This window comes from Papaver somniferum, unplaced genomic scaffold, assembly GCF_003573695.1.
Source record: "Papaver somniferum cultivar HN1 unplaced genomic scaffold, ASM357369v1 unplaced-scaffold_117, whole genome shotgun sequence".
NCBI classification, from domain to species: Eukaryota; Viridiplantae; Streptophyta; class Magnoliopsida; order Ranunculales; family Papaveraceae; genus Papaver; species Papaver somniferum.
The window spans coordinates 428,780-500,868 of NW_020620714.1; the positions used below are offsets into that span (position 1 = coordinate 428,780).

Sequence of the window (72,089 nt, forward strand, 5' to 3'; positions counted from 1 at the left end):
TTTCGAAAATGAATACTGGTGATTGCTTAGAAAATAGTCTAACATATCTCCCCTTGATTACTTTCGTTGGAGAAGATATTATTTTTCTTTTATAATCAACAACCTTTGCATTGCAGTTCCTTTAGCATTCATTTTTTATGTCTTTGCATGGATAAAACAAACTCATGTCAATGGTTACTTTTAAGTATATGATTAAGTTCACTATATCACCAATGACGTTGCGTTGGTACTGAGATATATCTAGATAACAAGTTCACTGAGGATGTAACATTTGGCCGAGTACATTATGCTAAGTACAACGATGCGTCTATTGCACTTAGATGGGGGAATTTCATATGCCAACACATCTTCGCCATCTTTCTTTAGAAGAAACGGTCATTTACTTATTTTGTACTTCAACTAATCATGAGAGTGCATCAGGATGCATGTCTTTCTTAAATTGCCTGACAACTTTAGACATATGCAAACTGGTGGAATAATATACCACAAGCTCAGTATTCGGTCGAGCTTTTTGATAGACGCATTTATGTGTCTAATATGTCTCAATTATATGTATTATTAGTGCTCGATTTTGTATTTATTTTGTTATTTTATGTCTTTGTAGGTATTATTAGAGAAATAAGCTCTTGCAGCAAAATTGGCTCGAAAAGTGGTGTTTCACACCCTGAGATAAAGTGTTAAAGGTACCCCAGAAATGCGCTAAAAGCATGAGTTGTTAAACGCACCCAGAAAATTACTATTTTCACCCCAAAAATTACTATTTCCACCCCAATTGATAAAGGGACCCCAATAATGGATAAAGGGGGGGTCCCTTTCTTCCAAAATTCAAAAATAGAAAAAGGCGGGAAAATGGTGGTTATCTCTGACAGATTTTCTATCGATTTTTTGGAGCGATTTCAGAGAGACTAAATGGAAGAAAATTTATGAGATTATTCCTGGGATATATGCAAAGCTATTACAAGTGTTTTGGTCGATCAAATTTGGCTGGAAAATCCGTGATAAGAAAACAGAGAGCTGGTGTATGGGAGAAGGCTTTTCACGAGATTTCTTGAGTTTTGTAGAATTTGAGCGTGTTCAGCACATGTGTTATAACTCTATCAATAGGCAGAAGTGTGACAGAGCTAAATGAGGAGAGTTCTTCAGCTGTAATACGCGTGCAGGAGATGAGAAGGGAAAGAAAATATTCCGAAAATATTTTCTTTTACTGCCACAGTTTTGAAGATTATTTGGAGTTGTTGCGCATGATTTCTTCGTCCTGTTGAGTATAAAAGAGAAGTAGGGGAGGTGTTTAATGGGTGTCGAGAGTAAAGGAAGAAATCATGAGTAGAAGAAACTCGGTTTCTGCAACAGTGACAGCGCCAATAGAGTGAGGGTCGTATTGCAACAATGACTCCATCACTTTTTCTTTATCGTTCATTTTGTGACGCTTTCTGTGGGTCGTACATTCGTTGTTTTACACATTTTCATCATCTTAATCAACTTTTGAGCAACAAACATGTATTTTGAGCAAGTGATTAATATGGGAAGTTAAACCCCAACATTAGGACGACAGAGGGAGTCGATTTTCATCATGTGGTAAATTTAATTTATTCTTTTTATTATGACTTTTGCATTTATTTTAAATTGATTTATGATTTTAATTAATTAGTTATTATTTTATTTGACGGGGCATGCTTGCTTAAATGTTTGATGTCTCATGCTTACGATTTATAACTAATATTCTGAGAATCTACTTTTGCAAAATAAGAGTCCATATATTTTATGTATTGAGCGGTAATTGTTGAGAATAAATAAAATGTACCACATGCATGAGAATTGGCCAAGTCCTTAGTCCCAGTACCTCTCACCCACTGTTTATAATTTTTGTATATATAATTATTTATTTTATTAAATCTAAAAACTCGAATCTTCACAAGTTCGAGAGTTTGAACCTCATTACTACAACCATATAAAAGTATGATCACTTTCCCCATATTTTTCATCTCAAATTCAGATTTTAAATAGCTCTTAAGGTCTCTTATTACATCAAGAATACCCATCATGACTGTACCATCAAAATAGATAAATACAATTCCAAATGAAGAACTTTCTTGTGAATATGCAAGGAAAAATAACTTACTTGTCTATCCCCTCCAAATCAAATAGCCACTTAGACGGGTATACCACATCCGCCTTATTGCTTTAATCTATAAGTAAGCGTCCTGTCTAACTGTAAACGCACTCTGTGGTTTATAGTCACTTGATTTGGGAAGCAAAAGACTATCAAGTACTTTTGTAAATATCTAATATCTTTTGATCCTTTCAGAGATACGTAACTACCACATACATATGCTGCATTTCAAGTCCTTTTGAAATTACTAAGCTAACTAAGTAGCGGAACGCTATAACGTTCATTACTAGATGACAATTCCAGGGATTTGTGCGAAACCTCACGCCACAAGGCGAGTATTGATACTTTGAGACTTCATTCTTCCCACTGTGCTTTATGACATATAATCATGTATGTCCTTTAGGATTTATGCTTGGTTGGTTAGCACTACCACACCAAGTACCTGTATATTTGTCAAAGAACCAAGTTCTACCTGGATTGTGTAGGCCCAATATGCTCTTTGTTGACATTAAATAATCAAAGGCATGGTTCAATCTCATATTGCTCTATTTCCTTGACAAATTATATATAAAAATAATCATTAATATGCTCGCACGATCTTTCCATTGACTCGTGTGTGTTCTCATAATCCTTTAGGATTTCATTGTTCACTGTAATCATTAAACTTCGGAGCTTCCTCCAGTATTGATTCATGGACATAGTCAGAGAAAATCAAGTGAGATGATTTCATTAATGATACAAATTATAGGTTGTGCTTTACTCATCTACTTCCTTTCTAGGTGAGTATTGATCGAACCTGGTGGCACTACAAGAAATTATGCTATCAGCAAAGAAGCGAAGGTTGCTAAAACAATGATTTTCGTTGCTGAAACCTTTTAGAGACCACTTTTTTTTGTCGCTTAGATCATCGACAATAGTGCGTCGAAGAATGTAATCAGTGGCGGGAAATGTATTTTCGTCGGAAAATATATTTCTGCGACTGAATAAAATTTGGTGGATGAAAGATTCTTATTTTGTAGTGCATACTCATATATATGCCACATTTCCCCTGCTATAGTAGATTCTAACGACCTTGTAATTGTTGCATGAACGACACTAACCGAACCCACAGGCTTTTATTAAGAAGGCTCATCAGATAAAAAGCGGGGGTCTAACAACCACACCCAATATTTTGATTAGCAATCTGTATGGACTAACTCCAATATACTTATAAGAGAATCAACTAGACAGTGAGACTAAATCTTAACAAAAGTATATCAAAGAGTTACATCTCTCTTTCTCGATTCAATACTTATTCAAGCAAATAGAAATCTGCGAATTTAATTGAATACAAGAGAAATCCCTTGAATGGTACCAAAAACCAATGTTCAAGGATCAATCAACAACCAAAGGATGGATTTCCCAATTGATCGATTCAATGCACAATCTGTGATATTTTAATTATATAACAAAATATAATGTGGAAAATAAATAACACAGACACCATAAGTTTTGTTAACGAGGAAATCGCAAATTCAGAAAAACCCCGGGACCTAGTCCATATTTAACAAACACTGTATTAAGCCGCTACAGACACTATCCTACTATAAACTAACTTTGGTCTGGACTGTAGTTGAACCCCAATCAATCTCACACTCATCCAAGGTACAGTTGCGCTCCTTACATATCTGATCCCAGCAGGATACTACACACTTGATTCCCTTAGCTGATCTCACCCACAACTAAGAGTTTATATGACTCAAAGTCGAAGACTTTAATAAACAAATCTGTATCACACAGAAAAGTCTATACGATAATAGATAAATCTGTATCCCACAGAAATACCTAGGAGTTTTTGTTCCGTCTTTTGATAAATCAAGGTGAACAGGAACCAATTGATAACCCGGACTTATATTCCCGAAGAACAGCCTAGAATTATCAATCACCTCACAATAATCTTAATCGACTAGCGAAAAAAGATATTGTGGAATCACAAACGATGATACGAAGGTGTTTGTGACTACTTTTATATCTTTCCTATCGGAAAAATCAATCTCAAGCCATCCTTACTATTGTACTCAAATACGATATAAACAACAAGATCATATCACGCAACTATAGAGAAAATAGTTGGGTCTCGCTTCACAATCCCAATGAAGTCTTCAAGTCGTTAACTTACAGGGTCTCGAGATGAAACATAAGGTTAAAGGAGAATCGACTCTAGATAATACAACTAGTATCACATAGGAGGTGAACTGAAGATGAAATATATCATGTTTCAACATCCCAGGTTCGAAGATTACTAGAGTTAAGACCGGAGTTTCTGATTCAGATGAACTGAAGATGAAATATACCATAACTGGACATCCCAGGTTCGAAGATTGCTAGAGTTAGACCTGAGTTTCTCTTTCGGATGAACTGAAGACGAAATATATGAGATTCGAACATCACAGGTTCTAAGATTTCTATAGATAGACTTGAGTTTCTCGTTCGGATGAATTGAAGACGAAATATATCATATTCGAACATCACAGGTTCAAAGATTACTAGAGTTAGACCTGAGTTTCTCGTTCGGATGAACTGGAGACAAAATTTATCAGATTCTAACATCACAGGTTCAATGATTGCTAGAGTTAGACTCGGGTTTCTCGTTCGGATGAACTGAAGACGAAATATATCATATTATAACATCACAAGTTCAAATATTGCTAGAACTAGACCCGGGTTTCTCGTTCGGATGAACTGAAGACGAAATATATCAGAATCAAACATCACAGGTTCAAAGATTACTAGAGTTAGACCCAAATTTCTCGTTCGGATGAACTGAAGAAGAAATATATCAAATTCGAAATATTATGGAGACTGTCAAAATGACCAGATTATCCTTATCGGAAACATATAAAGTGAATATTATAGACAGTGAAAATGACCATACTACTCTTACAGAAAATAAGTGCAATAAATATTATGGAGACTGTGAAAATGACTAGACCACCCTTTTCGGATATGAGTAAAGTAAATATTACAATCTACGAAAATGACCATTTTACCCTTAGGGGAAATTAGTGCAATAAATGTTATGGAGACTGTGAAAATGACCAGACTACACTTCTCGGTAATAAGTAAAGTAAATATCACTGACAGTGAAAATGACCAAATTACCCTTACTAGAAATTAGTGCAATAAATATCATGGTGACAAAGAAAATGACCAGACTACCCTTATCGGAAATAAATTAAGTAAATATTATAGATTGTGAAAATGACCATTTTACCCTTACCGGAAAATGACCATTTTACCCTTACCAGAAAATGACCATTTTACCCTTATGCTAAGGGTAGTTTGGTCATTTTCACAGTCTTCATAACATCCACTAACCTTATTTATAGTAAGGGTAAAATGGTCATTTTCATATATTATAATATTTACTTGGCTTATTTTTGATAAGGGCATTTTGGTCATTTTATAGTCTCCATGATGTTTATTGCATTAATTTCTAGTAAGGGTAATATGGTCATTTTCACAGTATGAAATATTAACTTTACTAATTTTTAATAAGGCTAGTCTTGTCATTTTCACACTCTCGATAATATTTATTGCATTAATTTTCAGTAAGGGTAATCTGGTCATTTTCACAGTATGTAATATTTACTTTACTTATTTCCAATAAGGGTAATCTGGTCATTTTCACAGTCTCCTTAATATTTATTGCATATGTTTCCAATAAGGGTAAAGTGGTCATTTTTCATAGTCTGTAATATTTACTTTACTTCTTTTTGATAAGGGTAGTTTGGTAATTTTCATTGTCTCCATGATATTTATTGCACTTATTTCCAATAAAGGGTAATATGGTCATTTTCAGTCTGTAATATTTATTTTACTTATTTTTGATAAGGGTAGTTTGGTCATTTTCATAGTCTCCATGATATTTATTGAATTTATTTCAAGTAAGGGTAATATGGTCATTTTTACAGTCAGTAATATTTACTTTACTTATTTCTGATAAGGGTAGTCTGGTCATTTTCATAGTCTCCAGAATACTTATTACACTTATTTCCAGTAAGGGTAAAATAGTCATTTTCATAGTATGTAACATTTACTTTACTTATTTCTGATAAGGGTAGTTTGGTCATTTTCATAGTCTCCATGATATTTAGTGCACTTATTTCTAGTAAGGGTAATATAGTCATTTTCATAGTCTCCATTATATTTATTGCACTTATTTCTAGTAAGGGTAATATGGTCATTTTCATAGTAAGGGTAATATGGTCATTTTCAAAATGTGTAATATTTCCTTTACTTATTTCCAATAAGGGTAGTCTGGTTATTTTCACAGTCTCCATAATATTTATTGCACTTATTTCCAATAAGGGTAATATGGTCATTTTCACGGTCTGTAATATTTTGTTTACTTATTTCTTATAAGGGTTGTATGGTTATTTTCACGGTCTGTAATATTTATTTTACTTATTTCTGATAAGGATAGTCTGGTCATTTTCACAGTTTCCATAATATTTATTGCACTAATTTCCATTAAGGGTAATTTGGTCATTTTCACAGTCTGTAATATTTACTTCACTTATTTCTGATAAGGGTAATCTGGTAATTTTTACAATCTGCATAATATTATGTTGCACTTTTTTCCATTAAGGGTAATATGGTCATTTTAACAGTCTATAATATTTACTTCACTGATTTCCGATAAGGGTAGTCTGGTCATTTTCGCAATCTTCGGAATTTTTATTGCACTTATGCCGATAAGGGTAGTCTGGTAACTTTCACCATCTTCGGAAGAAGCAGATATGTCAAAGTCAATTTTCTATAAAGTCATGACTTGTTGACTTGGTCTTGATCCTGTTTTCTAATATTAAGAAAATTAAAAAGAAAAAGAAAAATATATTTTGATTTATGAAAAGGAAATATAATTGTTAGTTTGAACAAATGTGGGAAAATTAGTGACAAGTAAAATTCAAAGTGGTATAATTTTGGGTTGTTTTAGATGTGGTGAGATATTTGGGTGGAATCATCACTTTGACTTATAATTGTGATTGTCTGTAAAATTGTCAACAAATATTATTGTGATTAATAAAATAATTTAATATTCCTAATTATTATCACGAATACAAAATTTAATAACAGTTATAACTATTGCAGGACTTATCACAGGTGTATCTGTGACTGAAAAATAAACTGTGACAGATTGCACTGTTACAAAATCCTGATTTTGGTGCAGTGCAAGTCATATAGTTGGGCTCAAATGTTTGGTTCAAACCGAAAGGCCTTCAAACTCATTGGGGTGAGCGAGATAGTTTTTTTTTCTCCCGATGCATTGCACCTTACTTGTTCGAATCTAAGGTGTAACGTAACGTTTACCCTGATATTCTAATTTCTCTAAATTCTTCAGGCAGAGAGAGGCCTTTCTATATGGTGTAAAATAAAACTGTGGTGTATGATAGAAACAGTTAGGAACGCTTATATCCGTTTAGTTAAAATTTGATTCGGATCAATGTGTGTTAAAATTGATTAGGCCACCAAGGTGGACACGGTCATCTAGTTGGCGAAAAACTATTAACTTGTCAATTTTCCAACTTATATAAAATATTGCACTGCTAACTGAACGGTGAGGTAACAATATTCATAGCCATGGATAAAAATTTCAACATCGTACGTAAAATATAGTAATTTACTGATAAAATAAATTACCATATACAAAGTTCTTTTCAAATGTTCTTCAAGTAAAAATGAAAACTGATTTTTTCTTTTCTTTCCTTTAATTTGCATCTTTCGTCAAACACAAATAATTCCAAGTCTTACAACGCGTTTTCGTATTTCTTTTAAATTTTAGCACCCATTACCCGTTTGTCATTCAGTTTTATATATTATCTCTTGCTACCAGTGTTTTAATGGTCATTGTCTTTGCATGCTGCCATTTATTCGTTGCAACTTTTTCTTTAAACATAAAAACAAGATTTACAGCAAGAAAATGTACTAATAATAATATTCAAATTTGGAAATAATGGAAGAAAGTTCAACGATAGAACAATGCATAGCCTTTTGTCATTGTCGGGTTTCAACTTGGTAAAATGACTTCTGGTACTGCCTTTTGCCATATGGCTGGATTCTCTCTAGTTTTATTCCATCAAATCACTAGTACTCTCTTCTCAAAACTGTTGCATGTATGGAATCCACCTAATTTTAGAATAACTCTAAAAGCAAATAAGTATTTTTTTTTTTCAATTGCAAATCGGTTTTGTTTCTAAATTTTAGAATTCACTGGTACTCTCTTCACATGACTGTTGCATGTATGGAATACGGCAAACTATTACGCATCGGTTAATAAAAAAAATCAAAATGCAGGAAGATGTTGAAAATGAAGTTAAAAATTTGCATGGTCTAGAACTCTCGTCATCTACCACTTTGAATAGTTGCATACTTTGATCGATTCCAGCTATACTGGGATTCTTAGAGTTTAAGAGCGAGTCAAGTATTTGGACTGTTTTTGGGTTTGCACACAGTAAGCCGCCATGTCCCGTCACAAGAAATGGATCTTTGAAAACGAGGGAGCCAAAATTTCTTCACCTAACTAGAAATGAAAATTTCAAATTAAACCAAACATGCACCAAGTCAGAAAATCAATGTAGAACTTCACATCATAATTGATTGCAAAGACAAAAAAAATTAGTTTAAATGTCTTATCTTTTGCAATTTTCCACAACTTGGAGATTTTTAAATTTAAGAATATGACAACCATAAAAGGCCTATATAAAGGGATGAGAAGTGTACCATAAAATCACAACACAAAACCATTTAGTAAAGCAAAAAAAAAAATGGCTAACAGAGGAGTCTCAATGGCTTCTTTAATCACTGCACTTCTAGTAGTGTTCATTTCTCTAAGTTGGCCATTCTTTGCTGAGGCAGATGGTTACTACAGTTACAAGTCACCACCACCTCCAACTCCAGTGTACAAGTATGCATCACCTCCACCACCTGTTTACATATACAAGTCACCACCACCTCCAACACCGGTATACAAGTCTCCACCTCCACCTACCCCTGTTTACAAATATAAATCACCACCTCCTCCTACTCCTGTATACAAGTATAAATCCCCACCACCACCCACTCCAGTCTACAAATATAAGTCACCACCACCTCCCACACCTGTCTACAAGTACAAATCACCACCACCACCCACCCCTGTGTACAAATACAAATCCCCACCACCTCCTACTCCAGTCTACAAGTACAAGTCACCACCACCACCCACCCCGGTCTACAAGTATAAGTCACCACCACCACCAACCCCAGTCTACAAATACAAATCACCACCACCACCAACCCCAGTGTACAAGTACAAGTCACCACCACCACCAACCCCATCCCCACCTCCTCCTACCCCAGTTTACAAATACAAGTCACCACCACCACCCACCCCAGTGTATAAGTATAAATCTCCACCACCACCAACCCCAGTTTACAAGTATAAGTCGCCACCTCCTCCCACCCCAGTGTACAAGTACAAGTCACCACCACCACCAACCCCATCCCCTCCTCCTCCTACCCCAGTTTACAAATACAAGTCACCACCACCACCCACTCCCGTGTACAAGTACAAATCCCCACCTCCTCCCACTCCAATATACAAATACAAGTCACCACCACCACCACCCCACCTCCTCCAACTCCGGTTTACAAATACAAATCTCCACCACCACCCACCCCTGTCTACAAGTACAAGTCTCCTCCCCCTCCTACCCCAGTTTACAAGTACAAGTCACCACCACCAACTCCAGTTTACCTATACACCTCACCTCCTCCTCCTCATTACTAATGAGTTATTTATCCCAGGTTTTTCATTTTTGTTTGGTCCAAAATATTCCCGCCAATAAGTAATAAAGCAACTTCACTGAAGGCTAAATAATGGATTATGGACATTGTACTAGTTGTCTTTCGTTTCCTTTGTTAGTAGTTTTTGCATGTTATGGAACGTCGAGTGCCTTTCTTCTCAAGTGAATCAGTGTAATTTCCATATATACATTTTGAATAAATTTATTTTCTGTCAACTTTTGTTTAAAACTGTCTTCGTGTACAATGAAAGACTCAAAGACATAAGACCTTTCCCGTTGGGAACTTTCCGAGTCCATATTTTAATGGCTAGAAGTGAAACATGTTAGTCACTGCAAAGATACTTAAACAAACTATGTACTATAAGCCGATTCCCTGAACTATGAAGTCCTTCAGGCTATTATCTCCTTGGACATACCTGTATTGCTGCAACATGTAGTGCATGTTCTTGCAGTTCCCGTCAGCCTAAAATGGACCAACTAATAAACCCCGTAACGATCAGTATTTCAATGATAGAACAATATTGCCTTTTGTCATTGTCGTGTCAACTTGGTAAAATGCCTTGTACTACCACCATTTGCCATATCGCTGGATTCACTAGTTTTATTCGATCAAATCACTAGTAATTTATTGCATCGCATGTAAGGAATCCTGCCAACTCTTGGTAAATGACATCATCATCCACTGCACCATCGGAAATCACTCAAATACTTATGAAAAGAAAATTGTGTGAGAAATCTCAACCGTTCATTCATTGGTCCATGCCATTAACTTTTGTTTGCTGATAATTAATACAAATTATGATCAAGCAAAAAAAAAAAAAAAAGTCATTCACAACCTAAGTTATCATATCAATTCTCCAAAACAAAACAAAAAAAAATCCAAGCAATCGACTTAGATTTCCATGGGTGTACCAATGTACTGAGTAAAAACTCGTCGGCAACCTATATATATTACTTTTGCATTAATAAGAAAAGTAAAATGCAAGTAGAAAAAATGCGAAGAAGTTCAAAAATTGCATGGTCTAGAACTCTCTGACCACCAACCGGTTTGAATAGTTCCAGCTACTGAAGTCAAGTGTGCGGATTATTGGGTTTACAAACAGTAAGCCGCTATGTACCGATGTCCTATGACAAGAAATTGGACATTTAAAGTGTGAAAAGAGAGTTAGAGAGCCTAACATTTCAATACCTAACTAAACATTTCAAACTAAACCAAACTCCACGTCAGAAAAAACAATGCAGAACTTCACATCATGATTAATTGCAAAGACAAAAATTAGTTAAATAAAGTCCTATCTCTTGCAATTTTCGGCAAGTTGGAGATTTTGCATTTAAGTAAGTGACAATCTTAATAAGCCTATATAATGGGGTAAGAAGTGTACCATAAAATCACAACATAAAGCCATTTAGAAAAAGAGAAAAGAAAATGGCAGGAGTAACATTAGGAGCCTCAATGGCTCCGATCACTGCACTTTTAGTAGTGTTACTTTCTCTAAGTTTCCCGTTCTTTAGTGCAGCTGATGGTTACTATAGTTATAAGTCACCACCGCCTCCAACACCGGTCTACAAATCACCACCGCCACCCACTCCAGTCTATAAATACAAATCCCCACCGCCTCCAACCCCGGTCTACAAATCGCCACCACCACCCACCCCAGTCTACAAGTACAAATCCCCACCGTTGCCAACCCCGGTCTACAAATCACCACCACCACCCACCCCGGTCTACAAGTACAAATCCCCACCGCCGCCAACCCCGGACTACAAATCACCGCCACCACCAACCCCAGTCTACAAGTACAAATCCCCACCACCACCACCCACCCCAGTCTACAAGTACAAATCCCCACCACCTCCAACCCCAGTCTACAAATCACCACCACCACCCACCCCAATTTACAGGTACAAATCCCCACCACCGCCAACCCCAGTCTAAAATCACCACCACCACCCACCCCTGTTTACAATTACAAATCGCCACCATCGCCGACCCCGGTCTACAAATCACCACCACCACCCACCCCAATTTACAAGTACAAATCCCCACCACCACCAACCCCCGTCTACAAATCACCACCACCACCCACCCCAGTATTCAAGTCTTCACCTCCTCCCACCCCTGTCTACAAGTACAAATCTCCACCACCACCACCCACTCCAGTCTACAAATACACATCCCCTCCTCCTCATTACTAAAGTGTCCCCGAGTTTCATGCTCATATATATTGTCAAAAATATTTACACCAATAAGCAATTATATATGCATCTTCACTGAAGGCTAAATAATGTTGTGCTTGTGGATTTTCGTTTCTCTAGTCTGTAGTTCTTGCATGTTATATAACTTGCATTTCTTCATAAGAGAACCAATGTATTTCGGTATTTCCCTTATATATAATCTTTTAATAAAATTAGTTTTCTGTCAACTTTTGTTCGTATCAATTCACATATATCATCTTCAAAAGTCTTATTCTAGTCGCACTAACAGTGGCTTCCAATAGAGAGAAGTTATAATGGGTGTTTTTACACTCTCATTTCGACTTTATGTTTTAAAGGCTTGAAGTAAAGCATGTTTGGAAGTTCGAATACTTAAACAAATTTCTTGCAGTTTGGGTTATATCTTACTCATGGCAGTATAATGATGCACTTCTGCCGGCTCCTCTAGTACAGTTTAGCCAAAAATGCATGATATCTACTCGTCATTATATCCAGTATTTCATTCGCATCACCCTATTTCACAGTTCATGCAGGGAAGAGAGGAAAATAAAACAGAAGAGAAGAAGAAAACAAAAGAAGAAAAGAGAAGAATGAACTTCTCCGAGAGCTGATGACTTGTTACCAAGGCACACGAGATATTTGATATGGGAAGACGCTAGGTGATCATAGAAGATAACTTGGATGCCTTGGTAACATTTTTATGTGAAATGACCATTTTACCCTTCATCCATTTCAGATGATTTTTTCTCCGTCTAGATTTCAGAAGACACGTTCAAGTAGTACATTTTGCATAATTTCTCCGTCTAGATTTCAGAAGACACGTTCAAGTAGTACATTTCGCATAATCTCTCGACATCTGTCTATTGGTACTAGTTTCATAACCAAATTATTGTTGAATAAATTTATAATGATTAAAATTTATAATTAGTTAAACGAGTTATTAGCGACTAAATTATCTTTTGACTGGTCTATTAGTGTTGACGAACTTGCGGTTCATTATATCATGGATGTGAGGTTGCTGCTGCCACAGATCTGACATGGTCCTTAATTTCCTTGATTGTTGAATTTTTGAGGTTGTTGATTGCGGTTTTGCTGATAAAAGTTCGTACCCTGGGTTATTGAACATCCTCTGATCCGGACTATTGGAGGATGAACTAGTGTTGGAGAAGCCATATTGGCTATTGGCTGCTGCGACAAAGCCATTTGTTGTTCAAAACGCATATCAAAGGTAAGCATATGGGCATAAAATGTGCCCATATCCATTTACTCAATGGTGCCCAAAAGCAGTGACAATGGGATCGTATGATTTTTTTTAATCCATTACTTATATAGCTTGTTTCATGTCACCAGCAGAGACAACATAGCCCAAAGCTGCGAGACTGTCAAATAAACTCTTATCTTTGTTGAAATAAGCTTGTAAGGTTAAGTTACCTTTTGTCGGGTTATGCAGTTGCTCCTTCAGATGCATTTGATGTTACTTGGTTTTGGGTGCAAAGCGCCTTTCCATAGTATCTACACTTCTTTTGATGTATCTAGGCCGGTGACTTTGCCAACGACGCCTTCTAATAATGAAGATACAGCAGAAAACCAAGAAGGATTGCATCTTTCTCTTCGTAATTGGTAAATTTAGGATTGATTTCTTCATATTCTGTAAGCTTACGTGGGGGTTTCACTTTTGATCTATCAACATATCCCGTGAGGTTGTAACCTTTAAGAATTGGCTTGAATTGTGTTTTCCTCTTGTATAGGTAACTTATATATATATATATATATATATATATATATATATATATATATATCAACAACTGGAGTTGAACCCGCAACCTATAGGCTAGGAGTCCAACCTCCGGCCAACTGGTTTGGTAAATATCATCCACAGACCACAGTTGTTGGGATATGATCATTCTATTCATATGCAGAGATACAACACGTTGTTACATGTTCAGAAACTAATTCAAAATAAAATAACAAGTTCACATATTACGTCGGAGTAATTTTCCGATGACCTTAATCAGTTGCTTGTCTACTTTAGTGAATTTGTTTAGAGTTTCCGGGTTGTTGTTGACGCTACCCTTGACAAAGGGAGAGTACACTATCCAATCAAAATGTGTTAAAACGGGACAAATTCTCATTGTTGTGCGTAACTTCGGCTAGCTTTAAAAAGGATAATGGGCCTAACCTGCCGGCCCAACTGTCTTACATGAAACGTTCCGTCAACTCACTGAGTCAGTGACTCAGTTGCAATTGTACCCAACTTAGTAATTCTGGACCGATTTACCCCTTCATTGTCTGTGGGTTTTCTTGATTTACAGAGGCAAATTTGGTTGCATTACAATTTACCAAAATGAATAACTTCTGATCGTGTTCCTATTTATTTAAACACTCATAACACTCGGAATAATGGAGCTATACCTTTTAAATATTTTGGTGATTGGATGAAGCATGAGGATTATAAATCTCTCATTCACGACTGTTGGAATACTAGGATTCAGGGTCACACGCTTTTGTTATCACTAAGAGCAATTGGAGTGGTGCGAGTGATAGACGCATTTATGTGTCTAATATAGCTCATTTGTATATATTGTTAGTACTCGATATTGTACTTATTTGGTTATTTTATGTATTTGTAGGTGTTTTTGGAAAATAATCTCTTGCGGCGAAATTGGCTAAAAAGTGGTTTTTGCGCCCGTGGGAGAAAATTACTATACGGACTCTCACTTTGGATAAGGGGTAACCTAATTACAAAGGGACACCGGAACTGGATAGGGGGATGTCATCTTCAAAGTTTCAAAACTGGATTTTGGCGGAAAAAAAGGCAGCAGCGTCAACAGTTTTGGATCAAGGATTTGAGCGACCTAGGAGGCGATTCAATGGGCAAATTTGGTACCCACGGACTCTACAAGACATAAGGGACCTGTTAGAAGCGATTAGACCCATCTAATTGGGCTGGATAAGTCAGAAAATCCACACAAAGTCAAGACAGTGCACACGGTTTCTGTTTAGGGTTTGAGATTAGTTTGAGAGATTTATGGGATATCTTGCGTGGGATATACATCAAAACAGTTGGGTAAAAGTCCTAGAAGATATTTGAGACGAGAGAATAGTTAGAAACAGCCTGTAACGCAACAAGAAGAAGATTATTCTTCAAACAACCCGTAAAGAATAATGGAGATTTCCAAGGGGTTTGATCGATTTTCAAGGGGATTTAAAGCCTATAAATAGTTGGTTTTATGTCAGAGAAGGGGGATGAAGAGTTTGGGGTCGAGCCAGAGCCAGGAGGAGCGAAGAAGAAGGAAAAACAGCAATGTTCACCTGCTGCTGCTGCTGCCATTAAAAAGCTTCAAGAACACGAAGAACAGACTCTCCAGAGCAGACTTATTTTCAGCAGCGTCAACAGCATCGGCGAAGTGTCGCAGTTAGCTGCAGTTATCCTCTATCGTTTCTGTTGGACGTGTTTTGTGAGTCTCAGAACCACTATTTTATAACTTTTGACTCTTTTAATCACACTTTGAACTTTGAATTAATATTTTGAGTGTGTGATTGATATGAATAGCTAAACCCCAATACTGGGATGATGGAGGAAGCCATATTTTACACATATAAAAACTAAATTTAATTCTTTTATGACTTCTTGCATTTTTATTAAATGTTTTATGATTTTTTCTTAATTGATTGTCATTTCTTTTGATGGTTTATGCTTGGTCTTAGTACTTTTGATATGCCATGCTTTCGATTTACAGTTAATCTTCTAAAAATCTACCTTGGCAAGAATTAGGGTCCCTATTTTTATGTGAGCTATAATTGTTTTGGAAATAAATATATTAATTATATGAATGATTATGGTGGAATCCTGAGTCCTAGTGTCTCTTGATCCTGTGACAATTTTGTATATATTTTTGCTTTAAAAATCTTTTCAAGTCCGAGCATTGAATCCTTATTTACCGCAATCGAATTACTACAACAGCGAGTATAACTAAAGACCAAAGAAGGAAAAAAAGACCAAATTTTGGGTTTAGTCTGGTGCGTGACGCTATGGTGGAAAGACTAAATTTGGTCAGACGTACATTATACGTTCGCCTGGTGTGGGGCGTGGAATATACCAACGCCTGGTGTGGGGCGGGGACTATACGTTCGCCCGGTGCAGAGAGATTCAAAAAAGAAAAATAATAAAACAAAATACAAAAAATGGGGCGGAGGTATTAAGCCCGCCCATGCAATTTGAAATTTTTAAAGAATGGGGCGGAGGTGTAAACCACGCCCCACACAAAAGAAACAAAAAAAAAACAGGCGTGCACTATACGTCCGCCTGAGATGGGGCGTGGACTATACGTCCGCCTGGTGGTGGGGCGTGGACTATATCATCGCCCGATTATATTTGGGTTTGGTCTTGGTCGCCGACCAAATTTGGTCTGGGTTTTAGTCTTTGATCAATTTTGATCGATGGTCCGTCCCACTGCGCCTATCCACTGGACCAAATATTTGGGTTTAGTTGTCCATTGTGGACGCTCTAAGAAACTGTCTTTTGTAAAAAGAACTCTCAGTCTTTGGAATAAAACAACTTTTGGCAATATTATAATTAACATAAATCTGATCAAGAAAAAGCTAGACAAAACAAATAGGAGACATTATTATAGGGATAACGCAAAGGACATAGCTATGCTGACTGCCGATTTATCCAAGTGGTACGCTATCTAGGAAAATTTCTGGAAAGTTAAGAGTAGAGATCAAGATATGGCTTTAGGAGATAGAAACACCAAGTACTTCCATAGCAAGGAAAAAAAAAGATACAAAAGAAACAAAATAGAGACAATTCAGAAAACTAATGCGGAGTGGGTCAATACTAGAGATGAAATCGCAAATTGCATAACTAGTCATTTTCACTCTATTGCTACAACTGTAAACCATGTTGTTGATTTCAGTATGATAGATTTAATTCCTGAATGTTTAAATGATGATGATAATATTATGTTGTGTGCTACTCCAAATATGATTGAAATTAAAAACATAGTTTTTCTACGGAACCAGACAAAAGTCCAGGTCCAGATGGCTTCTTTCCATGTTTTTTCAACAAAATTCAGAAATCATTGGGTCCGATTTAATTCGTATGATCCAAACTTTATTTGAGACCGGTCGCATTTCTATAGAGATGAATGCCTCTTTCATCTCTTTAATTCCCAAAACTCTGAACCCCACCACTCCTGTTGCATTTAGGTCTATATCCTTAACTAACACTTCATATAAAATCATTTCTAAGTTAATGGACGGATGAATGAAATGCTTACTAGACAAGATAATATCACCTTACCAGTCTTCCTTCACACCAGGAAAGCAGATCTCTGATAATATTACTATATCCCATGAACTAATTCATAAGATGAGAAACAAAAGAGGTAAAAAGGGTTTGATGAGACTTAAAATAGATATGTCAAAAGCTTTTGACAGAGTAGAGTGGTCTTTCTTAATCAATATTATGAAAAAGATAGGTTTTAATGATAAGTGGAGCAATTTAATTCACGAATGTATATCTACAACTACTTTAGTTGTCTTGATTAATGGATCTCCAACTAGCTTCTTCAAGCCTTCTAGAGGATTGAGGTAGGGAGACCCAGTGTCTCCTTACCTGTTTTGTTTCGTATGAAAGCCCTTTTCCAGGACCATCATGAATGTTGGGATTTTGGGGAAGATAAAAGGTATTAAAATCTCAACTAATACCCCTGCTGTTAGTCATCTATTGTTCGCAGATGACTTCCTTATATTTTGTGATGCTAATGCCACAACTAGTCAAAACTTTGTCAAGCTATTTACTGATTTTGGTACTGCCTCAGGTCAATTGATTAATCTGAGCAAGTCCGGGGTTTTTAGCACTAAAACAATCAGTAGTATAAGAAAAGAGGTCACAAATGTTTTAGGAGTTCGAGAAATATTTCTTAATGATAAGTATTTAGGATCCCACATTTTACAAAATGAAATTAGAGTGTTGAGTTGGAATAGATCGAATCTCAACACAGTTTGTAGGACAGCTATGGTAAAAAGTGTCACTTCTTCCTCGTGTGTTTACCAAATCAACTGTTTTAAGATTCCTGTGAAAATATGTAATACAATAAATAAAATGTAAAGAAATTTCTGGTGGGCAAAAAATGAACATGGTTTGAATGAAAAGGGGAAGAAAGGGGTGTTTTTAAAGAACTATGATTCCATCTGCAAACCTATTTGTGAAGGAGGCTTGGGCCTCCAGAATATGAAAAACTTTAATCTTGCCATTAATAGACACATATTTGTGTCTTAAATAATCTTGATAATTTATATTGTTGGTGTTCATTTTTATACTAATTCGGGTTATCATTTTGTTTTTGCAGGTAAATGAATAAAATGGGTTCTGGCGAGAAAAATAACTAAAATTGAGCTTACATGCAGAGAATATGAGTTATTGGATACCGCGAAGAAAATGGACCAAAACTTGAATGTCAATATCATTTTCTCGTAATATTTCTTACTAAAAATGAAAGTGGCAGAATGTTAAATGTGAACTTCATTCACAAAGATGCTCGAATGGGACACATGCACATGGGTCAGAGAATTATGGAAGAAGATTAATTAACCATAAAGAGAATAAAACAGAATTTTCGTGGATCCCGTGGAAATATCATTTCTTTCCTTTGGACATCAATGTCCATACATGTGACATTATGAGCCATATAAACAAAATAAGTGAGAATATTTTGTGGAGTAAAATCAAATATATTATGTGTGGCATATATGACGTGGCATATTCTTATTGGGTTGATGATGTAATAATGGGAATTAAAATGGAAGTTGGGATTCTTCTGACGCTATATATACCATGTTATACAATCAGAAGGGCAGGCCGGTTCCGCCGAGCATTAGTGTAGTTTTCTTTCGTTTTTGTAGCATTTCTTCTTCTTTTATAATGGCTAAGTAATCTTTCTACTAGGGTTCACATTGACACCCGATGATGTATATGAGAAAATGAAATTGGTTTTCTATAATGATTATTTTGGTCCCATATATTGGTTTTGTCGCGATAACAATTTTTCTTCATGTGACCTTGTGCTTTGATAAATGATTTTAATATTCTTGTATCGAGACCAGCATCTTAAAATGAAGAGAATTGTTAGTATATTAAAAATGTAAGAGTCGGTTTAAACCTTTTATCTTCTGAGGTGTCAAATGTGTCCTAAATCGTCTTGAAGTAATTAAAAGAATTTTATAGAAATTGGTTAAATTATTTAATGTGCACAAATGGTGGAATCGAAAGCCCTAGTATCTTTCATTATTTTCAAATTTTATTATCTTATATTATTCTACTTATCATTTTATTTGGTTTGAAATTTAAAGTAACAATTTTAGTGCATGTGGAACGAACCCGCATTTGTATATTGTCCAATCGGCATCCATACGCTTGCGGTACAATTAAAATCCCATCAGCCATGATTGCTAAAATGGGATGGCCTCTTTGTGCCTCCATCTTGAAAGCAAAACATTATCCTAATTGTGACATTTAGCATGTAAATTCTAAGCCTAAACAAAAAGATAGATGGATTTGGAAAGGAATTTTAACACGTGTCAACCATATAAAACAAGAATTTCTCATGGAAAGTTGGCAATGGAGAAAACATTGACATATGAGATGATTACTGGATCCCAAGTGTCAAACCTCCTCTAGCCAGGCATAATATGGAAGCTGAAAATTTTTGTAAGGTTAGTCAACTAATAACTTCTCAGCGAACTTGGGATTTAACCAAGTTAACAATCTGTTTTGACCAGTATACTATTAACATCATTACAAGAATCCAAATACCCCCTATGAGTAAGGCAGATGAACCACAATGGACTTTAAACAACTCAGGTACATTTTCTGTTATATCTTTGTACAACTCAATAAATTCTACAGGATCTAATAATATGGACTGGAGCAAAATATGGAATATGAAGGTACCTCATGCTGTTAAAATGTTTGTTTGAAAGGATGCTCACTCCATACTGTAGCTCCTCTAAAGCTAGCAGCTGACTAATCCAAGAGATTAACTAATAAATAGGCACTTTAAATCTAAAAATGTTTACTTCACATTCAATTAAGAATCTGCTACAAAGCTTAACCCAAAAACTAGCCCCGCTCAGAAATATATAAATAAGAATTCCTCTCAAATGATACATATACAATAGTCATTTGGCCTGCAAACATAATAAGTATAGCATAAGTTAACAAATTAACGAAGTCAACCCCTTGAAGCTCCCGCAGCGCAACTCTGATCTGTCTCTGAAACTGAAAGTGGGAATGGGTGAGCACATCATCCCTAAAAGGGCACCCAGTAGGAATAACATTTAACTTTTAAGTAATCATTATCATGATTTGAAAAACAATACATGTTTTTCCAAACATTAAAAGACAACTAAACCACTGAGATAAACAATCATGTATATGGACCTAAACTCCTTCTTTAGTTTCTGCGGTGACATTTACACACCTGATAACTTTCTATGGTGACATTTACATACCGTCATAGTTATGGCCAATACCACCTAGATAGTCTGTGGGTGAGTGTACACACCCACAATATTGATGCCAATTCCACACCGAATAAAGCACAAAAGTAAAATAACGAAGGAGCGTATCCTATATACCATAGTTGGAAATTATCATTTCCCAAAGACAATCATAAAGACAAACAAAGCATTATATTTCCTTTCCACGCCCTGGAAAGATTAAAAGAGATAACATGACTTTCGGAACTTAAAACTAAACAATGCAACAAATACACAATCAGAAAATACATGAATTTGTTAAACATAAATTTTGATAAAAGAAAACAACAATAATCGCAAAAGAGTTAAATATAAACTCCCACCTCTGTTGATGACAAGCCACACCTACCTCAAGATCCACAATCCACTGGTTCGTCCTTTGAATCGATCATTGTTAATACAGACTAACTGTTAATCACACAAGAATTCTAAGAATCTAGCCAAAATGGCTCACACAAGAATCATACAAGTGTAACTAACGATTTTAGGCCCATTTAGAGTTCTACACCTTTTATTTATCTATCTTTAGTGAATCTAAGATTTACTAATTCAATTAGATTGGTTTCATAGTCCAGTAGCCAAGTCTTGTGAACATCTACAACTTTGTGGAAGAAATCCAAGGCTAAATCAGACCATAAAGTTCTAACTCATCAAACTAGTAAAACTAATCCTAAGCCCAAGTCTACTGAACAAGCCCATTACACAAAGTCTGGGCCAACAGGGTCAATTAACGGTCAGTGACGGTCAAAGGGTTCAACTAACAGTAAACGTCCAGTCAAGGTCAAGTCCTGGTCAATGGTCCATTGAGTCGAATCGAGATCAAATCCTAATTATTGAGTTAACTCAACTCAGTCAGATAATTGAGTCAGCTAAGAACAAACCGAGTCAGACTGACTAACCTCAGTCAGACAAACCAAAGCTCTACTACAGACTTCATTCCATCTCTTTTCTAACAATATCAATATCTATCTCAAATCAGTTCTAACAATCAATCAATACAACAATACATATCCTTCACTTAAACATCATAAATCATTTACAAACAACTTTTATTACCTGCAATTGCAGTAACTGCAAGCTCTCAATAAGACTACCCACTGTGATTCTCACCACTTCCACATCTTTTCTACTTTCCCAACCCAATACATACCAAAATTTAAAAGAATCGACAACATAACTCATCCATAACTCCAACCTAAATCCCCACCAATTCAATTAAACTCGGCCTCTCCCAATACCATGACTACTCACTCATTCAACATTACAGCTTCAATGATACCAAACCAACTTAACATCTTCATATCACTACTAGGTGCATCTCACCTCCTTTATTGAACTGCCAAACCAATTCAATATCACCGACTGTATCCAATATCATCTCAACTACATCAAAACACAACATTCATCATACATAACAACCAAATCTGACTCATCTCAGCTCAGCACCATCTGGAACTGATCTCAGTTTTTACCTACAATCATTAGCACCTCTTCATCTTCATGTATGCAACACTACCATTACTTACTATCAACATACTCATCTCATCCCCCTGTAATGTATATACATCTCAATTATCCAAACTTAGATTCATAAAAAAGCCACCAACAACTACAACTTCATTCACTAACAATATCTCAATACAACCCATTATCTGTGACAACTCAGTTCCAAAACTTATTCCAGCCATCTCAACCATGTTCTGATACACTACCACCACTAGATTCAACAATAACATCATTACCAACCATAATTCAGCAACTCAAACACTAACCCCAGTACCACCATTGCACATTCATTTAATCACCACTCTAACATGTCTTCATTTAACTAACCCACTGAAGTGAATAACAACCTCACCATGATTTCAGTTCAACCTTACACCCTGCAACTTCACCATTGTCTTCATTACTAACCACAGTACAACATACTTTAATACTGTCTCAATCTTATTTCAAATTGAACTTCCTAATTAACTATAAATCATACATCAACACCACCAGTTCAATTCCAAATACATAACCACATCAACCTTAGCTCAAAACAAAATGGTACAAACTATGAAATCAGAACAATTACCTCAATATGTGTTACTCTGGAAAATGCATTCAATTCCTTCTTATTAACAAAACCGAGCTTTAGATTTTATCTCAATCTTCAGTTTTATCATCTATTATCAGAAGAACCCTAAAATCAATTCTCAAATAATTCTTTAGCCTCGCGCATAATTCATGACAAACCCATCTCTAATCTGTCACTTAAACCCTCAACTTCATTTTCCAGTTCTTCATATGTATTTCCCCCGAACCCTAAGTTCACTGTTTTCTCAATTCCTTAATCACTTCTTCAATTTCTTTCTTAAACAACGACAAAGCATCAATCGACCAAATACCCATTTGTTCTTTATCAATCTGCTACTCTAAACATCTACTGGTTCTATATAAACCCTAACTTCAGAACCCAAACTTCGATTTACAGTAGTATCATCTTCATCCACTTCCAAAGCTAAACAACACCAGTACCAACACCTCCTTACTCGATTCATCAAACTAATAATCTTCTATAAATCGTTCACTCAGAATCGATATCAGTTCTGATGAATTGATTCCGACAGAGAAAGAAAATAAAAGAGAAAGAGAGAAAGAAAGAAAGAGATAAGAAGAAAAGAGTGATGGCCTTCTCTTCGACACTTTGTGGTAGATAAGACCAACGGGGAACACTAAACACACACTATCCGTGATTAGGGAAGCCCGGGTCGGTCTAAAGGCAAAAAGACTAATTTTCCCATTATGCTAATCTGATGATTTTTTTTCGTCCAGTATCCGAACGACACGTTCGCGTAGTCCATTAAGTGTAACTTTTCGAGATCTATCCAGCGATACTAGTATCGTATCCAAATCGTTGTTAATTTAATTCTATTAATTAACATTCATGTGAAATTAATCGAGTTATTATCGGCTACTTCGTCATTTAACTTGTCTAATAGCGTTGACGAGTTTGAGGATCCTTACACATACTTCCCAATAGTATGTGAATGACAGACAAATTGCCAAATATAAATACTTCCTGCAAATTATGCAATAATGGAGATGAAAATCTTGCTCATCTTTTTATGTAATGTAACTTTATTTCTCAGATTTGGATGTATTTAAATTTTGGAATGCATTATGTTGGGATTGGGACAAATAATTTTCATGACTGGCTAAATGATTTGTATAACAATCAAGATAGAAATGGAGATGTTATGGAATGGTCTGCTTTCTGTAGCATTATCATTTGGCATGTGTGGAAAGGAATGTGCAATCTTGTGTTTCAGAAAATCAAACAGAATAGTGTTGAAACTGTAAAAAGTGTTATTAAGTATATTAATAGTTTCATAAAAATTAGAGCATCTTCAATGCAAGGGGTAAAGGTCTTAAAATTGAATGACACCTAGGATTTAAGATTTTTTGTACCACATTTCCATCTCCAACACAAGGGTCAAGGTCATAGAGATAGATGACATGGCTAAGTGGGGGTAACGTAGAATGTCTAGATAAGACCTTCTCTATGACCTTGGGTCTTAAAGCCACATCATCATTTTGTCTCTAAATTCAAATAAAATTTGTTAGATAATACCTTGGGGGTTGGAGATCAACTTGAGGTAAAAAAAAAATTATATTTATCTTTTTTTGTCATTTAGTAATAACCCACACACAAAAATATGTTAATAAATCCTCCACATAGGATGACCTTGACCCTTTACATTGGAGATGCTCTTAGTAATGCATATTAGTAATGCAGATTATAACATAATGCAAACTTTATATTACAACCCAATGAATGATAAGGTCCCTTTAATATTCAACCACTACCTCCAGAATCTTATACTTTAATCAGTTCCAGGCATCCAGCTGCTAACGGTGATATATAATTTTGCATGTGTTTACACGTTAGAATTTTCAACATAGTAAACTAGTAAAGTCACCATCATATACCCAATCCAATCCCCGTATACAAAAAAGATGTCCCAAAGGAAAGGGACATGAAATATTAGTAAATGGTAAAGAAAACGGGTTTTAGAATTGGTCCCGAGTCTTTAATTTTATGCGGAAAAAGTAATAATACTACAACCAAGAGAACATTAATAATAATGCATTTTTACAAGCGAAAAAAAAAGAAGAAGAAAAATCAAAGCTTCATGTACACAATATTTTATGTGGAAAAAATAATAATGCTTCAATCAAGAGAACAACAATAAATAATGCACTATTATAAGCGAAAAATAGAAAAAAGATCAAAGCTTCATGTATACAATATTTTAAACACCGACAAAGAAGAATTGTAAAACACTAAGAATGTAAGAACCAGATAATGTTGTACTGAAAATTTCGTGTATCATCAGATGATACCATCTAATGAAAAGGTGAGAAATGTGAATTGTGCATTTTGATTTTGAAGGGTAAACAAAGTTGCCTTCGCAACTTTAATATAACATTCATGATCATGGAACTAACAGAACGGTAACATAATTAAATGTGAATACGAGCTAAACGTACTGAAAACTTGTTCTCCTGCCTAAATTTTTAACGGTGGATGAGAAAAATTAAGGCATATACATATGGAATAGGATGATAAATAATTACAGTACATGGAGAACACAGAGTTACATCAAATAATTTGAACAGTTCAAAGGTTAGATAAATTCCAGCTATTAGATTCTCAGAAAGAGACTATTTTCCGTTAAAAGCCGCCATGTCCCATATGCAGGAAATGTCTTACAAAGTTAGTGGAGAACACAGAGTTAAAGAATACGACATTCTTAACAAAACACCAAGATATTATATTCTTAGAATGTGATCCCTTAACAAGCCTATATAAATGGATGAGAAGTGTGTATAATAAGATCATAACACAGAAAAACCCATTAGGAAGAAAGAAAAGAAAATGGCAAGAAGAGCAGGAGCCTCAATGGCTTCTTTCACCACATTTTTGGTGGTACTCATATCTGTCGGTCTTCCATTCCAAACCATAGCAGATGTTTACTATTACAGCTCACCACCACCCCCGACTCATGTGTACAAGTATGCGTCGCCGCCGCCGCCGCCTACTCCCGTATACAAGTACAAGTCACCACCACCACCAACCCCTGTATACAAATACAAATCACCTCCACCTCCTACTCCCTTATACAAATACAAATCTCCACCACCACCTACCCCTGTATACAAATACAAATCACCTCCACCGCCTACTCCCGTATACAAGTACAAATCTCCACCACCACCTACACCCGTGTACAAATACAAGTCACCACCACCACCCACCCCAGTGTACAAGTACAAGTCACCACCACCACCCACCCCAGTGTACAAGTACAAGTCACCACCACCTCCGACCCCCGTGTACAAATACAAATCTCCACCCCCTCCTACTCCAGTCTACAAGTATAAATCTCCACCACCACCCACCCCAGTCTATAAGTACAAATCCCCTCCACCACCTACTCCCGTCTACAAATATAAGTCTCCACCACCTCCAACTCCTGTTTACAAGTACAAATCCCCTCCACCACCTACCCCAGTGTATAAGTACAAGTCTCCACCACCCCCTACCCCAGTCTACAAGTATAAATCTCCACCACCACCCACCCCAGTCTACAAGTATAAATCACCACCACCTCCCACCCCAGTCTATAAGTACAAGTCACCACCACCTCCCACCCCACTCTATAAGTACAAATCCCCACCACCACCTACTCCCATCTACAAATACAAGTCTCCACAACCTCCTACTCCAGTCTACAAGTACAAATCGCCTCCACCACCTACCCCAGTCTACAAGTATAAATCGCCTCCACCGCCCACCCCAGTCTACAAATACAAGTCACCACCATCACCTACTCCCATCTACAAATACAAGTCTCCGCCACCTCCTACTCCAGTCTACAAGTACGAATCGCCTCCACCACCCACTCCAGTCTACAAGTACGAATCGCCTCCACCACCTAGCCCAGTTTATAAATACAAGTCACCACCACCTACCCCAGTCTATAAGTCACCACCACCTCCTACTCCAATACATAAGCCCACCCCAGTTTACCTATATGCATCACCTCCTCCTCCCCATTATTGATGAATTACCTAAATCTCCACTCGGTTTTATCCCTGTTATATGTACTTCAATAAGAGATTAAAGCATCTCCATATCGTTTCAGTGTACAAGAAGGAAAGAACCACAGATGGTGGACTTCATTATTCTTCTGTTTCATACTTTTTATTAGTAATCCTTGTACGAGTATGTAAACTTCAAATGCATTCCCACGTAAGAGCACCAGTGTATTCTCATAATTATATACTTTCTCAATAAACTTATTTTCTCCCAACTTTTGTTCAAAGCTTTTATAGCGTTTGCACAATTCAAAAGGAAACTCCATTATGAAATTTCGTTTAAAGCGCATCTCCATTTAACATCATAATCAAATCAAATATATTAATTCCACTATAAGCGGGCGGAGCGTACCTACAACACTAAAGATATATGAGCTTCCAGTTCCATCGTCAAGTTCTGTTCTAAGGCCTATTTCCATTCTTAAGATGAATACATGCACACGTACATGTATTAATTATCCTATTTCCATTGTCAAGATAAATACATGCACACGGACATGTATGAATTAGCCTATTTCGTGAACAGTTAGTACGGACTATTCATTTGTTTCCAAGCCATTTGCACCTCTTTTTTCATCAAAAGTAAAAAAAGAAAAGAAAATAGAGAGCCATTTTGTGTACATCTTTAGCCCGAGTAAAATGAGTGTGTTTACATGATTTTTCTCCCTCAATGATTTATAGCAAATCCGCCTCACGTTTTCCCATGATAGAAAGAAAAGTTGAAAGTACAAAATAGAAGAATATATCGTCATTCATAAGAAGAAAGGAGTGCAAGATTTTCTAACCTTAAACTAAAAAAGGTAAATTAAACCATGTAGTAAAAGTAGTCCTTAAAATGATTTGGGTTAGAATATGCATTAACTTGAAGAAAAGTAGTGATAAAATAATTTTTCACCATTAGGAAGGACAATAGATGATGAAAAGAAGGATCCAAAGGACTAATCTATTTGTCAGTGTGTAACAGCCATAAAAACCAAGTCAACGAATCAAACTAAACTTCCACATCTCTCAAATTAAAGGGCACAGAGTCACAGACAAAGATTAGGCTCAATGATTCGATGCTTTTTTCTTTTCTTTTCTTTTCTTTCATTTTATTTTTTTCTTTTTCAATTTTCCACAACTTGTAAATTTTATAATTTTTATGAATGTGACACTTCGTATAAAGTACGTAGCCCCAATCATACTATTCAACTGTAATTCTTGCATGTAATGTAAACTTGTTGGTGTGACCGTTTGACTTGTGTGTGACTGAAGTTTCTATATTTTGATTCCAAAACTGTTAGAATACGGGCATCCAACTCAAAACCAATTGGCAATGAGTGGAGAGACCCTAAGAGATTATAAGTCGCAGGATCTTAGATTGCCCATACAATATGGGACTAATAATCTCAACACGCCCCCTCACGTGTAGCCTCGTTGGGTCTAACACGTGGACAATAAATCGGGTGACGCGGAGTAAAGGCGCGGTCAATGACTCGTCGCAAATAGCCTGCTCTGATACCATGTTAAATTCTGCGGACATCCAACTCAAAACCAATTGGCAATGAGTGGAGTGGTCCTTCCATATTATATTTTATATTATTAAAGGGATATTAACAATGTGGGACTATTATCCTTCACAAAAACTTGCGCTTCTTTTTCTGGCCTTTCCTTGATCATCTTTAACAAAAGTACTTTGTATTTGGATCCCAATTTTTGATTTTTTTTTACTTATTTATTGAAAAAGAATTCGATGTTGATAAATTTTGAACCCAAATCATTCGCATATCACTAATTTTTCTTATAACTCTTTGAAATATAGCTTGAACTAGCTTTCATTTCTTCGGGCATGTTAAGACATTATTCATTTGTATATAATGTGATTTTGCTTCAAAAGCATACTATATGTTGCCAAATGCATCATGAATCTTATTAACCCATTATTTAGAAACACCAAAGACACAAGTAATCAAGAAAGCAATACTACCGACTAAACAGTATGAGTCTATACTACAACCTACACGCCTGTAATTAAACTCTAGACATTGACCGTTATTGCCGCCTTACACGACACGAATGACTAGCCTTATCACAAATGTAAATCCTTTGTCTCAAAAGATCAACAAAATATGACCACAAAAACAGTAAAAGATCAGATGCAAAACCTTGTAAGTGAAGTGTGTTTGGCCATGTGTTTGCATCACTTCACAGTTCACACCGCATAGTAATAGTAAAGCAGCCGTGTCCCATAGCACAGAAAGAGGGTTGAAAGTAGATGAAAATTCCAGTAAAAGCAATCGGAATATGCCAAGATTATTCATTTTTCAAATAGGATCGGAAAATGACTCGTTGAAATTTTGTGTTTACCATCTACTTACCAAGACAAAAGTTGATGAATATTGTTCAGAACGAAGACAAATACTGCATGAAAAAACAAATAGAACGGATCATATCTTCAGGTATAATAAACTATAAACTAATATTACTCTAGTCACCGACAGTAAAGAATAACTTCCTGGTCACCGCAACACAACTTGCTGGTAGCAATCAAATTAGGTAATAACCTACTATTATGAGACGAACGCGGTTTTGGAGTGGTTGAGGTAATGAAGTTGACCGCCGTATGTGACTGTTTCTTGCGTCCCTTTTTCAAGCAACAAAATAAGTATTTGTATAAGATACGTCTACTAATTATTGGAACAAAGACTTTCTAGCGCTGATGAATTTAAATGCATGGGAGAAAAAAAAAACCAAGACGAAAATTCGTTTGTTAAAGGTGACAGGAATGTGCAAGTTATGTATAAGTCGGGATCGATTTACAGGTAGAATGAACCTGGCGATATATATGTCGAATGTGCAAAGCATACGACCTTCACACAGTGAAAATAACCTGTATATTCAACTTTCCAACTCCATCACTGATTGAAAGATTTCTAAAAAGAACCTGCATTATTAGGAAACACAGTGAAAACAAAAGATACATATATATGCTTATTGTATCAGGAATACTTGTTAAACAATTTCGTACTTGGCTCCATTCCAGCTATTAGATACAAAGGGTGCCAGAGTCCACTGTTTCATTGAGTGTTTACACCATAAGCAGCCATGAAGCATATACCGAAGATGTCTTGCAAACAAAAAAGGACAAACCATGTGACAGCTTAACTAAATACCAAGATTTTGTATACCTAATCACCAATATCCAAATTAAACAAAACCCCGGTGCAAAACTTCACATCAAAGTTGATTAGAGACAAGATGGTTTTAATAATGGATGGTAAAGACAAAGATTAGTTCCACAATTGATATTTTCATTTTCATTTTTCCACAACTAGGGGATTTTATATTTAAGAATGAGGCAACTTCATAAGCCTATATAAAGGGATGAGTAATGTACATTAAGATCATAACAACAACACCATTAGTAATAAGAAAGGAAAATGGCAAGATCAGCAGGAGCCTCATTGGCTTCTTTCGTAACATTTTTGGTGGTTCTCATATCTCTCAGCCTTCCTTTCCAAACCGTAGCAAATGTTTACTATTACAACTCACCACCACCCCCAACTCCAGCGTACCACTATCCATCCCCACCTCCACCTGCTCCAGTCTACAAACCTACTCCAACTCCAGTTTATCATTATAAGTCACCACCACCTCCTACTCCAGTTTACAAGCCCCCGACTCCTGCCCCGGTATACAAGTACAAATCACCACCACCACCAACTCCGATCTATAAGCCTACTCCCAATCCGTTAAACAAGTACAAGTCACCACCACCACCAACTCCAGTTTATAAGTACAAGTCACCACCACCACCAACTCCAGTTTATAAATATAAATCACCACCACCACCTACTCCAGTCTACAGGCCAACTCCTCATCCAGTTTACAAATACAAATCACCACCACCGCCTACCCCGGTTTATAAGTACATGTCACCACCACCTCCTACTCCAGTTTATAAGCCCGTTCCTCATCCAGTTTACAAATACAAATCACCACCACCACCACCACCAGCTACTCCAGTTTACAAGTACAAGTCGCCGCCACCACCAACACCAGTTTACAAGTACAAGTCGCCGCCACCACCTACTCCTGTCTACAAGCCAGCTCCTCATCCAGTTTACAAGTACAAGTCACCACCACCACCAACTCCAGTTTATAAGTACAAGTCACCACCACCTCCTTCTCCAGTATATAAGCCTGCTCCTCATCCTGTTTACAAGTATAAGTCACCACCACCCCCAACTCCCATCTACAAGCCAACTCCAGTCTACAAACCACCTACCCCAGTCTATAAGCCCGCTCCTCATCCAGTTTACAAATACAAGTCACCACCACCACCAACTCCGGTTTATAAGTATAAGTCACCACCACCTCCTACTCCAGTCTACAGGCCCGCTCCCCACCCAGTTTATAAGTACAAGTCACCACCACCCCCAACTCCCGTTTATAAGCCAACTCCAATTTACAAACCCCCCACTCCAGTTTTCAAGCCCGCTCCTCATCCCGTTTATAAGTACAAGTCACCACCACCCCCAACTCCTACACCAGTGTACAAGCCCCATCCACCTACTCCAGTTTACAAACCTACCCCAATCCACAAACCCACCCCAATTTACCTATACACATCTCCTCCTCCTCCTTACCACTATTGACGAAGTATCTAAAGCCCTCTCGGTTTTATTCTTGTTTGCTCAAAAGATGTACTTTAACGAGCAATTAAGAATCTCCATCAAGCACTAGGAGAATGAATCAAGAATCACAAATGTTTGGATTGTTTCTTTTCTTTCTTTCTCTCATGTCTGTTCCATTACTTTTTCCTTTTCTTTCTTTATTTGGTTTGGTAGTAAATCTTGCATGGTATGTAAACTTAGGAAGCATTTCCACGTAAGTGCACCATTGAATAAAATTACTTTTATTCAAACGTTTGTTTGCTTCAATTTTCTAGTCACCAGTACAGTAGTACTAAGAGCCATTGGCCAGGAATAAATTACATTATTGTACAATAAGTCTAAAATTATCCAAAATCCAATATGAAAAGTTGGTGTAATGTCTTTTGCATCATAATCAAAAGAAAGATCAAATCCTCATGTATAAAAATATTAACACGACAAACGAAAAATGTTTTCAAATCACCGTAGTGGTTGAGAGAATCTTACTAGTGTATGCGACTCTCTGTTTTGAGCCACATGCAAAGGACGTATTGGTATTAGTATAAAAGACATCTGGCCTATTGATATACTTCGATACATGCTTCAAAAAGAAAAAAAGAGCAACGTACGTTAAACCTATCAGATAAGGTCACAGTAAACAGAAAACGACTGTTGCGTAAGGTAAGGACGTACGTACGTACTTACAAGACACTTCAAAATCAGTATTATACTGAGATATGTTCTCTCAAGGCATACGTCAAGACGACTCTTTAAACTGGACTTGTTATATGTTTAAAATGAAAGTCACTGTTTGATCATTTAGAGCAACTACAGTGGTGTGACCAAAACCAAAAGTCAAAGACCAAAAAGAAATACGAAATTTTGGATTTAGTCCATGTTGCCACGGAACGATACCTGATTAAAATTTGGTCGGGTGTAACTGAAATGTTCGCCCCACATAATTTTCATCGGGCGAACATTATATGTTCGTCCCATTTTTTTTTAATTAAATTTTTCATGGGGTGAACATATAATGTTCGCCCCCACATAACTTTCATCAGACACACATTTTATCTCCGCCCCACTTCAAACGAGTTTTATATCTCCGCCCGATCAAATTTGGTTTTAGTCTTGATCTCAGACCAAATATAATCCGAAATTTGGATTTGGTCCGATTTTTATTCTTTACTCTGTATCACTACGTCTATGTTTTGGATCAAATATTTGGATTTGATCGGGCACTGTGGATGCTCTTAGAAAATAAAGACCATGTTTGTTTTATAAAGTTTAGAAGGGGTTTAATTGTCAACAGCTCTTTGAAAAGTTTTTGACCTCTAGCTCCAGCTATTGAGTTTAGACATAGAGACTCAAAACTGTAAGCGCGTAATGACAATATACTGACATTACATAAAATATGTTGAAATAAAGAGAGGAGTAAAGAACTAGAGATTGCACAAAAGGAAAAGATAATCCACATCAAAAGGAAATTTAAAAAGTGCTGAGACATTCCTAAATCAATAATTCTTCGTTGACACTGCGAAATTCTGTGGAAAATTCGATGGATAATCTCCACTACTGATGTTACAGTGAAGAGAATGTATTTGTGCATGAAAACTAAACGCAAACACTTGATACAAGCAACAGCTCCAATGTGACTATGTATAATGATGCATGGACATTGTCAATTCTTCTTCGGAAAATGCCAGGTTCACCGATTCCTTCTCCCGAAGAAAGTTCTTACAGAAAAAGTGCATAGGCCCCATTTTTACCGATTGATAATCCCAATGCTAAGAACGCATTTATAGGCCATCCGATTTTCAGTCCAGATCTTTTACGGGAGAAAAACTCGGTAGTCGTAATACTTCAGTTTGAGATGGAAAGCCGTATACAAAAGAAATGGTTACATAATGTGTCACAGACTCATAAGTAAGATACCTTGCGTTCCAAATAAAATAAAAATTGAAATGCAATATTGTGAATTATCATGCTGGTTAACACCAACGGACGCAATATATTAACTATAAAACTCAAAGTTAAATAATCAACCAAAAGCTTCATTCATATTCCACTCTGAATGTGTAGACAGACAATCTTTCAATAATTGATTGAGAATTAATTGTTATCGGGAACAGAAAAAAAAAAGAAAAAAAAGAATGATAATAATTGATTGTATAGACAGGATTTGTTCAATAAATGATGTTTTTTCTTATTTCCACAACTGCGAGATTTTCTAATGTAAAATATTTACAGGTACAAAACAACAACATACAAAAAAATAAAATGGCTAAAGAAGGTAGATATATAAATTTCACAGAACTTAATTTGACATTACGGTTGCAAGAAATTCTGCGAGAAAAAACACAGATTTTGTGTCAAGAGGAAGAGGGTGGAAAATCAATGAATAATGATCTATCGAAATTTATACAGTTCTCATCATTCAAAAAGTTAAAAGGTTGTTATTGTAGGTTACCAAATTTCACCGGGCATTACCAATATATATAGAACAAAACATTCTTCGTCGCTGTATTCACTAGATTGGTAACACCCCTGCCTGTATCAACCTTAAAAAGTTTAGCTTATCAATTTTATTTTTTTTGTTAATGCACACAATCATATAGTTTTTGATAAAATGACTAAAGTTCACTCGGTTTCATTCTCGTTTCTCAGGAGATGTTAAAGCAATGTGAAAACTACATGGAGACCCATTTTTCAGTTTTTCTCCACTGTGAAATCCACGCCCAGAAATTTGAAGGCGCGCACCCATTTTTTAGGGAAAAATTATTCTCAAACTCATAATTTATAAAATTATGTTTCGTTCTTTTTTCTTCTTTTTCAATTCCTTTTCTTTTTTCTCTCAAATCTACTGTGAATTCTCGATGAGTAAAATTATCCATCGGAAAAACCCTAGAAATTGAATCAGTCAAGAGAAGAATGGCGGCACCTAAAACTCAGAAAAGGGGAGAGATTCATGGGGTTGTGAGAATTGATTTCAGATTTAAGATTGAGAAGAATAGACGGCTGCTGAGATGGTGATGATTACAAACCCTTTTTTTTCTTGATTGATTTGAGATTTTTGGGTCACCTTTGTGGGAATCTGATTTCGTTTTATTTTCCATCTTAGGATTGTCGATGAATCTGAAGGAAGAAAGAAATTATACGTAAATCTATAGTTTGATTTTGGCAACTGGTAGTCACCATTTTTTTAGCTGTGTTGGAGTTTTCCATTTTTGTGTACATGAAAAGAAAATGAAGGAGGATTATGGTTGTTTTTAGCTCGTGTGTGTCACTCATGTGTAATTTCGTGACATTAAAAAGCACAAGTTTTATTTCAGGTGAGAAATTTTACTCCTTTTGAGTACTAAGCTTAGGTTTTATTTCAATTACATCTGAAATACAATTCAAGTTTGGTCCTTTTTGTTGTTCCTTGATTTAAAATAAGCGGATGATGATGATGATGGGTCCAAATCAAATGGAACCATGTTTTCAAACGCCGTCACTAATCGCTTATGGTGCTCCTTCACACTTTGAACATGGAATGATGCCGTTTGATATGAGAACACCACCACCACCACCGGCTCAAGTCAATAACCAAACAATCTCTATTTAGTTTCTCTTCAAGTTATTGTTGATGCTTTATTAACCCTTTTGGTATATGTGCTTCATGTGTGGTTTCAGGTGCAGCCGCCGATTGGTGCTTATCCATGCTTGGATCAGGGAATGATGCCGTTAGCTCCAAGACCACCACCACCACCAGCTCAAGTGAACAACTATTCTCTAATTTATTACTCCGGGACTTAATTGCACTTATTGAACTTTTTTGTATGTGTAATATTTGTTTCTCTGTAACTATATTATCTGTAGAACACAATTTTATAAGCTCGTATTCAGTTCATTCTGCGAAACTTTCATTAATTAGGCTGAGTCTTGGCCAGAGATCTGTTGTACATGCTGTATGTTGGCGTAACGCATGACATCTGACCCAATTACATCAGGTGAGAAATTGTGGTGTCTCACTTTATTACAACAAACCATTACCTGATAAAATGGTGGAATTCGTTTATGCCGGCAATGCTAGTACTGCTTCTAATGGAAATTTATGTATGACCGGTACCTTAATACTGGAAAAAGTATCCGGGAAAATTTTCTTTTGTGATAGGGGAATTAATGCAAGAGTTGCCAAAGGAGTTGTGGTGAAACAAGCTGGTGGAATTGGAATGGTTTTAGCCAATACAGCTGCCAATGGCGAAGAGTTAGTTGCTGATGCTCATTTGTTGCCGGCAAGTGGTGTGGGTGTGAAAGTTGCTGACGCATAACCTGTTATGCAACTATGAAAATAGATGCATAACCTGTTATGCATCTTGAAAAGTTGTTGCATAACTTGTTATGCAGTCCATAAAATGTTTGCATAACACATTATGAATCTACAAATTTGTTGCATAACTTGTTATGCGTTCTCCAAATTGGTTGCATAACACTATCTGCAGTTTTTTTCTTTTGTTTTCTTTTTGCATAACTTGTTATGCAGTTCAGAAAACGGTTGCATAGCATGTTATGCAGCAACTTTTTTGTCACTATCGGAACCAACAAAAACAAAGACTGCATAACTTGTCATGCACCAATAATAATATTTGCATAACATGTTATGCAGTTGTGAAAATTGATGCATAACCTGTTATGCATTCGAAAATATGGCTTCATAATGCATTATGCATCGAGAATATTGATGCATAACCTGTTAATGCATTGGAAAATATGGTTGCGTAATGCATTATGCATCAATTTTTTATGTACGCACTAAAATCAACCAAAACATTGGCAACATAACTTGTTATAAATGCATAACTTTGTTAGGCAGTCGAGAAAATGGTTGCATAATTCGTTATGCGTCTGCATAATGTGTTATGCATCTTTTTTGGTGGCTGCATAATGGTTATGTATCAAGTTTTCGAAAATTTTGCCTAAAATGATGATCAACTCCGATTTTTTTCGTGAAAAACAAAAATTTGATATTGTTGTTTGTACTCGTTGTGTAGCTCTCTTAAAAAGATTTCCAACGATATAAAATTTTTAAAATTCCAAGACGCGGATTTTTAGATATGTTATGTCCAAGTTGCGCTTCCAATTATACCCCTGAAAAATTAGGCTGCATAACGAGTTATGCCTGAAAAATAGTATGCATAACGAGTTATGTATTGATTTTTAATAATTTCATATAATTATGGGTGTCAAAGAAATAATTATGGGTGTCACGGTACCCAAAATTAATTGTGGGCCTGACAATGATAATATTATTTTTTTTGGGTCTCCCCCTAATTTCCCCTAAAGCAATTCGGCTTCTCGACTTCTGGTATCTTATTTGTCAAGCCCAGTATCTTCCAAAATCTAGGGCCTAGGCGATGATCGTGATTGTGAAACAAGCAAATCTTTCATTTTCTAGCAAACCCACCAAGCCAAAGGGCACAATTCGACTACAACAACAGCGGTTAGTAGTGCCCCTAAATGGCTTGTAATCACATTTTATTTGTGGTTCTGTTTTAGCTTTCAACTAACTAATCACATTTAATTTGACTATACTCGCGAACAAAAATTTGTGAATTGAATCGGAAAAATAATTAAAACATGATACTATGGTTTTTCCTCTTCTAGTCTAGAGTCTAGACCAAACTAGTAGAATATTGGTTTATTTATTTTTTTTTATTTTTTTTGATGGTTTAGTACAGTGGTTAGTAGTACCCCTAAATAGTAGGGTCAATTACAAGGTCCAATATTCCAACCATTATCTTCTTAATAGGAGGGTGCACGAGAACCATTACTCATTAGGTTAAGCTATTTATCCTAAAGTTCTCAGTTTTGGGTTGGAAGAGGAAAAAAAAAGAGGAGTAGAAAAAAAAGAAAACAGAAAAGAAATGGAGAATAATAAAATTTTATATACTTTAAGCCCTCAACCATTTAATTAAAATTATAAGCATGTCCTTTTCTCTTTTATTTATTTTCCATAATTAGTATTTAGTGAAAAGTAAAAAATTTATGTGCAACCGATTAAGGTCGCAACGCGTATATCCGTTGCACACCCCAAAAATTACATGCTGCAAAATCCTGGATTTGGTGTAGTGCCATGGCCGATCTGTAACAAAAGTTAGAGTTCAGTTTTTTCCTGTCAAATTTCCATAGAGGAAAATGAGAGAGAAAGAGAAATGAAAACAGAAAGCAAGCAGATCACGATAAGAAAGAGGTAAGATATGTCTTATGGTCAACAAGATTCCTCGTACAATGGAAGTTTGAGTAAATCCTAATTGTTGAAGAGGAAGCCAATCACATAAGTTAGGAAAAAATTACATCATAAAAAGTTACCTTTTTAACTTTCAGAATTCGTTTAAATTGTGTTCCCAAATTAATTTCCGATTTTTTATTTGTAAAAATCAAAAATAACTTGTTAAGTGGTAATTAAATGGCTAACGTCTAATTTTTTGTTTTTAATAATTGAAAATTTATTTTCTGTGGAGGTATACAAATACTTAGATTACTTTTTATGTGATACGAAATTTTATAAAAATTTGGTTTATTTTGCAAATATATTTTTTTTTAGTAAAAGCTGGTCTGGGTTTTTTTATAAAATCCGTTATTATCTAAATCACCTTCAAATATATTACAAAAAATTGAAACTTGCGGCCACTTTTGTGAGGTAAAAACAAGCAAAGATATAAAATTATTACATATTTTTTGTTTAGTTTATTTTTTGATAATCTTGTATTTGGAGTACAAAATTTTTAGCTTACCAAATAGTCACGTCAATTAATAACCACTCAATAATCAAATGAAAACATCTGATTAACACTTGAAAACGAAATCCACAAAATTGAATTCCGAGCCATAATGCTTGTTTTCTCAACATAGAGAAAAAGAATTCATCCATATCATAAACTTAAAAATACTTAATAGTGTGTTTGGAAGCGCATCCAGAAGTAACTTTTTGATTTCTAAAATTCCAATTTCAAAAGAATTTTTGAAAGTCAAAATAGTTTACTTTTGTGAAGCAAAATAGCTCTGACTTTTGGTTCTGACTTTTGGTTTTGGTATCCAAACGCACTGCCGTCAGCTCAGTTCCCCCCGTGTTAACTATTATGAAAAAGACTGAAGGACTATGTTAGGTTACCGACCCTAATTAACTCGTTATGAGCCCATGAGTAGAATTCAACTCTAAAACCGTTGTACAAGTTGAGGATCTTATTGACTTATTATACACTATCCAATTAAGAAATATGGGACTGAGGTCTACGTTTCCAGATCCAACGTCCTCGTTGGAATATTCTATCGACATTGGAGAGACGGTAGTCCTTTTCTTATGGCGGCTCTGCTCGTCTCGACTATTCAATGTGATGACAACTGTATATATGCACATACACAGGTGCACATATACCTTAATCCATCTCGTAGGTTATCCCTTCGATTGATGAGCATGGTTGATGAGCATGGTTTGTGGCGGTTGCTTCTGATACCAAATGTTCGGGTACCAACCTTTATTCATCATGTGCCAATAAGTAAACCGGTCTACAGATCGAGGTGTCATATAAAATATCCAATTAAGCTACAAATTGAGGGATCTTATATAAAATATCCAATTAAGCCCCACAAATATTTCAACTCAGCTAGGATGGATGAGGAGGTCCATGATCTTAATCTGCCTCGGTCAGAGGTCGGTCGGAGTTCTATGAGCCTCATACCCTATATGGGCCTGCCCCAAAAGAAAAAACACGAGGTGCTCAACATAGAAAATAAAAACGGGCGCCTTAATAAAAATCTCTCTGAAACTAACAGGGTGTTAGTCCTCAAGGGAGTTGGGGGAGTTGGGTGTAGTTGGGTTTTTTCCCGTTAGTCGTGGGGGAGTTTGAGAGAGTCTCTCAAAATCCCCGTTAGTCGTGGGAGAGTTCAGAAGAGTTTTCCAAACTCCCTAGAAAACACCCGTTAGTCGTATGGGAGTTTGAAAAAAGCTCTTGAAATCCCTGTTAGCGGTAAAACCCTAGAATGCTAGGGAGTTGGTTGTTTTGGGGAGTTCTGGAGATTTGATAGTGTATTTTTGCCTGTACACAAATCTCTCAAAAGAGTAGAGATTTGGAAGGGAGTTTGGTTGGAGAAAGAAGATGAAACGCTTCAGCTTTTAGGTATGTTTTTTTTCTTCTTTGATCTTCATGATTGTTTGTTTTGATTGTTTATAATCTGTTTTGTGTACTATTTTGATTGTTTTCCATATCAGTTTTTGGGGTTTATCAGTTTTTTGGGATCTATTGTTTATAATCTGCAAAATTGCAAGTTCATGTATAAACAAGTTGGCTATTTGATTAAATTTGCATCTTTGTCTATTCTATACTGTTAGCTAATCCTTTCTTCTCCCGTTGATTGTACCATGAATGTATCTGCGAGGACACAAATCTACAGTGGATATTATTTGATATGTGAATTAATGTCTAAAGTTCCTACTGTTTTCACATATTCTTTTATGAATTTCTTTTCATGGGTGTTGGCAACATCTGTATGATTAGAATGGGGGTGTTAAGTGCTTGAAATGTGTTAAAACTGTTGGATCAGTTGTGTTGATTTATGGAGCAAGGGAGTGCATATTTTCCCCACTGTCTGATATAGTGGTCTAAACCAAAATCCTAATCCACTTGTTAATGTGTTGTTCACCATTTGACACTTTGAATTCTTTTTCTTTTTATCTTACAAATCTAGTTGCTTCATTTACCTATAGGTGTAATATGTTCACTAGTTTGTAACGTGAACTTTAATTGAATGAAATACATTTTTCCATGATTTTATGTACTGCTAGCTCCGTGCCAATAAGGGGCACCGGTTATATCTTGTATATCGAATGGGTGTCACCCGGCAGAGAGAAGAGGAGAATGGAAGTTTTGGTCTAAGTTTGGAAGTAAATAGTTGTGGTGAAGGTCAGGTGAAGTGTGGGTTGTACTTAGGTGTGTGGTGAATGACTAAATGGGAGCTTACGAAGATCAGGTCATGCACTACGAGTGCAGTTTTTCCTTGGTTATGTGCTGTTGTTAGCATGGCTCGAGTGCAGTTTTGCAGGTCATGTATTACTTGCAAATGAGGATTTGTTGTTTCTTAAAAGAGAATGAGTTAAGAATGAACTCTCTCAAATTCCCTCAAACTCCCTCAGTAAACTCTCTCAAATTGCCTACACTCCCCTAAATTCTCTGGAACTCAAAAATACCAAACTCTCTCAAACTCCCTCAAAATTCCCAAGATTTAAAATACACTCAACTCCCCCAACTCACTGGAGTACTAACCGCCTGTAAAACCCCGGCCTCCATTCCTCTTTATTTTCTAGGGTTTATCAGAATTGCTCTGCACCTTCGCGCCATTCCCAATCTGACTAAGAACCAATTTCAAACCCTAAATCCAACGAAGCAAAATACTAATTATGGATTCAACAAACCAGAGCACCACCGCCGTTACGATTATAAGAAATGTCAGCACAACACCCCCAGCAGCAACCAGTAGAGGTGGCGGAGGATATGAAGAACATCACAGCCGTCACTTGTTCATTAACATCTATTTTCGGTTTAGTTCCTTCAGAAGCAATTCCAGCTATTATTGATTGTATTTTAACTTCATCAATTTCGATTTCTACTTTGTCTCTCTTCAATTCACTTCTCAACTCGTTCTCTCTTTTCTCTAAGGTAAACTCACTACCATTTCTAAATTTCAGATCTGTTGGTTTTCAATGATTGAAATTGATGTCGGGAGTGCGTAGAATTGACATTTGATTCATACTTAGAATGTTGAATTTGTGTTTTAAGTTTGAAATTAGTTGCAATTTTTAATTTTATGTATTACATTGTAGGTCAGGATTGGTATTTGGTTGGTTCATACCCAAATTGTATTAAGGAAATGCTAGAAGATACACTAGATTAGGCTTCGATCTAGGTGAGATCGAGGTGGGGAGGCACTTATTGAGTTATGTATTGGCTTTCACATCATGCACTTTTTGTTTTTTCTTGTAGGGCATTGCAGAGGAAGATGAGGGGGTGGATTCGAGTCAGTACAGTTATATCACATCCTTTGTAGATGCACTTTGCCACCTTGTCAAGAAGTCGGGTGAGTTATTAAGGTGGTTTCAGAGGAAGAGTAATGATTGTGTAGGTTAACTTGTGAGTCTTATTTCTAGGAAGCGTACGGAGATGGGACTTCTTTTAGGAGTAAAATAGACGCGCTAGAAAGGAGTTGGTTTCAAAATTTTCAAATGTTGTTTTGTTTGACTTTTTAGTGGCGTATTTTGCAGGCAATGCCAATGTGTTGCAAACTTTATCTGGAGAGGTTTTCTTCCAGTGCTTAAAATCATAAATGAAACTGACCATGAATTACTCAACTCGGTAAAGATATTTTTTTTAATCTAATGTATATTCTTTATGGATTTTATGTATTATGTGGCATCTACATGATTTTGATCACTCACATGTTCCTTATTTTAGATTACAGAACTACTATGTGGTGTTGTGATTGAGGTAAATTCATGGACAGTCATAGAAATGACATTGGTACCTTCCTGTTTTATGTCAATCCGTTTAACTACAACCATGCTTGAAAATGACGAATCAGTAGTGAATGAAAGAAAGAGTCACTCATCTTTTAAAGGGTCAAACAGCAAGCTAAGTCATTCGGACGTACTTACCGAGCCTAAGCCAGCTCAGCCTGTATCTTTGTCCAAGGCTATCGCATGTCATATTTTGACTTCATTGCTCACTGCTTCCCTAATATCGAACCAACCAAAAACGAACAGTGTGGTGGAGCCAGTGGTGGAGAATGGTTGTTATGCAGAAGGTTTTGCGATAAAGTTCCATTCAGATCTCTGTGATATGACAGTGCGAATGCTTTCTCAAACTCCTGAACACCGATCCTGTGCTATTCGGTTTCTCCTTCCGGTCATTTTTATGTCATTTCCTTCGACTTGTTCTGTTAAAATCTCTGAACATGGGCATAAACCTGTGGATTCCAGGTACGGGATTTCATTTATTTTATGTTAGATGTATACTACTATTTTTTATTGTTATTTGTACATAATGCAATACACATTGGTCACTTGGATTTTCAACTTCTTGTACTTTGTTTTCTAGGATGCATTTCTTCGCAAAAATATGGAAATGCTGCCAAAAAATGTTCTCTCTTGGACCTCTTGGGAGGAAAGACGCATATAGTGTACTGTCCTTGTACTTGTCTCATGCCAAAGGATTTGAAGTTGATGTTGTAGATAACGGGATTGATGAATTTGATATAAGAGCTGAAAAGGAATTTTGGGATGAAATAAAGCAAGGCTTGGTAAACATCCAAACTTAATTGTTCCAATCAGCCTTCTTTTGCTCTGTTTGGGAAATACTCCTGAATTTTCCTGATAAGTTAACTTTTCATTTGCCTACTTAGGTTGATAAGGAGGGTTTTTTGAGAAAACAGTCATTACATATACTGAAAACAGCAGTTTGGCGAAGTGAAGAGAGCCAATGCTGCACTAGTGTTTCTGAGGCAACTTTGGATGTAAGTAGTGCAAATGCTACCACAAAGAGGGGTCAGTGGGCAGAAAAGGAGGGAAGTCAATGGGAGTGGGGCAAATATGCAAGCCAGATGATACGTGTTTGAGTGGTCAGCAGCGATGGGAAGCATTCATACTTCTGTATGAGATGCTTGAAGAGTACGGTACTCACTTAGTTGAAGCTGCATGGAATCACCAGGTAGCTTAATCTTTTCCTGAATTTAAAACTTATGATCATTTCCTGATGTACTACCGACAACCAAATATACTGTTATAAAATATTGCCCAGTAAAAGTGTAATAATTACTCCTTTCAGATTTCACTGTTGCTTACGTTTGCTTCGGAAATCGATTCTTCTACAAATCCTGCTATTGAAGTGCATCAAATGCAGTTGGAAACTGTTCAAGGAACTTTTCTCTGGTTGTTGGCTCTATGGGAGCGAGGCCTCTGTCACGAAAATCCCCAGGGTATAGTTATTGTGTCGTAACTGAATGATTTTCAAACCAAGCATTTTCTTTTCTTTCTTTTTTGGTTAAGCAGGTGGTGGTCCTCAATTTAACGTAAATCCATTATGTGTTTATATTCACAGTTAGGTGCTTAATTATGCAGTCTATTTTGGGGATTGACTGGAGGAATCTTGGAAATTGTGCAAAAGTAGTGGCTCAAAGTTTTGCACTTGGTTCTTTCATACAAGGGTTGAATGATCCTGTTCATCACAGAGATTTTGGTTAGTTTTGCTATCAAGCTGATAATTCTTACAATCTAATGCAAGTATTCTCAAATATACAAATCTATACGGATCATCCTAAGACATAAAATCCTCAGTTTCCTGGTATAGTGTTATCTATTGATTCTACATTTCTGACCACATTATTCAAAATGTATTAGGTTCCTTAGGAGTGTACACTTCACAAACAATTGAAGGCGCAACAAATTTCCTGCACCACTTTTGTAGTTATTTCACAGAAAGGTACATATAATAATACATAAGTAGACACTATGTACAAAAATAAAAAGGTCGGCATCAGAAATACATGTTGAAATTAAATGACGAGGTTTAAAAACTGTTTGTTTGCAGAGAGCGGATAGCATTTCTGAGCAGCTTGGCGTCCCTTGTTAAGCGAGAGTCATTTGGGCGAGCTGGATTGATGACTCTTTCTTTCTGCATTGCTTCAACTGCTCGTGGATCTAAAACACATGATATGGATTCATCACTATCTGCGGACGGAAGTTCCTTAGACAATGACAAATCCTTATTATTGGATATTCTGAGACTTGTCATGGAGAGCAGCAAACAACACTTCAATCCAAATTATCATCTTCAAGGTCTCTAACTTGTGAATCTTTTACATCTTAGTAATCTATCATTACTATGCATACTGTTCAGCAATTAATTACCCAGATATTAATCAAGTTTTTTGGTTTGTGGTATCAGTTTGTGAGAATGTCTTAGAAGCTGCCTCTTCTGTGATGTGTACCTCGGACGTGCCTGTTGAAACTCTTATGCACTTCATTGCTAAAGTGCCAAGGGAATTTACTGATTTTGGTGGTATGTCGAATAACTCAAGAAGCGGTATATTGATTTTCTTCCTTGGTTTTAGTAAATCTGTCTACCATTCTGTTTTGAATGCTAATAAAAAAAAAATTATGTTCCTTTTTTAGACAGATAGCTGTACGCAGAGGTTTAATATGTTGTTTTTCGTACTTTGAAATCTAGGTTCCTTGAGAGAGAGGGTGAAAAAATGGTTGTCTAAATGCGAGGAGAGAAACTGGCATTCTGACTCCAAAAGTAAACTACGCGTTTTAGTCTTTATGATTTCCCTCAAAAGTTTGTGCTGAATCAAAATTTGCCTGAGGCGTTCGTCGATTACGATGATGAAGATTTGGAGGCATGGGGATTTGAAGCCCAAAGATGGGGAAGGTTGCTTTTCCTCAATATTACAGAGGAACTACAATTGGAACCTTTGGTCTAGGTTCGGTTTTTCTTGGAGCTATATTTTTTATTGTCAATTTAGTGCATGCCTATTCATGTTTGAAAACAAGAATTCCTTATCTTTCTATCTATTGGCTCTTGTTTTCAGTACGCAGATGCATTTTCTGGAAAAATGAAATTTTTTATTTTTTATTTTAAACCTCAATTTACAGTTTCTCCAGGACTAGGGAGTTCGTATCTTAAGACAGAACAACCATATGGAATGGGTTTCAGCAAAGTTTCTTATCCTTCTTCTATGTTTGATCCAAGAGCTCTCAATCATACAAGGGAAACATACTAATTCAATAGCTAGTCACGTGAAGGTTTCCATGGTAGAAAACTCAGATTTATCAAGTGAAAGAGAAGCTTCCATTCCATTTGAGAAGTTTTACAGTCATTTTACACATATATTGGTAAGAAGCCATGATTCTACACTGTTAATTCTTTCTCCTTTGTACTTGGTGAATTTTTACTTGTTGAAAGTTATGGAATGGTCATGGAATCCTTGACTGTCACGTGCAGGAGGAGCTTGTGCTGTTCGCCAAATCATCTTCTTCCATATTCTGGGCCAAGTCTATGGCAGGTGATGAGATTTTATCTTGTGCTGTTACAGGAAAGCTTGGTGGTCCAAGTCGACGGCGGTTGTCTTCTTCTATGGCAACAGACATATTGAACACTGTATGTTTCTTGTTTATACAGTATTACTTGTGTTTAGTTGTTCATAATATCCTGATTCTCTTCTCATACATTTGTGTTCGCGGTGTATTACATTGTGTGCAAATTCATATATGTATTATTCCATCCATATCCTCGAACACTGTTTGAGTGAATTTTCCCTTGTATTATTTTTTCTGTCCATTGATACAGACTCATATAAGCTGTACCGAAGCTTATTTTGTTATTAGCTCTCATATGTTGATATTTTTCTCATGTGATGGAACAGATACCATCGATGAGAACAATAGCATCTATCTTTTCATGGTGTGCACATTTAAAAGATGATAACATGCTTGATTCAGCATTTGCTTTCTTGTGGAGTTTCTCTTGGAAGGTTATCTTAACTCCCACTTTTGACATAGAGGTAATTGGAATTGACCATAAAAGTTTGAAATACTTTTCTGTTCATCACAAGTGTTTATGATTGACTTACTTAGAGTGCCATAGAGCAGGCTGGAGCAGAAGTTCTCCTAGCAGCTTATGAAGCACTGGCTCCTGTCTTGAAAGCAATGAATCCTGCTAGATCTCCGCTGGTTTTGGACTTGATATTGGCCGACGACCAAGTGCTACCAAAAGTAGAAGGAAAACCTCTGTTAGATTGTTTTGTTCTTAGTTTTCTTCAGAACATCAATGATGTTATCTCAGTTGGGGCTCTAACGCGAAGTCGACGTGCTTTTTTAATGAATTGGAAGGTAATTATTATGTTCAAAAATCCAAAACTAGTCCTGGTTGGCATTCTGTGAATGCCATTTTAGATGTTTGCAGTGGGTTGCAATTGTCAAATTTGTGTGTGCTTGGTGTCCCATCACAAATGGTTGACCAGTTACAAATTTTTCTTATTGGAAAAAAATATTCTTTTGGGGGAGGTTCTCATGTGCAACTTTTGTTGTGGTACCAAGTGCAGCCTCGCCCTTGGTACTGTTTCAACTGGTGTACCGATCCCGAAAAAAGTTTCAGCTGGTGTAAAACTTCTTTTTTGTTAAGCTTTATTAACAAATTTATTTTTCTTGATTTAGTGGCTTTGTTTTGTCTCACTGTTGTCAATTCCATTTTCTGTCCCTGAAAATGGAGTTCATACAGAAGGAACTACAGCATTCTTTTCCGGTTCAGCTATATAGAGTATTTTCGTTGATCTTGTTGCGAAGTAAGTAAGAGTATAAGCAAGATGTTGGATTATCTTGTTGTCAGTTAACTTTATTCAAGTCGCACCATTTGTTGGCAAACATGCTTTTACGCTTAGCCATATTTGTGTTAATGCACTTTTTAAATGCTCCACTTTTCTTATCTGATTTCTTTCTGGCTAATTGATATTTGCAGCCCTGAAAATGCCGGGGAAAGTTCTGTTTTGCCCATATTAAGATCCGTCAGATTGGTTTTGGGGCTGTTCACTTCAGGAACGATGGTCTCAGATGTTTCCGCTAACAATATCTTAGATGCTGAGGTTTGTTCTAGCACTATCATTGCTATGAGTGTAAAGTAATAGTAATATCTATATTTTGTCGCACTAGAACTTTTCTGTGTTCACAATTGCATAACTTGTTAGGCTGCACTACTCACCACAGTTATGCATGAAAATTCCTCATTTATTTTTAGCTTATTTATGAGCCTGAAGAGAAGGTTGCTATTGTCAACCATATTATAGTGGACCGTGGAAAGAACTGATTTTGAAAAGATTAAGAGCTGATTCTGAAAAGATATATAGAAATATTTGAGATTAAGTACACTATTTTTTGTAGAACGATCTAGCTTATGCGGTGAGAGCACAGTTCGGCCCTTCAGAACTTCAGCTAAACGAGCGTTAATGTTTACCATCTAATTTGACCTCTTCTGTTTTAAGTTTTGAGTTATGTGTACTGTTCTAATGTTTAATTGTTTTTAATTTAAAATCTAAAATTGTTGATATCATGACCTTGTATTACCTGCAGATGATGTCAAAATTGATGTGTTCATCTTGGATATTTCATGTCAGCTGCAAGAAACGTAGGGTTGCACATATTGCTGCCCTTCTGTCTTCTGTAGTGCACCCTGCTATATTTAGTGACGAGTCCATGCATGAAACTGCTGACGACATTCAAGGTCCGTTGAAATTGGTAAGTTGCAGTATCTTTTTTTCTTTTGAGAATGTACCTTGTAATTATTTCATGCTTCTTTAATTTAAACCCACAAAAACTAAGTAGTTCCATGAATTCTTTTCAGTGGCCAAACATTGTGGAAATTGTAATCGTAGTTCAATTTTTTTATTCTTGCAGTTTGTTGAACAAATTCTTGAAGAAGGCACGAAAAGTCCCCGCACTATTCGTCTTGCAGCTTTGCACTTAACGGGGTTGTGGCTATCAAATCCAAAAATAATCAAGTATTACATCCAAGAGCTGAAGCTTCTATCTCTGTGTGGATCTGGTATTTACTCATACCCTTATTCGTTGAGTTTTAACTTGTATGTTCTTTTTATTTTCTGATATAAGATGATGCTTCACACTCTATACCGCATAATCCTATTCTACGTTCCTTTCACAGTGGCTTTTGATGAGGATTTTGAGGCGGAATTAGCTGAAAGCCATGATGCTAGAATGGAAGTCTTGCTGCTGGCTAAAAGCCCAGATCCGGAACTGACTGAAGTATGCCAAGTGTGTTACATCTTGTTATGATTGTTTGTAACTGTGTGCTAGAAAGAAAGTCTTGCTGAAACTCAGCCTTGTCCATCTCATAACTCCTGTGCCATAACCATCAATAACTTTCCCGAGATGTGGATTGTTAAATAAAAGTTGGATCATCACTCCAAGCTTGTATTTGGTACAATTATTGCTAACAAGTTTCTGACACTGCACTGCTAATTTCCCAGGCATTTATCAACACAGAGCTGTATGCAGGTGTATCTGTTGCAGTTCTCTTTCACAAGCTGGCGGACTTGGCTGATAAATTGGGTACAAGAGAAGAGAATGAAAATTTCCATGCTGCACTCCAGTCTGGAAAGTTGTTTCTGTTAGACCTCCTTGACACCGCGGTATAGATTCTTGGAACTTTTGGGAGTAGCATTGCGTGTTATTTGTGCAAAATCGCATTAAAATATGTTTTGGATGATTCAATATAGACTATTTTTAGGATCTCGCGCTTGGTAAAATCATGTTGATTCAAAAACATTATGCTCAAAACTTGTACCCGGTTATGCAGAAATAAGAACACGAATACAAAACCGTAAGTAAGTTAGGTTGTTTGAGAATTTAGTCTTCTCTGCTTTCTCAAGATTGCAGAAAAGTAGGGGATATTAAAGCTGCAGCATGATATGAGAGGAAGAAAAACTGTCTACACGTAGGTGTTATACATGAGTGTTCTTATTGCTGTTTTCGGTAGATGGTAATCGTATCAAGTGAAAAATCTTAGAATAGTCTATATTGGCCGTTGAAATAATAAATAACCTTTTGTTGTTAGAGCTTTGATAATATAGTCCCCGTTTTGATTCGATTATACTAACACCATTGAGCTGATTTACAGGTTAAGGCCAAAGACCTATCCAAAGAACTATATAAGAAGTATAGTGCCGTGAGTTTCTTTAACTCTATCTAGGGTGCTTCCTTTTTTCATTTTATACGTATCCATTTCCACTCTGTCACTCTGTGGAGCTCCTAAAGGAGGAGGTTATCTAATAAATGGTTTGGATATTTTCAGATCCATAGGAGAAAAGTCTGTTGTTGGCAGATGATATGTATATTATCCCGATTTGTTCGTGAGGATGTGGTTAAGCAAGTTACATCTAACTTGCACTTGTGCCTATATGTAAGGAATCCAAAATTTCGTAAGTAGTAGCTCCAGTGTCCACTCCACTGGAGCTAATAATTTAGAAACAAACTTATCGATTGTTTTTACTTGTAGAGGAGCAACTTGCCAGCTGTTCGGCAGTACTTGGAGACTTTTGCAATTCAAGTTTACTTGAAATTTCCATCACTGGTAAGCTTTTATGGAAGAAATTGGGAGAACAATTTTGTGTGTTCCATGTCTACTTAAATCACTAGTTTGCAATACATAGTGTACTTATCATCATGAACTCTTACATACTTACGTTAAAAGATATTCGATTTTTTTCTTTGTGGAATCTTAGAAAGGCACAACTCAAACTGTTTTGCATAATTGCATTGTTTCTTCGATATTGTTTGTTTCAAATATCCTTATTCACGTCCGTTTATGCTTTTCTTCCGACAGGTTGCTGATGAATTAGGTCCTATTTTCCGAGACACTAACATGAGGCCTCAGGTAATAAATATGTCTAATTAAAAATTTGTCGATCCAGCTATTTCGGGGTTCACCCTTTCATTAACTTTTACTCATCAAATGTAGACACTCTCTTCATATGTTTTCATTGCAACCAATGTTATCCTTCATACAACTGAGGAGCACGTGCGATACCAGCACTTAAATCAGTTACTTCCACCAATGATTCCGTTATTAACATCGCACCACCACAGTTTACGTGGTTTTACTCAGGTAAGATTTGTATTTGATCTTAAAGCCAAACTTACTACTCGATCCGCTAATAAATTTTCTACTTATCATCTATTAATACTCCTTGTTTCCAATTTGCAGTTGTTAGTTTACCAAGTTCTATTCAAGATGGTTACACCTTTGGATTCTGGCGCTTCAGAATCTGCGCCCTTAGAAAGACGGTGTTTTGAGAGCTTGAAATTGTATTTGGCGGAAAATACCGACTGTGTTAGGTAGAACCCCTTTCTGCATATGAAAAGCTATTTTTTTCAACATTTATCACAGTTTCTCTATAATTGCGATATTTTGTTGCAGGTTAAGGGAATTGATGGAAGGATTTCTTGATGCGTTTTATCCCATAACATCTTCTGCTCCCTCAGGAATTTTTTCAGTTAGGAGCAAGGTTAGGACCTGAAAGAATTCAGATTGCATTTGTTCTGCACTCTGAACGGGCCCACTGTTTTTATTTATTTATGTGTCTAATGTTTGTTTGTTTCTGGGACTCATCTTTTTTATTGATGAAGGAAATTGAGTTCGAATGTGTGCCACCATCACTCTTGGAGAAAGTGATCACATTTTTAAATGTAAGTAGACTGGGGTTCCATGTTCATTTTTACTGTGGTCCGTATCTCATTGTTCACTGTCACAGGATGTCAGGGAAGACTTAAGAAGTTCTATGTCGAAAGATGCAGCCACGATCAAGAATGAAAGCTTAGTAACTGTAGATAATGTTAGCGACACACAGGTTGCTGTAGACATGTCGCTGGATTTCCAAAAGTAGATTATCCTCTCCGAAAATGACAAACGGGATTCTTTCTATTGATGCTGTTATTAACATCCTTCACATTGCAGGTATTTAAAGCTTCTAGTTTAGCAGTTGCTGATGTTAGTGTTGTAAACGATAAACAGTTCCAACTCATCAGGTCAGTCATAGTCAAATTGCGAAATTTTGTGAAAATTAGTCGTCTCCTTAATGCCACCGGGACTTGTTTCTTTGTGCCCTCACATTAATAGTCTGTTTTGGTTGTTAGTGTGACTGCTGAGAAGTGGGTACCAATAATCGAGGTCCCAGTCAGCAGCCTCAAAGTGTACTTAGAGAAGAAGAAGAAAGAAGGTTTCTCTATCTTGGGTTTAGAACAAACTGCAAATAGTTTGCCCCTTGATCAGTATACGTTCCCCAAGAAGATGGTAAGAGACTGTAGTTTTTAAGTTATTACTCCGAATCTCTTTAACCGTGTCACTTCCATATTACAATCTTAAAGATTTGTAACCACTAGTATTCATAGTTTCTTTGTATGCACATCTAGGGCATAAAAAGTGTCAAATCGAGCTGTTGTTTTTTTCATTAACTGATCATGCTCTGTAATTTTTTACAGGTGCTGGTCCTTGGTCGTGAAAAGGAAGGTATACCTGTGGATATAATTCATGTTTTGGATGGTTATGTTGAGATTCCTCAGCTGGGAGTTGTCAGGTCTCTCAATGTTCATGTGAGTGGTGCAATTGCTTTAGGGGAGTATACAAGACAACAGCGAACTCAAAACTCCTCCACCCGTATCACAAATTAATATCCTAGGCGCTACCTTTGTACATAGCACAGGTGTTTCAATGTAGCAAGACCAAAGGAGAGAAATTTGTTTCTTATAGAGCCCCCAATGTTTAACAGCGTTTAAATTCAATCATTATGCCAATTGGTTACATTCATTGTATGAGTAAATCCATAATATACTTCTCTCGGGTAGAATAATACCCACCGATATGCAACATTTTGAGAATATTTGTGAAGATCGGAATTCTGTTTTGATGCAAATTCCAAACAATCTCTCAGCTCAGCAGCCTGAGCAAGAGCCCAGTGACCTAGCAACTCTTGCTTGCTTCTTTGAAGACCAAGAAGAAAATATACACTAATTTACACAACAATCTTACAGAACATACAGAAAATATGCACTAATAAACATCTTCTGCAACTAATATACATAATCTTAATTAATTAATTATATTCTATCTTTAAAAACAGAAAAAAAAATTAAACTAAATTATCTTTTTGGATTTAAGATCATAATAAATCACGGATGCACAAGATAATCAATGTGGTCTCTCGCCTGTAATCTTACTCGGCGGACCGTAATTACAATTCATAAACACAACACCATCATCGCACTCAGCTCGAGCACATCCAATCCTTCTCGTATCTCTCCAGGCAATTTGTGTTTAATGTCCGCATTCTTTACCGGCTTGACATGTAATTGTAGCGTATGAATAAAACCTCTCCTCACCAGCCCATGCATTTACGGCATCTGTTGGTTCCCAACTAGTACCACTTCCCCAATAAATATTTTCATCTAATTTGAATTTTCCTTCAGGGAATGAATGTTGTAAACTACAGTCACTTTTCCTTTGAATTGACCACGATCTTGCATACTTTTTCAAGTTGTGAATCCCATATCAATGGCATCTCCAACTTTTGTGCCCTTATCCAGTTATGAGCAAACAGATATTGGAAAGACTCGCCCCAGTATATATCCTTTGACGCATTATATACACCCTCTTTATCAGGCTTTGGCCGCCGATCAGTTACAATTCCCTGTATGTTTTGCGAACTTGACAGTTCTGAGGCTGCTGGATGGAGTAGTGTAGCAGAATTTGTAGTGATTATGAGTGAGATTAGACCCAAAAGAGGTAACGAAGAAGAATGAAAGCCTTTCATAGTTTTTCTTTTTAAGGTGTTTTGAGTGACAGAAAGAGATGAAATAGATGGTTAGCTAGAGCCTAGAGATTTTGGAGTTATTCAAGTTTAATTTGCTCGCGAAGAGGGTACGTCATTTTTGTATGGCAACGTCCCGTGAACCATGAAAGTTCTGTTCAGTTTGTTTGGCTGTTTTTTTTGGTGGGGACGTTAGAGTCCCTTCCTTGGTTGTTAAAGTTTATGGGCATCCAACTCAAAACCAATTGGCAATGAGTTGTACTATCACCACCTGTCATTGAGCATGGAGATCACGAATGCCAACTTGCGAAGAAGTAGCTCTAACTGAGGACATCCAAGAGCTTTAGTGAAAATGTCTGCAAGCTGAGCGGTTGTGCGAACATGAGAAGTAATAATAGCACCAGATTGAACTTGATCGCGCACATAATGACAATCAATCTCAATGTGTTTGGTGCACTCATGAAAAATAGGATTAGCAGCAGTATGGAGAGCGGATTGACTATCACAGTGAAGGCGCTTAGGTTGAGAATGAAACACACCTAGAGATTTCAATAACTCCTTTAGCCACATGAGTTCACTACAAGTATGCGCCGTGGAACGGTTCTCGGCCTCTGCAGAAGAACGAGATACTGTATGTTGCTTCTTTGTCTTCCAAGATATAAGTGAGCCTCCAAAGAAAATAAAGTAACCAGTAAGCGAACACCGACTAAGAGGACGGGATGCCCAATCAGAATCACAATAAGCAGTAAGTTGAAGAGCACTATCCTTTAGTAAAAACAATCCCTTGACCCGGATAGACCTTTAGATAATGAAGAACTCGGAGAGCAGCTTCCCAATGAAACATCCGAGGAGACTGCATAAATTGAGATAATACATGCACCGAATAACACAATTCGGGATGTGTAATTGTCAAATAAATCAGGCGTCCAATTAGCCGTCGACACTGGGATGAATCGGCCCTTTTGGCCTAATACGTGGACCTACGCATGTATGTGTCATGGGTGTGCAGGTGACATTTGGTCACGGTCCATCCCACGTACAGGTCATACGAGTGAGCAGTCATTCGATCACGGGTGCGCATGTGACCATTCATTCGGTCACGATGGCCACTAATTCGGCCTACATCCCGCGTACGGTCCTAGCTCTGATACCATGTTAAAGTTTGTGGGCATCCAACTCAAAACCAATTGGCACTGAGTTGAGCGGCCCTTCCATATTATATTTAAGTTAATTATACGGAAACTAGTGATATGAGACTATTGTCCTTTCACATTGGTACATCCGCAAACTGCAATAATGTTCAAAAGGACATATATCACAGATGCCGTGATGTTTGTACCAACAGTATACGTCTGGGAATTGATTTTATCTATTGAATTTAACTAAACTTTGAAAAATGAAACGGAAACGAAGAATTGGCTGTAAATTTAAATTGTTTTCTAGATACAAAATAGACACGTTTTTGTGTAAAATTTTGGATATGAATAATGAGAACGTAAATTTTGAGTAATCCTAATGATCAGGCTAGGCATATACGGAAGCCTCCTTTTTAGTAGTGAAGAAAAAATAAATTTTGATACATCTTTTATTGATAACTCATTATTCTTTGGTATTGGACAAATCTCAGGAAACTCGGCAAGTCAATGTAATGGATTGCGATGTCTCCCAACAAAAATAATAGATGCAAAGCAAGTTGAGGCCTTAAGAGATTTGGAAGCAATATTATGGGCGAAAGAAAGGGGACTCAAGGAGGATTTATTTAGAAAGAGACTGTTTGAATGTGGTAAAAGTTATCCAAGAAAATCCTAACTCAGTGAAGTGGACAACAAACAATATAATGGGGTGTGTTCTTTTCTTGCTTTCAAAATTTGAGTATTGAGAATGTATTTATGTTCATAGGGATGCATAGGGGCGGAACTATCCTTGGACTCATGCTTGCTTCAGCCAACCTCAACAAGATAAAAAAACATTTTTTTATAGCTTTTTTTGAATTGGGCCATAGTATGTGTGTAAATTTTACCCTTAAGCTAGCCCAAAAAAAGAATCAAGTCCTCCTCATAACCAAAGTCCAGTTCCGCCACTAAGATGCACAATGGTATAGCTAATTCTTTAGGAACCGTTTTTTGGGGACCATGGTTTTTTTGGGGGACCATGGTTCTATTTTGGGTAAAGACATTGTAAGTAATTCTAGGTCACCCCATATCTAGTTATTTATTTAATACCTAATCTACCCTCCTAATTAATTTAGGTTATGATTAGTAAAATAATTTAGTTAAAAGCAATTATTGAGATTAAATTAAAAGATGGGTTTATTATTAGTTGAATAAATTATTATGAGTAGAATTTTTGTGAGATTAGAGTTAGCGAAGATGAAGGAGAAAAACATGGAAAATAAAAAAATTTGTTAATCACAACCGGAGGATGAGTAATTGGGTGAACATGCATGATGCAAACTTAGATAATATATGTTTAATTGGTAAAAACTCCCCAAAAATGTAAGATTTGGAACTGGATTTTGAACAGTTCGGTTAGTTTATATGAAGACAAGTAACCAAACTCATCTGAAGGTGCTGTTCGGTTTCCTTGTGAGATGAACACGTAACCGAACTAGTTTGAAGATGTAGTTCGGTTACTTGATCCAAACACGCAGGTTACCGAACTCCATATCAATGGAAGTTCTGGCATTTCTCTTCACCTGAACAACCTTGTTTACAATAACTCAAGAGTTCGGTTGGATCGCAAACTGCATGCTTCTGCGATCCAACCGAACTCAGATTAGTAAGTTTGGTTGTTTCTTAAACTTGAACTTAGAGCATAGACAACCGAACCTAACAAGCAAAAAAAATATTTCTATGTTTTTAACCCTACAGTTCGGTTACATGGAGGTTTTAAAATATTTGCGATCGAACCGAACTCATAGGTCAGAGTTTGGTTATAAGACTAATAAAACTAATGGGAAAAGTGGTAAGGTTCTGTTACATCCTCAAAATTTCTTTCTATTTTTTAACCCTACTGTTCGGTTACATGGAAATTTTACAATTTCTTTGCGAAACAACCAAACTCATAGGTCATAGTTCGGTTATAAGACTAATAAAACTAATGGGAAAAGTGGTAAGGTTCGGTTACATGCTCAAAATTTCTTTCTATTTTTTTAACCCTATAGTTCGGTTACATGGAGGTTTTAAAATGCTTGCGATCGAACCGAACTCATAGGTCAGAGTTCGGTTATTAGACTAATAAAACTAATGGGAAAAGTGGTAAGGTTCGGTTACATCCTCAAAATTTCTTTCTATTTTTTTTTAACCCTGCAGTTCGGTTACATGGAAATTTTATAATTTTTTTGCGAAACAACCGAACTCTACAGTTAGCTAACTAAGTTCTGAATCACATAGAACCGAACTGTTCTTCGTGTTCTTCAGTTCAGTAAGTTCGGTTAGGAACCTAGGGAAAATAGAAAACACGTTCTAACCGAACTCAACACTGTAACTACCATTTTAAGCCTATTTTGATGATTTCTATTCAATTGAATCGATGAAAAACAAATTAAAATGAATGGGTTTGTCGAGAAATACCCGTGAATCGATGAAAAACAAAATTTTATGAATCGATGATGAAGACGAGTTTGAAATGAAGAAGAACAAAATTTTATTAACCCTAACAAATTTTTTTTAGATTAGGGTTAATGTATCACGGTTAATGTATCACGGTTATGGTTAGTATTAGGATTAATGTTAATTAGGTTAAGGGAAAATTAGTAAACTTGCTAAATAGGATTATTGTTAGGACATCCCTTATCATTATAAGATAGGTGGCCTAATAAGACCATGGTCCCCCAGAAACACCATGGTCCCAAAAAAAATGGTTCTTCTTTAGCTAAATTTGCAAGAACCTTAATAAGTTCAGTAGATTGGTTGTACGATTAGCCCGCTTGGATCAATTCATTGGTCTTAAGTGACCGAGATAACATTATAATTTCTTAAATTCAACAAATTTCCATTTAATATTCATATCTCAATCTATATGTGGTTACTCATATAAGAGTTAAAAGACTAGAATTGTGTACGAAATCTGTAGGAGAAATTAAAAATGAAGATTGAACTTATATTTATTTACAAGATTGTAATCTCCAAGAGATCCAACCTTCTTACAGACGAAAACACACAAAAACAACAAAGAAAATGATCATGAGCATTGATCGATTAGTTCACTTGACCATCTAACCAGTACTCAGCCTTTCAATATAGCATATTAATGACCTTATTAGTGAAGCAAAAACCAGATAACATAACATGTACAAAAAACATAAAAAACAAAAACAAATAAGTTCCTAAATCTTCACTGACAAACGGCCGGACATATTAAATGCAGGTAATATGGATTCCAAAGTGCATCAGTTCAGTTGATAACCCCTGAAACCCCAGGTCAGGGCGATCAAACGTATACTCGACATGTCCTGAAAAATGGAATACCTTGGCACGTATAGACGGGATAATTACAACAATCCTCTCCGATACCCCAGCCACATTCTTCGTCGTCACCGATACATGCATTCACACAATTCACAAAGACTAAAAAAGCCAAAACCAATAGAAGCAAAAAGGTTGCAACATTTATCTTCACCATGATTATAGCTATAGGTATTGAAGGAAGCTTATTAATTTGTCTAGCAAATTTTGTTTGTTGTACATAGCTCTCTCCGATACCTCCTGTATTTATATATGCAGCGCATTTGAGAAGTCAACATCTTCGTCTATATATTTCCCCTAATAGATAGGTGTGCTGTGCAGTCCATAACGCATCGATATGCATGTCCCTAGCAAAAAAGAATTATCTATTTCCAGTTGATCAATAAAAGAAGGTGCGACATATCGAATCTTGATCAAGTTGAACATGGCAAGGATGGATAATGCATCACTGTGATTAAAGTATACTTCTGAAATATGACGATGATACCCAATCAATATGATAATTACTTCAAGTGGTACCCTTAGTTAACACGAAAGGTCATAGTTTGACAATACCAGAAATAAGATTCACGTTAGTTTAATCAGTCATGGTCACTTACAACCGAAAATACGAGTCCCACAAAACATTCAATATACCCGGTCTTGCTCCAGTTAAATTAATTATTAAGACTTGATAAGGATAGGTGATTGATCATCATCTTAATTTGAATGCATACTTCCACCTATTGAATCTCTTACCAGTTTTTACCGCTGATTTAAAAATTCTAAAATTATTTAATTAATCCAGTAACGATAATTTCTAAATAAAAAAGACATACAAAATTTGATTTTGTGAAAATGAACAAGAATATAAAAATAACTAGGATGTAAACTATTTCATCCTACTCATTTTCATATAATTTTTTTTTTATTTTTAATTTATATCAGGATGCATCTAGTTTCACCCTCGCTATATTTTACAATTAAGCCAGAATGAATTCAGATTTATTCTTGCTATTTTTTTGGGGTCCATTTCACTCGTACTATTTTTTACGTCTTAATATTAAGAAAACTGAAGTATTTTGGCCTTCAATTGACCCTCGAAGCATCGCTGAAGGTGTTTTCCCCAATGATATTGGTAGGCCTAGTAATGGCGTTAAACTGTTGTGGGGTGGGGTGGGGGTGGGGGTATGGATTTGAATTTCATGAGTGACATGGTGTTGAACAGGGTGAATAAGACTGTCCAACTAATGTCTGCCATCAAAAAACTCGAAGACCCTCAGAATGAGATGTTATTGCTTCGTAATTGTGTCGGTGTGTCTAGATTATATTTTCAATGCACACTAACAATCCTATAGCTCTACAACAGACCGTTGATCTCTTTGATAACCATTTACTCCAGTATCTGAGACTTTTAGTCACTGGTGATGGAGCCGGTTATGAACCTCTACAACATAGACTTGCCACCTTGCCTATCAAATATGGTGGTCGTGGTATCTACACCATGGCGGATACTCACACCTAATGTTACCTGGACTCCTAGAGTCGGTTCTCTTCGGTGCAAAATGTAATACTTGGTAGCTTATTCTCAAAATACAAAGGTTCTGATTATCAATTTGGCTCTTCAAAATTTCGTTCATGTATGTGGATTACCTTCCAACTATTGTGTCGATGATACTGCTCCCCCTTCATTCCCTACCAGTCACTTATTTTGATGCAGATAAGAAGCAAATCCCTGTCCAATTTTCGATGTCTGCAAGAAACTCCATCTTGTTGCCATGTAACCGGTTCAAACATGCACAAGATTATCTCTTGGCAATACCCATTAACGGGCTTGACCAATGTCTTGGGACCAGACAATTTAGGGCGGTAGTTTGCTATCATCTTGGTATCCCCTTGTTTGTGGAGGATAGTTTGTTCTCTAGTTGCAATAGATCTGTGAATATTTTTGGCCTTTTTTTCTACTTGTAGTTAAAAAGTCTTATTTTCTCCTTTGTCTTCTACTTGTATTTTTCTGAGATATCTGATTACCTGAAAATGAATTTTTTTACTTTTCATTCATTTTTCTCTTGTTACATTACCAACGCCTTCCTTCATTTGAACCAACTCTATTACATTATGTCTGCTTCTTTAATTTATGGATAATACTTCTTCAAATACAATCGATTCAATGGCCAATCAAGCTTACGTCCCATGTCTCTCCCTTCATTATCCACCAACTCATACACTCCATTCCCAACAATTCTCTTTATGATATATGGTACATTCCACGTCTTCTCCAACTTCCCATCTCTCCCTTTCTGATAAGGCAATATTTCCCACAACACTAACTCTCCTGGTTGGAATTCCCTCTTCTTGACGTGCTTATTATATTCACGACCTAACCTGTTGTGACAGTTTTCCATATGTTGCAATGAAATTTCTCTATTTTCCTCCACATCATCCATCTTTGCTAAGACTAAATATGTATTTGGGTTCTTTTACCATGCTTCTCTTTTTTCGTAGGTATCGTTACTTCCGTGGGCATTACTTCCTCTACTGCATTCATCAAACAAAAGGGAGACATTCCTATATCTTCTTTTCTTGTCGTTCTGTAAGCTCAAGGAGCATTGTGAAGTTGTTAGCACCATCCTTTGTTGTGTCCCTCTAGCTTATTTTTCAATATATCTTCAATTGTATTTTTTGTTGTTTCAGCTTGCCCATTGCTCTGTGGGTACAGGGAGGTTGACTTTCCGCTTTGGATTTTGAATGCGTTAAATAACATATCTAATATTTTCGACTTCGAATTGTTTCTCATTGTCTGAGACTATCTGCACGGGAAATCAAAATATGCAGATTATATTTTCAAATATGAAGGAGAACACGTCACGATCTCTAATGTGTTGGGTTGATTTTGCTTCTGACCATTTTGTTAAAGTAATCAGTTGCGACAACTACGTATCTCCTTTGACCTGTTCCAGATATAAATGGTCCTATAATGTCCAATCCACATTTGGAAAATAAATGGTCCTATAATGTTCCAGATACAATTACATATCTCCTTCAACACTTTTTGTGGAGTTTAGAGTCGCCCATAGAGCATGTACTCTTCTTCCATCATGTTGTCACTCTTCATATCACCTTGACACCTCTTTCTAGTCTTCGTGCATGTATGGATAAAAATATCCATGAACTTTAGTTTTATATGCCAATGATTTCGCCTCAAAATGATTCCCTGTGTCTATATAATGAATTTCCTTTAGTATCTTCATCCATTCTTCTCCTGTTAGGCATTTTAATGGGGGCCGAAAGAATGATCTCCTACACAAGACTCCATCTCTTAATTCATAATATTTCGCTTTGCTCATGATCTTGTGCGCCTCCAATATGTTTCTTGGAGTCGAGAGATATATTTCGGTAGAAAGACTTCCAAATTTAATGTGGAGAATATGTATTCTATTTATATTAAGTTCAGGTTACATTGGTTACATCATTCAAAAACAGAATCAGTTCAGATCCTTCATATTAGGCGGATATTGGTTTGGACTGGACTTCAGCTGGTCTTGTGGAACTGCCTCCTGGTCTTGTGCACTTGAACTGCGACTAGGTGTGACCAGTTGATTACATTTGCTGACACCCTCCCTCAATTTGAACCGGAGTTGATGAATGTTGAACTTGTCTTTGATGAATTGAAACCTTGGCGAGGGCAACCCTTTAGTAAAAATGTCAGCCAGCTGATCTCGACGGCAGATAAACTTGACGTGAAGCTGCTTTCGAGCAACTCTCTCTCTAACAAAGTGATAATCAATCTCAATGTGTTTAGTCCGGGAATGGAATATTGGATTGGCAGTAAGATAGGTTGCACCTATATTGTCATACCAAAGAGAAGGGGTAGGAGAAATAACACCTAACTCAATAAGCAAAGACTGAATCCAAATCAGCTCACAAGTTGCAATTGCAACACCACGATACTCTGCTTCTGTGCTGGATTTTGAGACTATTTTTTGTTTTCTTGCATTCCAAGATATGAGATTACCTCCAAAATAAATACAATACCCACTGGTTGACCTCCTGTCATCAAGACTGCCTGCCCAGTCCGCATCAGAGTATGCATGAAGTGTATAGTCTTTTCCAGGATTAATGAATAACCCATATTCTACGGTATGCTTCAGATATCTAAGGATACTCTTCACCAACTCCCAGTGTTCTAAATATGGCTCATGCATATACTGACAAGCCTTGTTGACAGCCACTGATATATCGCGGCGTGTAATATGAATATACTGCAATGCACATACAACACTGCGATAGAGAGTCGGGTCTGAAAACTTTTCTGAACCTACTCTATGTAGTTTGATATTTGCAGCTAATGGAGTACTCACAGGATTTACACCATCAAGCTTTGTGCGTCTCAGCAGATCTTCCACATACTTTCTCTGCGAAAGAATTAAAGATTTGCCCTGGCTTAGCACTTCAACACCCAAAAAGTAAGACAAGGTTCCCATATCTTTCACTGCAAACTCAGAGCCCAAATCTGAAGTTAGAGAATCAACCATGATTGAGACTGATCCAGTGACAATTATATCATCTACATAGATCAACACATAGGTTGTGAAACTGTCAGTCTTCTTGATAAACAATGATGAGTCTGCTATTGACGCACTAAATCCCAGAGTGAGAAGATGATTGCTAAGACGCGAGAACCACGCTCGTGGTGCCTGTTTAAGGCCATATAATGACTTATGCAACTTACATGCATGATTTGGATGGTTAGGATCTTCATATCCAGGTGGTTGCTTCATAAATACATCCTCTTATAGGATCCCATGAAGAAACGCATTCTCCACGTCCAACTGTCTCAGTGACCACTGATTCATTACCGCCAGGGAGAGAACCAGTCTAATTGTGCAAGGTTTAATGACCGGAGAAAAAGTTTCCTCATAGTACAAACCCTCTTGCTGGTTGAAGACCTTAGCCACCAAACGAGCCTTATAGCGTTGAATTGTGCCATCAGGGTTTATTTTTATTCGATACACCCATTTGGACCCAACTATATTCATACCATGCACATATGGAACCAAAGAATATGTACCATTTTTGATCAACGCATTTATTTGGGTGTCCATTGCATCCCTCCATGCAGGGATTGTACGTGCCTTGGAGTAACACGTAGGTTCCATATAATCCTCATCCAGCAGTGGATGCTTTGTAGAAGAGAGGCATAGTTTCTGAATGGGTTTTGGATATACCTTCTTTTGCTCTAGTAACCGTTGTATGTCCCTGTTGAACTAACTGGTTTTGTGATTGTACTTCTGATGATTCTAGTGTTGGTGACTGTGTAGGCGGAGACAGAGTAGTCCATACTTCAGGTGACAGCTGTGGTGTGTCACTTCTCGTCTGAGCTGGTGGGGCATGTTGCTGTAACATAGGTGCCAAAGGTTGTTGTGGCTGCAACCGAACTTGTTGTGGTGACTGGAAAACAGAAGAACTTAGAATATCTGTGCTGGTAGATTGAGTTGATGTACTTACCTCAGGAGTGTGCTGCGGAGTAGAAGAATAGAATGGAAAGGTTGTTTCCTCAAACCTTACATGTCTGGAAATATATTGCCTATTTGTTGACAAGTGAAGACAGATGTAACCCTTATGAGCTGGGCTGTATCCTAAGAATATGCACGGTAATGATCTGGGTTCTAGCTTATTAGAATAGTATGGTCGAATACATGGATAATCCAAACATCCAAAGACTCAGAGAAAAGAATAATCAGGGTTTTTGTTAAAGAGCAGTTGTAGAGGAGTTTTAGTTTCTGCTGCAGATTTGGGTAAACGATTTATTAAATGACATGCAGTTGTAAAAGCATCATCCCAGAATTCTTTTGGGAGTTGTGCATGAAATAACAAGGAAAGACCACTATCTGTAACATGTTTAATGCGTCTTTCAGCCAGGACGTTTTGAGCTGAGGTGTGAGGACAAGAAAATCGATGATGTATACCATATTGATTAAGATAAGAGGAGAATTTTTTGTATTCAAGCGCATTATCAGACTGGAAAGTTTTTATTTTGTGACCAGTTAAATTCTCAACCTGCTTATGGAAATGCATAAAGGTTGGTAAGGCATCAGAACGTTGTATGAAAGGAAATATCCAGGTGTAATGAGAGAAAACATCCATAAACATGAGATAATAACGAAAACCAGTTCTTGATATTTCTGGAGATACCCATATGTCTGAAACTATTAGACTTAATGGAGTATCATACACTGTAGTACTACGTGAAAAAGGTAAACGCATACTCTTGCGAATGTGACAGGAGTGGAAGAAATTAAATGTTTTATTCAAAACTGGAAGAGAAAATTTGCTAACAACCTTAGAAACTGTGTTCAGCATGGGATGACCGAGCCGCTGATGTCATATAGGCAGACTTGCAGAGAAATATGATTTTGGATAAATGGTTTTTCTTATATCACCTATTCCATCGAACACATATAGACCATTCTCATTCCTCCCCTTTAGCAGCACTGCTCCCGTGGCCTTGTCCTTCACAACAAAAAAGTCCGTGTGAAACTCAAAATAAACATTATTGTCCTTGCATAATTGATAAACAGACAGAAGGTTCTTCTTGATTTTGGGTACATGGTATACATTATTTAAGCAGAATTTTCTATTATTAGAGGTAAAAGTAGCGTTACCAATGTGAGCAATCTGCAGATTATTACCATTACCAACTCTGACTGTGTCTGTACCCTCATATTCATGAGGAATACACAAGTTCTTGACATCAGTCGTTAAGTGATGTGTAGCTCCCGAATCTGTGACCCACTGATCCCTAGACGAATCACCAGGAAATGTGAGATAAGCAGATGAAGGTTTGTTTGAAGAGATGCTACGTTGATCATAAAGAAACCAACAACGATCAACAATGTGGTTTCTCTTCTTGCAGATTTGACAGGTAACTTCTCTATTAGAAGGATTTCTGTTCTGCTGCATTAGTCGACGATTGTTGTTGTTTGGCGGAGGTGGTCCACGAGGTTGATTGTTGAACCGACGTGGTTCATTCCTAGTATTTGTACTGGAACTGGATGCAACATAATTTGCAACAGGTGCTTAAATCTGTGCAAGCTGTTGTTCAACTCGCATTTCAAAAGAGAGCAGGTGAGAAGTAAACGTCTGGATATCCATTCCTTCAACAGTGCTTAGAGCAGTGACAATTGGATCATACGTTTGATTCAATTCATTACCGATACACTGCTTCTTTTCTTCAGGTGTGACAGTGTAGCGGGAAGCAACTAGCTGGTCAAACAAATGTTTAGCATCATTGAGATAATTTTTTAAGTATTTATTACCTTTATTCATGCAGTGGAGTTGCTTCTTGAGACAGCTCTGGTGAGAAAAATTTTTTGGGGCATATTCAGCCTCCAACTTGTCCCATATTTCTTTGGCTGTTGTGAGTTCAGAAACCGTGCTAATAACCTCTGGTGTGAGGGTTGAATTCAACCATCCAACGATCAATGAATCCTGAGACTCATAAGCAGTAAACGCTGGATTTATATCTTCACTTTCAGGAAGATTGCGTGGAGGTTTTGGTTTTGTGCCATCTACGAATCCTGACAGATCATACCCTTTAAGAATGGGTCTAAATTGTGCTTTCCAGAGATGGTGATTTGTCTCAGTATGCTTCAAGGTTACAAGATGATGGATCTGTACCTGGTGCAAAGTTGTTGTTGTATCTGCCATGGTTATTAGGATTCTGGTTATCTGTTTTGATTGAGTTTTTTTTTTTTTTGTGTGTGTATGTTGTTTGATTTTCTAGCGGAAACGAGTTTGGATCGAAGGCTGATACCAAGTCGAGAGATATATTTTGGTAGAAAGACTTCCACAGTTAATGCGGAGAATCTGTATTCTATTTATATTAAGTTCAGGTTACATTGGTTACATCATTCAAAAACAGAATCAGTTCAGATCCTTCATATTAGGCGGAGATTGGTTTGGACTGGACTTCAGCTGGTCTTGTAGAACTGCCTCCTGGTCTTGTGCACTTGAACTGCGACTAGGTGTGACCAGCTGATTACATTTGCTGACACTTGGTAGATCCCCTTTCTGTAGGTATTGATGGAGTGGGGTCCTCCAATCTGGTCTTTTTTCTTTCTGCTCATCTTCTTGATTTTCTAGGATCGTCACGTCTGTATCTGTTTCGTCCTTATTGATAGAGGGAATCAAGAGCGTCTCTAATTATGTACTTGTCTTATGGATATACCATCATTGAGGAGATGAATGTCAGTGCATCCGCGAATTGATTGTCTTTTCTACAGATATGTCTCTAATTTATCTTTGGTATCTTTGCTGAAAGATGTTTTATCAGGTTTTTGTACTTTTGTAATGATGGTTTATTTGTTATGTACAAACCCTATATTTTTCGTATTACTATTTTTGAATCACTGATTATCCTGATATCTTCCAATTTCATTTCGATTTCTATCCTTAGGGCGTGCACCACCGCCTCGTATTTTGTTTCGTTATTGGTAGATGCAAACTCCAACCTAAATGAGTATACTATTCGTGCTCCATGCGGAGAGATGAAAACAATTCTTATAGTTTCCTCTTTGCCATTTCCTGATCCATCTACTAGTATTTACCATCTTCTTAGATTGTACTCTGTGAGTAATTCTTTTGGATTTCCTTGATCTCTCTCGATGTCCATCAAAATTTTTCTAGGAAGTCTTGATGTGATTTTGTAGTTGTAGTAAATGATTTCAAACTCTCGGACTTGTGAAGATCAAAATTTTTAAGAAAATAAATAATTATATACAAAGAATATAAACAAAATTGTGAGAGGTACTGGAACTAAGGATTTGTTAAATCTTCATAACATAAGGTTCACTTATTTATTCTCAACAATTTTAGCTCAAGAAATGTAAACATGGACTTTATTTTTGCCAAAGTTGATTCTAAGAACATCAGTTATAAATCGTAAGCATGGGAAATCAAACATCTAAGCAAGCATGACCCATCTAATAAATACTAACTAATTTATCAAATAAATCATATTTCAATTAATATTAGTGCAAAAATATAAAAATAAATAAATTAATTTACCCACATATGAAGTTCGTCCTCCTACGTCGTCCCAGTGTTGGGTTTTATCTCATCATATATAGTAAAAATGCTATCAAAATATTTATTTATGCCCAAAAGTTGTTTACAAATGATGAAATGGGAGAAAATGGTGAAAAACAGGATTTTGTGACGCATGAAAAGTGACACAGAATCACTGTTACAAAGAACAATACGAGGGAAATGTTGTTGGAACTATTCCGCAGTCTCTAGAAAGGTTTAGCAAACTGTCGCTTATATGCAACAGTTCCAACGACTTTCCTCGCGGGTCTTTGTTGTTCTTCTTCTTTTTTTCTGCAGCAGCAGAAAAATATGCTCTGCAATGATTTATATGCCTCCCTTTCACTCTCAAAACTCTCGATCCCCCTTTTCATCACCCCAACAACATATTTATACACGACAACCTCCAAATCATCACAGTTTAATGCAAGATATTCTCCATTAATACTTGTAATATCCCGTGATATTAAGATTCTTCAGCTGAAATCATTCAAACACGATGCTTTCTCGTAACTGATTGAGTATAACTCGTGCCAGGGATATTTTTACACGTAACTCTAAAAAATTTCTCAACAAAATTTCGAGAATATCTCGTACTCTGTTTACTTCGAAAAGAAATGTTACACGCCTGATTTCTCAATTCCGCAAGATTTACCATCCCTGTTTCAATGTAACAGAGTGGTATTAACTAATTGGAACGAAAAAGTCTTACCAAATCTCCCCGGAAATCAAATCAAATATTCACGGGAAAACTTGTGTTTCCAGTTTTGCTCAAACTTGAATCCTAACCAATTTTAAACCATTCCGGCGACCATACCAGCATTGTATACCCATAAGAGGTCCAATCCTTGAGAATCAACGATTGAATCTCATTAAATCACCTCAAAACTATGAACCCTAATTTTGTTTTGCCGTTGCTACTATTTTCCGCCAAAAAAGAATTTCAAAATGAAGACATGAAAAGCCCTGATTCAAAACAGTGGAGGCTTTAACAGTAGGGGTGCCCTTATCCAAAATGAGGGTGCCTTTAATGCTTTTTCCGGATGCCTTTAACACTTTTTATGGGGTGTTTCCAACACATTTATGGAACCCTTAATCACTCTTCCAGGGTGTTTCTGGGGTGCTTTTAGTACTTTATCCTAGGATGCAAAAACTACTTTTTGAGCTAATTTTGCGGCAAAAGCTTATTTCTCTATAAATACCTACAAAGACATAAAATAACAAAATAAATACAAAATAGAGCACTAACGATATATATAATTGAGACATATTATACACATAAATGCGTCAATAAGTTGTGATTTTGGTGAGGCTAATATTTCATAGTTTACTCCAAATTGCTCCACTTGTGCGTCCCATCGCTCTACCGTTCCTACTTTGTTTTGAGTTCTTTATAACATATCAAATTGGAATTTTTATTAGTACTCTGATCTTGTGTCCCAGGAAGTATGTGCGAAGCTTCCGTGTTGCATAAACCAGCGCTGGAATATGTTTTCCAATCTTTGTGTAGTTTTTTTTCCGCGGAGCTGTAAGTTTTGCTTATGTAATAGATTGTCTTCTCCAACCCTTCATCAAGGCGAAGCAATACTGCACTCAACGTGTAAGGAGTTGACGCCATATATATCAACAATTCTTCTCTCGGTTCAGATTTTTGCAAAATAGTTAAATTTGTTAAATAATCCTTGATACTTTGGAGTGCTTGTTCGCATTCTGCCGTCCACTTGAATTCGGTTCCCTTCTTAAAGATATTGAAAAAATGTTTGCATTTGTCGGAAGAGAGCGAAATGAATCTCCATGGAGAAGCAAGCAATCCATTCAGCTTTTGTACATCTTTTATTGTTGCAGGCGATGTCATGTCTCGAACTTCTCGCACCTTTTCTGGGTCTACTTATATTTCATTTTTTTGACATAATGTAGCCTAGAAATTTTGCTGGTGCCATTCCGAAGATGCACTTTACCGGTTTTATCTTCATTTTAAATTTTCTCATTTGTTCAAATATCTCTTAAGTTGCCAACATGATTCACCTCCTTTTTGCTCTTCACCAACTTGTCGTCCACATAGACCTCTAATATTGTATGTACCCATTTTGCGAATATTTCTCCACTATTCTCTAATATGTCGCACCTGCATTTTTGATCCAAAAGACATCCTAGTATAACAATATAATCCTCGTGGTACAAAGAATGTTGTATATTCTTGATATTTTTCTGCCAAAGCTATTTGATTGTAACCTGAATATTCGTCCATTAATGATAATCTCTGACTTCCTGCTGCAGCCTCCACCATCTGTGTTATATCTGGAAGGGGAAAGTTTTCTTTTGGGCACACTTTGTTTAAGTTGCTAAAGTCGATGCAAATATGTATTCCTTTGTTCTTCTTCGGTACCACCACCATATTTGTTATCCATACTGGATATTTTTCCGGCCTAATTATTCTCGCATATAACATCTTTTATAACTCTGCTTCTATTTGTGGGTGATACGTGGTCGTTATCTTCCTGATCATTTACTTGAATGACCCCACGTTTGGATTGATATCTAACCTGTGGCATGCAAATGAGAGATTTATACCTGGCATCTCGTTCATGCTCCATGGAAATACATCGTGATATATCCGCAATAGGTTTATCAGATTTTCTTCCTTCTCCTTCTCCATCTTGGTTCTGATTTTCAACATTTGTTCCTATGTTTATCTCTTTGGTTGGTTCAGAAGCTATAAAGTTTGCTTTTGGCTCGCCTAATGGTGATGGTTCTTTAATTTCATGCGCTGATTCTCCTTCCTTTCCTGGAATCTCATTTGGTATTCCTCTTTTTTCTTCTTCTTTTATCATATAAACTCTTAATTCTTCTTCTTTTCTCAATTGTTTCGACCTCCTCCATCGTTCCTTTCGCCTCTTTTCCCTTTCCTCGTAATTCCGCACATCCATTTGAATGCAAGTTTTTACGCTTTTAGTATCTCCTTTGACTTCTCCTATCGCACTTGGCATTGGGAAGCGTAAGCATTAATGAAAGGTTGACGCCACGCCTTGTATCCAGTGCACCCATTTTCTCCCCATGAGCATGTGGTAGGGAGACCCAATGTCCACTACAAAGAATGCTACCGGTGTTTATATCTCACCTAAGATTATCTTCATGATTATTTCGCCTTTCGGCTTTGTTATCACACTGTTAAAGCTGTGTATGTTGTACTTTGTTTGGATTAATTCCGCGTCCTTGTATCCCATGCCCTTGAATGCGCGATAGAAAAGTATGTCTACCGAGCTTCCTGTATCTATCATAGTTCTATCCATTGCCCATTCTGCTGACTTTTTCACGCCTTCTCTATTACCACATATGCTCCCTTTACAGCTAAAGTAACAACTAGTGGATATGTTCGTCTCAGGCTCCCTTCCGGTACATCCTCTTCTGCAAAGGTTATTTTTTGCTTTTTCCATTCTTTTAAATGTATGACTTTATCCTCAGCCATGATTATCCTCCTTTCATAATCGCGTTCGTGGATACGTCCTGTAATGCCTGAATGAAAGTCTACAACACTCACATCTGGGTTAGTAATTAAGTTATCATGTATATGTCTGCTCCCTTCTTTCACCTTGATAGTCTTTGTTGCTTTACATGATTCTATTTGCTCCATTCTCCTTTCTATTCTCCCGCATGGCTCTTTCTCCATCTGCTGTCGTTCTTCCTTTTTCCGGTAATCCTCTATTCTTCTTTTCTAACTTTCTCTTTAGGATCTTGAAACACTAGCAATATCCGCAAAGTTAAATATAGGAGAAAATTGTTTATGACGAAATCCATGAAAGTCTCTCTTATATATATTAAAATACTCGAAAATTTTTAGAAAAGAGTTTTTACGATCGACTATTGTCGTTTTCTCTTTTGTAAAACCAACTTTTGATGACTGAAAAATTAAAAAATATCACTCCCTTAGATCCAAGCTGTTTCTATGCGCCAAAATGTAATCGCAGAGATTCCTTTAACCTACACCCTTACTATTTTATCAAGAACACACTAAGACATGATAAAAAAATCTTTCAAATATTTTTATTGGATTAATGGGGAAAACACAAATAATGAATGGAAAAACCCTGACTCGGAGAAGAAGACCACTTTCTCTCTCCAAAGTTTGTCACAACAACTCTCAAAATCAGATCTCTCCCTTTACAATAGCTTATGGTCCATTTTATAGGGGTTACGTAGTGGAGTACAACTAATTTCGGAATGTGAAGGGCGACACAACCGCCCTTATTAGTGTTCTTCGCGTCATTACCATGCTGGTCTTCACAAGTTTTATGTGACTGGGTGATGTCATCGTATTCGTCAACAGAGATTAGTTGAGGGCGTAATATTCGTCTATTATTAAAATGATATTCATCGCGTTCCTATTGGTTGTGGGTTTTTTTTCTCCCACAGTTTACCATCTAGTTGTCGTTTTTAATTTCTAGTAATGCATGTTCCACTGACGGTGGAAGTTGTGGAATACAGTGGGGAGAAGCTTGTCGTTCTGGTTTCAACTGTGATTATTTTCCTTTTGTTGTAAAATGTCATGATAAAAACATTGTGTTTCCGCCACTCCAACCGTAACACATTCTCTGCTTATAGATGATGATATTTATGGGGTGTTCATTTATTTGTTTCATGTATTTAATTTTTGTGTGCATCTTTTTGCTATCTTATTAAATTTCGATGATATGCTAGATGGTCAAGGTCAAGTCGTTGTGGCCAAGTTTAATTAGTTTAGAGTACTTGATTCATCAATGCTCGTGATCAAATATTTCATTATTTCCATGAGTTTTGCTTTATAAGATGGTTGTACTTTTGAAATTTACAGTTCTAATTATAAGTGCTTCCCCAATTATAAATCATCTGTTTGTTTTGTCACTAGTCACTAAGATTCAATCCGTGGTGACTAGTGATTGCATGTATTGCTACCATTTAATTTCTTTCGATCAATTATCAGATGATAAATTTCAAGGAAGACCTGATATTTGTTTCTAGAACTTGTGATCTTAAAACTTATCGTCAACCAAAGCTTTATGTAAGAGGAGCTATATCTGATGAGAGGTATAAGCATTAAGAAGTTGCGAATCAACAGTTAGTGTGAGAACCAAATTTCAGAATGTCTTTCAAAAAAACTAAAATGTTTTCGTATAAAATCAGAATGACTATCCATTTTCAGAAACACACAACGTGAACGAAAAATTGGAAAAGTAGATTACAATTTGCAATCCCAAACTAACAAGAATTTCGATTACAATTTGCATACCTAATCAATACACCAATATGAAAAAAGTAGACTACATGTTGATTACAATCATCTCCTCAATACGAAAACCATGAAAAAAAAAATCTAGCTTCTTAGTGCTGATCAATATAACTTCTCAATGTTATTAAAGCAAAAGCAACATAAATACGCAAGAAAAAGGAAAAACAAATTGAACTGCCGTAATCAATCCCCGTAGAACAATTTTAGCTAGACACACTTGCCGCCCCAGACCAAATCAGATCACCGAGCCTCACCACAACAAAGAAAGGGGAACCTACAGTCTTGACCTGGGTGTCTACAACTCATGTCCACCAGCTGTATCTGAGCATTCCCGGAAGACGAAAATACTGAAAGGATCATAACCACCGTGGCGAGGAATAAGCTTATGATTTTGTGGCTTTCCATCTCTTGATGCTG

General features: G+C 36.6%; 3 protein-coding genes and 2 pseudogenes across 3 annotated transcripts; 4 read left to right on the plus strand and 1 right to left on the minus strand.

Moving 5' to 3' along the window:
• Positions 1–8,916: 8,916 nt before the first annotated feature.
• Positions 8,917–9,978, plus strand: LOC113330071 (extensin-like). Its single transcript, XM_026576935.1, has one exon. It carries the CDS (start codon positions 8,917–8,919, stop codon positions 9,976–9,978), a length of 1,062 nt encoding a protein of 353 aa, XP_026432720.1.
• Positions 9,979–11,308: 1,330 nt separating this feature from the next.
• Positions 11,309–12,359, plus strand: LOC113329569 (extensin-like). The gene has a single exon (XM_026576429.1). It carries the CDS (start codon positions 11,363–11,365, stop codon positions 11,870–11,872), a length of 510 nt encoding a protein of 169 aa, XP_026432214.1. The 5' UTR covers positions 11,309–11,362; the 3' UTR covers positions 11,873–12,359.
• A 13,220-nt stretch (positions 12,360–25,579) lies between these two features.
• LOC113330072 (extensin-2-like) lies at positions 25,580–31,747 on the plus strand. Its single transcript, XM_026576936.1, has 3 exons — positions 25,580–26,800; positions 29,032–29,107; positions 30,253–31,747. Exons 1-3 carry the CDS (start codon positions 25,619–25,621, stop codon positions 31,476–31,478), a joined length of 2,484 nt encoding a protein of 827 aa, XP_026432721.1. The 5' UTR covers positions 25,580–25,618; the 3' UTR covers positions 31,479–31,747.
• Positions 31,748–40,748: 9,001 nt separating this feature from the next.
• On the plus strand, positions 40,749–51,948 carry LOC113330073 (annotated as a pseudogene).
• A 310-nt stretch (positions 51,949–52,258) lies between these two features.
• LOC113330074 lies at positions 52,259–52,880 on the minus strand (annotated as a pseudogene).
• Between the last annotated feature and the right edge of the window lie 19,209 nt (positions 52,881–72,089).

Excerpts from the sequence above, each read along its gene's own strand:
- LOC113329569 (XM_026576429.1), top strand. The coding sequence starts at position 11,363 with ATGGCAGGAGTAACATTAGGAGCCTCAATGGCTCCGATCACTGCACTT.
- LOC113330071 (XM_026576935.1), top strand. The coding sequence starts at position 8,917 with ATGGCTAACAGAGGAGTCTCAATGGCTTCTTTAATCACTGCACTTCTA.
- LOC113330072 (XM_026576936.1), top strand. The coding sequence starts at position 25,619 with ATGGCAAGAAGAGCAGGAGCCTCAATGGCTTCTTTCACCACATTTTTG. Across the intron at positions 26,801-29,031 it reads CATCACCTCCTCCTCCCCAT|TTCACACCGCATAGTAATAG; the intron begins TATTGATGAATT and ends ATCACTTCACAG. Across the intron at positions 29,108-30,252 it reads GAAAGTAGATGAAAATTCCA|AAAGGAAAATGGCAAGATCA; the intron begins GTAAAAGCAATC and ends ATTAGTAATAAG.